General features: G+C 34.4%; 8 protein-coding genes, 1 long non-coding RNA gene and 1 pseudogene across 14 annotated transcripts in view; 7 read left to right on the top strand and 3 right to left on the bottom strand.

The window, feature by feature from the left end:
* On the top strand, positions 3196–6835 carry LOC18612506 (heterogeneous nuclear ribonucleoprotein 1). 4 transcript variants are annotated; one of them, XM_007049334.2, is made up of 8 exons: positions 3196–3465; positions 3548–3588; positions 3706–3869; positions 4263–4362; positions 4499–4668; positions 4983–5494; positions 5941–5977; positions 6472–6835. In XM_007049334.2, the coding sequence occupies exons 1-7, from the start codon at positions 3422–3424 to the stop codon at positions 5942–5944; spliced, it is 1035 nt and encodes a 344-aa protein (XP_007049396.1). In that variant the 5' UTR covers positions 3196–3421; the 3' UTR covers positions 5945–5977; positions 6472–6835. The 4 variants fall into 4 exon arrangements, with proteins under 4 accessions (XP_007049396.1, XP_007049397.1, XP_017969372.1 ...); XM_007049335.2 differs by having other exon boundaries at positions 6164–6835; XM_018113883.1 differs by having other exon boundaries at positions 6141–6835.
* LOC18612505 (long chain acyl-CoA synthetase 8) lies at positions 8519–15316 on the top strand. 3 transcript variants are annotated; one of them, XM_018122611.1, is made up of 14 exons: positions 8590–8709; positions 8928–8993; positions 9097–9144; positions 10042–10652; positions 10755–10835; positions 11033–11305; positions 11710–11841; positions 11915–12088; positions 12207–12436; positions 13413–13530; positions 13799–13930; positions 14030–14164; positions 14244–14450; positions 14878–15280. In XM_018122611.1, exons 4-14 carry the CDS (start codon positions 10101–10103, stop codon positions 15040–15042), a joined length of 2199 nt encoding a protein of 732 aa, XP_017978100.1. In that variant the 5' UTR covers positions 8590–8709; positions 8928–8993; positions 9097–9144; positions 10042–10100; the 3' UTR covers positions 15043–15280. The 3 variants fall into 3 exon arrangements, with proteins under 3 accessions (XP_007049394.2, XP_017978100.1, XP_017978104.1); XM_007049332.2 differs by lacking the exons at positions 8928–8993; positions 9097–9144 and having other exon boundaries at positions 8519–8709; positions 14878–15316; XM_018122615.1 differs by lacking the exons at positions 8928–8993; positions 9097–9144 and having other exon boundaries at positions 10053–10652.
* On the bottom strand, positions 15845–19972 carry LOC18612504. The gene is made up of 6 exons (XM_018122634.1): positions 19419–19972; positions 18578–18723; positions 17534–17702; positions 16663–16761; positions 16478–16560; positions 15845–16362 (listed from the first exon to the last, which is right to left on the bottom strand). The coding sequence occupies exons 1-6, from the start codon at positions 19785–19787 to the stop codon at positions 16230–16232; spliced, it is 999 nt and encodes a 332-aa protein (XP_017978123.1). The 5' UTR covers positions 19788–19972; the 3' UTR covers positions 15845–16229.
* On the top strand, positions 20075–27377 carry LOC18612503 (ribulose-1,5 bisphosphate carboxylase/oxygenase large subunit N-methyltransferase, chloroplastic). The gene is made up of 12 exons (XM_007049329.2): positions 20075–20568; positions 20771–20934; positions 21052–21135; positions 21268–21325; positions 23965–24018; positions 24568–24639; positions 24728–24808; positions 25518–25690; positions 25958–26060; positions 26132–26263; positions 26412–26534; positions 26989–27377. The coding sequence occupies exons 1-12, from the start codon at positions 20179–20181 to the stop codon at positions 27073–27075; spliced, it is 1521 nt and encodes a 506-aa protein (XP_007049391.1). The 5' UTR covers positions 20075–20178; the 3' UTR covers positions 27076–27377.
* Positions 27316–28800, top strand: LOC108662382. Its single transcript, XM_018122641.1, has 2 exons — positions 27316–27402; positions 27673–28800. Exons 1-2 carry the CDS (start codon positions 27369–27371, stop codon positions 28014–28016), a joined length of 378 nt encoding a protein of 125 aa, XP_017978130.1. The 5' UTR covers positions 27316–27368; the 3' UTR covers positions 28017–28800.
* Positions 28484–32574, top strand: LOC18612499 (indole-3-glycerol phosphate synthase, chloroplastic). The gene is made up of 10 exons (XM_018122628.1): positions 28484–28893; positions 28985–29227; positions 29325–29501; positions 30174–30248; positions 30359–30403; positions 30492–30656; positions 30937–31015; positions 31583–31665; positions 31786–31854; positions 32280–32574. Exons 1-10 carry the CDS (start codon positions 28702–28704, stop codon positions 32361–32363), a joined length of 1212 nt encoding a protein of 403 aa, XP_017978117.1. The 5' UTR covers positions 28484–28701; the 3' UTR covers positions 32364–32574.
* Positions 37402–38358, bottom strand: LOC108661341. Its single transcript, XM_018117338.1, has 3 exons — positions 38350–38358; positions 38111–38191; positions 37402–38016 (listed from the first exon to the last, which is right to left on the bottom strand). The coding sequence occupies exons 1-3, from the start codon at positions 38356–38358 to the stop codon at positions 37402–37404; spliced, it is 705 nt and encodes a 234-aa protein (XP_017972827.1).
* LOC108661810 lies at positions 59338–62311 on the top strand (annotated as a pseudogene).
* Positions 64337–65711, bottom strand: LOC18612501. Its single transcript, XR_001928650.1, has 3 exons — positions 65547–65711; positions 65205–65455; positions 64337–64426 (listed from the first exon to the last, which is right to left on the bottom strand). It is a non-coding gene; the product is annotated as an uncharacterized LOC18612501 (long non-coding RNA).
* The window catches only part of LOC18612500 (indole-3-glycerol phosphate synthase, chloroplastic), a 3134-nt gene continuing 2106 nt past the window's right edge, over positions 66062–67089 (top strand). The window contains exon 1 of the mRNA XM_018117330.1: positions 66062–66193. Within this exon, the coding sequence (XP_017972819.1) occupies positions 66062–66193 (132 nt within the window). The remainder of the gene's footprint in view (positions 66194–67089) is intronic.

The raw sequence follows: 67089 nt of genomic DNA, 5'->3' as shown, positions 1-67089 counted from the left end.
TTAGGTTAAATAGGAGATAAAATAAAAATAATAATTAAGGAAATCTAGTGAAATTAAAAATTAAAGCCCCATAGGATAATCTAAAAATGGTACCGTTAATGGAACGGGCGTCCCGAGGGTGCTAATCCTTCCCCGGGCGTACCCGTACTCCCGAACCTAGATCCAGAAATTGTAGACCGTTTAAGGTTCTTTCGGTGGGCTTAAAATTAATTTAAGTTTGCATCGATTAGAATCGGGTCAATAGGTGGCCAATCACACCTATTAAAAAAAAAAGAAGATTGGTGGCGACTCCTAGTTTAATTTTGTAGTGAGTTTTCACATTCGCGTCTAGCGGTCGGGTTCCCGGACCCGCACGTTACGACAGTAATGAATACTACTTTTGTACATTTTCATATCTTTCATTGTTTCAGTTTCTTTTTTGCTCTCAATATGAACAAATTTAAGAATCTATTATTGAATCTAGACAAATCATGATATTAAAAATAAAACAGATCTCATTTCTCTAAATTATTACAAATGACTCTATTTTTGTAGATTGAATAATAACTTCCTAATAAACAAATAATTTGATTTTTTTCTTTAAACAATTTTAAAAAATTAAGATATTAAAGATTATCACTCAATAACTTCGATTTTTTCATTCAATTTTTTATAAAATTGTTTATTAAAAGGTATAATATCTAAAAAAACCCTTAAATTATTCAAAAAAAAATTCAAATAGACCTTTATACTTTTATTGCTCCCAATCAAGCTATTTTACTTTTATTTTGAACCAAATAAACTCTTATACTTTTATTTTGAGTCAAATAAACACTTATGACTAATGATTGATTTAATTAAAAAAGTCATTTGTTATTTTATGCCACGTGACGTTAACGTAGCATGTTAACATATCATAATTGATAATGATGTGACATGTTGATATATTACTATTGATGATGATGTAATATACTAATTTAATATGATAACATGATCATGTGACATTTTTCACCTTTCACATCAACGTTATATCAATGCTATATGAATATAAAATGACAAGAAGTATTTTAACAAATGACAATTAATCAATCATTAGTTATAAGAATTTATTTGATATAAAATGAAAGTACAAGGATTTTATTGTAAGCAATAAAAGAATAAAGAATTATTTGAATTTTTTTAAATAATTTAAGAGCTTATTGAATATCATGCCTTTTTATTAAATTTTAATAACCTACTGCATAGTGCGGGTCTTATTCTAGTATATTATTATAGATAGATTGAAATATTATAAAATCAATATATTAGTATATTAGTGTTTATTTTAGTGCTTGTTTGACTCAATTTTTTTTTTAGCTTATCTACCTCTTAAAAACAAAAATCAGATCAAATAAGATTTTGAAAAATTCTTAAAAAAATAATTTTTTTAAAGAATAAAATAAAAAAAATTAAAGAAAAGCTTCAAAGAGAAGCTTTTTCTTATCTTTTTTTTTTAAAAAAAATACATTTGCTTTTCAAGAAATATCCCTCACTCTCTTTCAATCGATCTTCTCTCCTCTCCCTTCCTCTACAAATCATCCTTCTCCAATGCAAGTCGTGATCTCCCTTTTCTCTATCTCTCTTTACAAAAATTATTAGAAAAAAATAGAAGACTCAATAACATAATAATAAAATTTGAGATTTTTTTGTTCTTACGAAAATTAAGAGAAAAGAAGACCTAAAATTCAAAGCTGCATTTGAGTATTATTTAAAGGTTTTCTCTCTTCTTCACTAAAAATGATTTTAATATCAAATACATTATTTTCTCTTTTCTTTTATTTTTTAGAGCACTGAAGTATCATGGTTCAATTGTTTGCTAGATCAACAAAAATATAATACTATTAGTACTATACAAAGTTTGAGAACTGTTTCGTTTCTATATAAATTTATTTGATTTTAACATTTAAAATCGTATATAAGACTTGTTCTGCTTTGATTTACTAGGCACTTTGAAAATGACATAAATACCTTTCATGATAAATAATCAAAATTAAAACTTGTATAATTTATTTTACTAAACAGCTTACCAAACAGTTTTACTTTAATTTTAAAAGTTATTATTTTTCACAAAAGAATTATAATAGCTTTCAAGTTGAAAAAATAAGTCAAATAAACTCTTAAATTTTGAAATAACTTATTCTATAAATGTTGTATAGCCTTTTTTTTTGAAAACAAAATGTTGTAGTATAGCTTATTTATGTGGGAAAAAAATATTAATTTTTTTATATATAGTGGAAAAAGAATAACTTATTATATCATTTTAAGCCAAGCAACTCTTAAAATATCAACTAATAAAAGAGAAATAATATTAGAAAGAGGAGACTCAAAAACACTAAGTCCCAAAGGTAGATTATCATGATGTGTGACCATCCAGTCGATACATTGATTCGCTTCACGAGATATGTGAGATATTTTACAGTCCCAATCTCATAAGAGTAGTTCTTTTATGTTCCTCAGCAACTGCACATTAGGGTCTAAAATATTACTTTTCATCGAAAACTTCTGTATAGTAAGGAAGGAGTTAGACTCCACTTGAACCTTCCTAAATCCCCTTCTCCAACACAAATTTAAACTTTGGAATAATGCCCATAGCTCAGCATTTAACGAAAAAGTTATACCGATTTTATGAATAAAACCTAGCATCCATTCTCCCTTGTCATCATGAATAATTCCACCTGTCGTTGCTTCATCAGGTTGGCCTCTGGCACTCCCATCGACATTTAGTTTAATAAATGTCTTGCTCGATTTTTTCCAAGAAATCACTACTTCATGTTTCACCCTTTGTTGAGTTGTACTTAAAATGTCAAATGCCCCTTTAGTTTTTATCTAGATTTGCTGCTATGGATTATGAGGCCATGTAAAAGAGCTATCAAAGATGAGAAAATTTCTCTAATACCAAAATAGCCATATGGTGTACACAAAGATAGAACTCCATGGCAACCCATCAAAAAATATTAATTTGAACTTTGATATTTCAACATGAGCTTAAGCAATTCAAATAACAAAACAAAAAAATACAAATTATTGCTTTGTCTTAAAAACAAAAGTTAATTGGATTGGGCCGGGCTGAGCTCATTCACCCAAACAATTTATCTGTATAATCTCTAAATTACCACCAAAAAATTGGTAATTTCGTTATTAGATATTTTCCTCCTTTAAAGGGGTTTGCCCCTCCTCAGATGAAGGAAAGGAAATCAAGGCATCCAGAAACTTCGTTTTCTGTAGCCCTTTTATTAAAAAGAAAACTTCACAAGTTTTTATCTGATTTTCCACTTCTATCTATTTCTTGCTCCTTACCCACAGTCAAGCTTGTCTCCAAACCCTAGCCCCCCAACCCTCGCTACCTCTCTCTCTCTCTCTCTCACTCTCTCTGATCTCCATAGATCTCATAACCCTAGCTTTCATGGGTTCCAGAAAGGGCAGTGATAACGATGGCGCTAGCCCAGGGTAATACAAATTTATACCCTTTTGCCCTTTGTTTCTATTTCCAAACATTCTCGATACTTAATAGGGTTTTTTTTTTTTGCAGGAAAATCTTTATTGGAGGCTTAGCTAAGGACACAACTCTAGGTGATATTTTTTTCTTCTCTTTGAGGTTTCTATGTTTTTCCTTTGATGGGTATTCTTCAAATTACTGACTTTTTTACAATTTTTTTGGGGGTTTTGGGTATTGGTGGGGTTTTTCAGATACGTTTACTAAGTACTTTGAAAAGTATGGGGAGATAACAGATTTTGTGATAATGAAAGATCGGCATACGGGTCGGCCCCGTGGTTTCGGGTTCATTACCTTCGCGGATCCTTCTGTTGTGGACACTGTTATGCAAGAAGATCATGTTATTAATGGCAAACAAGTAAGCCTAAGCTTCAACCTCTTTTGTGTTTGTAGTATTATTGTTATATTGGAAGATCTGCTGTTGGTTACAATTTTAAATAATCTCAACTCTCAACATTGGTGGGGTCGGATAAATTTTAAAACTGGGTTTCTGGTTTTCTTAGAGTTGGTTACGTCTTTGCATTTGAGTTGTGGAGAGCTAGCTTCTTAGTGTTATCGTTGCTAATTGGGGGAAAAAGAAGAAATTTATCTTGTGTTTGTGATGTGATCCTTAACGAGAGAACATCATGTCATTGTTGGGGTGGATTTTAGCTGTAATATGATTTTTGTATTTCATAGAAAAGTTGGATTGATCTTGCTGTGAACATTAAGTGTTTACAATTTTGCATTATGGATTGATTTTTTGGCACAGGTTGAGATTAAAAGAACCATTCCAAAAGGTTCTTCACAGTCAAATGACTTCAAGACAAAGAAAATATTTGTTGGTGGGATTCCAACATCTGTTACTGAAGGTCTGATCTTAGATATATATCCATAGTTTGTAACATCAAGTGTTATATTATTGTGCTAATTGTCATTGCTGATGCTTTTAACTTGAGGATATTGTTTATTTATTATTTTTCTTTTATATTGCTGTTTGAACCTTAGATGAGTTCAAGAATTTCTTCTCGAAGTATGGAAAAGTGGTGGAACATGAGATAATACGTGACCATGCAACCAAACGCTCTCGGGGTTTTGGGTTTATCGTGTTTGACAGTGAAAAAGTTGTTGACAACATGCTGGCCAATGGAAACATGATAGATATGGAGGGTACTCAGGTGAGTACTTTTGTTCAATGTTTCCCTATACAATCTGATGTAAACAGATATGTATATAATGTTTGTACAGCGACAGTGCAAAGTATCATGTCAAACTCTTCCAATGATGGAAGTAACTGTTATTGTTATTCTCTCAAGTTAAATGCTCATGCATTTCTGTTGGTTTTCAGAGTTAAATAGTTTTTTAACTTTCAATTTAGTTGAGCTCATTGCAGGTTTATTGTTGTTCTCATGACTTTTTTTCTTCTCAAGGCAGGCTGTCAAGTTAATTTACTGGTGAAAGAAACCTAGGTTAACCTACTTCTTTGTTGTAGGTTGAAATCAAGAAGGCTGAACCAAAGAAAGCCTCAAACCCAGCACCTGGACCTGCATATGGTAGTGAATCTAGGGCACGTTCATACAATGATGGTTATGGTGGATTTGGTGATTATGGTGGTTTTGGTAGTGGTGGTGGTTTTGGTGCTGCTCCTTATAGGTCTTTTGGAGGTTTTGGCAGTAGATTTGGTGATTATGGTGGATATGGTGGTGGTGGTGCTGATTTTGGTGGTAGTTATGCGGGGTTTGGCGGTGGTGCTGGTGCTTTTTCTGGTTATCGCGGGGAGTCATCTTTTGGTTATTCTAGCCGATTCGGTTCCTATGCTGGTGGGCTTAGTGGGAGTGGTTTAGGTGCATATGGACGTGGAGGCGGAGGCTATGGAAGTTATGGTGGTTCAGGCTCAAGTGGTAGTTATGATTCAGGCCCGGGTGCTGGTTTTGGTGGACCAGGTGGAATATATGGTAGTAGAACTGGGTATGGAGGCAGTAGTCGCTATCATCCTTACGCAAGGTAGAACAAGTTTAAGATCTTCCATAGAAGTTGCCCCAGGTTTTCAATATTTCAGCATATCTCATCACAGGTTGGCTAGGCACTGTGCACTTTTGCAAGTGGGCACTATCTAGAAGATCAGAAGAACTATTAGATTTGCCCGTCATCACTCTATTGCTTAGAGAACCCAAGTTAGATCAGCATCAATCTAGAGCTTCTCATCAAAAGAGCAAAGAATTTTAGTTGAGCTGCTATCTTGTGCTTTAAGTTTATTATTGTCAGTTTATTGTAGTTAAAGACTTCTATTTTGTTTTGAACTTAGTTAGAACCAGTTACGAGGTTTGGATGTAACATTTAGGTAATTAGTAAGTACACACTAGATTGTTGTTGACACAGAGAGCTTGTTGCTTTTTAACTTTTTAGTTTTTCTTGATATGCAAATCTGAAGGCCTAGGTAACTTTCACAGGTAGCAGATGCTGTTATGTGGTTCTGTAGCTACACAGGTAAGAGAACTACTCATTTAAGTTTCTAGTATTCTGTTGAACCATACAGCATTTCAGCATAGAAGGCTTGAAATGCTTGTAGATATCAATTAGGGAGATAGCTCTTAATAGTGTGGGTATATATCTTGTGGATGCTTAACCCTCGTGCATCTGAAAATTTTAGAGGAAGTCACTTGCATGGTGTAGGTCAAGAGTTTGGCAATGCTTGTTGAGCAGCTCCAACAATTTTTTAAACCATAAATTGTAAAGCAGGGCGAGATTGAACAGAATGGCTGTGGCTGTTCCCAGTTTGCTTGTGCTAACCTAAGGTGGTAGATTTGCTTTGCCACTCTGGCTTTGTTGCAAGGATATCTTGTTCTTGCAGATTTGATGGTTTTATTTTTATTTTTATGATAAGTGAGGATATAAGATCGACCAAGTTGTGTATGGCCTCGATGCCTAGTTGAAATTATGTGGCCCTAACGAGGCTTCTATTTCTTGTTTCTCTTTTCAAGGAAAAGTGTTATCTAAGATCCGGTGCTCAGAGTTTTGATCTCAAGTTAAACCAAGGGTCCTGGCATTGGGATCAGGAAGGAAGTCAAATGGTTGTTAGATTAAAGCATGTTAATCTTAATCGGACAAATATTTTCTTGATTTTGTTTAGTGTTAGAATTTGCATTTTCTTTAAGCATGATACAATTTTGGGTGAGGGAGGTTAAATGAAGGTAGGGAAATGCTGTGCAGTGCACTACTTAAAAATTGTACAATAATTTCCTTTGTAAACGATAACATCCTGTTCCATCCTGTCCAAGCATATGGTTTCGCTCAACTGTAGTCAACTTGTTATCATACTGATGAAATTGTATATCTTTTTGAATCTGTCCAAATATCTGAGATTACTGGTGTACAATTTTAGGTTGTCTTTTATTTTTTCAACTTATGATAGGGATAGTTGATATGACTGAACCAATTCGGCCGTCAGCATGGTTTGGGTATGCTAACGTCGGATCAAAGCTCCAGTTAGAGTACTACAACGTTTTCTAAGCAGTAGTAGTTATTATATCTTTAATAATAATGGTAAAATAATTAGATGCTTTAAAGAAGCTCTGCTGTATGATAACCCCTTAATTTAATCAAAGGCAATCATATATTCCTATTATGGTATTACAGCTGCACTATCTACGTCTTGTTTTATATTAATCGTTTAGGTTTTGGATTTAAACCCTAGGAAGCACCATTTCTTACTTAATCTTGGGCGATTGAGTGTAGATGTAGCTTCTTTATCCATTCATGTAACGTTTCCATCTATATTCTGTACAGTTATAGTTATAGATAAGAGTTTAATAATCCAAAATCCTACTTTTACGGTAGTAAGAAAAGAAAAATAATAACTACTTTGTTATTTAAGAAAATAATCTATAAAATATATTTTTTCTATAAAATATCATCTATAAATAATAGCACTTCTTAGCATTGCTCTTTTCCTTTTTAATTTTAAGTAAACCGCGGAATGTTCCACATTTATTTCCAACTATCGTAAGTCTCAAATCAAAACCATCATGGTGATTAAGTCAATGGTTAAAGGAAAAGCCACGTGGGCATCATAGGACGTCACACGTTACGCCACGAGTTAAACCGACTGGGCACTTGGTTGGCCTTTATACGTGGCGGAAATACATTACTTCCTCCAAGGAGTTATCACGATTACTACTTTTAGCATGTTTGGTTGGAGAATGTCTAAGCCATTCTCTTTTTATTCTCAAAAAATTTTAATTTTTTTATTTGATTAAAAAATAGTTCAAGTAATAGTCATTTTATAAAAATAATTATTTTTTAAAATCTTTTAAAATTAAGAAATAGTTAATATCATCCTCCCTATAGTATTAGTTATTCTATAATTAAAGAATAAACTCAAAAAATGATAAAAATAAAAATACTCTTTATAAATTTAAAAAATTACAACTTCATTTGTATAAAATATCATTTTTTTACTCTCTTTTCCTTCTCTCTTATGATTTTAACTTTTAATAAAATATTAATATTAAATTATAAATAAAATATTAATATTTAAATTATCAACTATTAATAAAATAAATTATAATTTATTCCTATTTAAAACAAAAAAAATTAAAAATAAATAAATATAATATCATTTAAATTATATAAACAATATTAATAATTAAATAATCAATTATTAATATTTTAAATAAATTACTAGTTATTAATATTTAAAAAATAAAATAAAATAAAATAAAAATTAATCATAACAATATTTAAATTAAATAAAATATTAATATTTAAATTATCTATTATTAATATTTTAAATAAATAATTAATTATTAATATTTAAAAATTTTAATAAAAATAAATAATCATATAAATAATAAAAACTATTTTTATCTTTTTATTTTTTATTTTAAAATTATTGTTACTAACTAAACATTATAATAAATTAAAATAATTATTTCCTTTTATTTTTTTATCATTTCAAATAAAATAATAATTATCTTATTCTATTTTTACTTCACTATCTATTTCGTCAACATTAAGTACCGAAATTATCCCCCGACGAAATCCGGGTAGTTTTCCTCAATTTTAATGCATTTTGGGGTTACCAGTTGTGTTTCGCCAACTTTTTTGCTTTATTCTTTATATACAGTATTTATACTCTTCGTTCCTTCCTTTCTTCCTTCAAAAGCAAAAAGGCATCGCAACTGCCGATATGCTTCACGCAACTTTTCTAAAGCACTAAGGTAAATCTCTAGTCAATATTCTTTTGTTCATCACGATTCTCTTTTAGTGTCATTTCTAGATTGTTTTGCTACAATTTGTTTGTTTTGGGGTTGATTTAGTTTGCAGATAGACATAGCAAGGTGACAACTTTTTCTTTTTGTAGTTTTGATGATCTCCAAATCTGGGTTTTGATTTGCTTGTTTGTGTTTCAATTATATTTTTTTGCTGAATTAAAAAGCTTAGGTGAGTTGATCAAGGCTATAACTCAATTCTCAACCACAAACTTCAGTTTGAATAGAGACAAGTTGGTTTGCTTCTTAATTTCTTGGTCTTTGTCTTTATCTGACTCTTCTCCTTGTAGTAATGGTGTTTTATTTTTTTCCCATTTTTTATTAATGAAATTTCAGTTGTTGATCTGAGCATGTTCTTTCAAGGATCAAAGACAACTGATTTATGTAAGAGTCAATTATTAGCATGATCGTATCTTCATGATGTGTTCTTTGGCTTCTGGGTTTTGCTAACCAGTTTTTGTTCTTATTGTCTCACCATTCATGATAAAAAGTCAATTCCGGACTGAAAATATACTGCAAGTGGGAAAATAAGCCATTTCTTAGTGCAAACAATTAAAAAAAGTTCAATTCTTCCTCGTATTACGCCTTGTTGTGCTCTGTAATATCTCTTTCCTCTGAGCTTACCTTATATGTCTGTTTGTGTGTTCATGGCTTCATGCATGTTGTTTTGATCATATATCCATGCATATATTTTGTTTTTTTAACCATGGTCAAACTATAAGCCATGAAGAATTAAAAGAAAGAAAAAAATGGCTCTAAAATTTCCTGTTGAGTGTAGATGAGCTTTATGTGTTCTTACTAGTTAAGTTATTCTGGCTATTGAAGTATAAGCTGATTTTTTTCTCTTTTCAAATCTGTAGTCATGAATATCAAGACCTTTTATTTTGGGCAGTAGTTCTTTATCTAAAACCTAATTCGTTACAAGTTGAGTGGGTGATCAAGTTGCTAACTTTTTCCATGTATTTTAGCTCATCATGCATGTTGTTTTGATCATACATTTATCCTTGCATATTTTTGTTTTTTTTTAACCATGGTCAAACTATAAGCCATGAAGAATTAAAAGAAAGAAAAAACTGGGTCTAAAATTCCTGTCGAGTGTAGATGAGCGTATGTGTTCTTACTAGTTAAGTTATTCTAGCTATTGAAGTATAAGTTCTCTTTTCAAATCTGTTGTCACGAACATCAAGACCTTTTATTTTGGGCAGTAGTTCTGTATTCAAAACTTATTTCATTACAAGTTGAGTGGTTGATCAAGTTGCTAACTTTTTCCGTGTATTTTAGCTCATCATCAGGTCTGCCCTGTAAAGGAATGTTATAGGATTTCGATATAAACATTCAGAATGGAGGATTCTGAAGGAAAAGCCTTCAATACACCAATGCCGGAAAGTTTAGATGCCAATGATTATTTGTTATCATTTGGGAAAAGCTATGGAACTTATGGGATTGTGGTTGCTGTTATTGTTGCCACGATAATACCTGTATTGCTTTCCACCATTTTCATGGGAAAGAAAAAGGGGAAAAAGAGAGGAGTTTCAGTAGAAGTGGGTGGTGAAGCAGGTTATGCTGTGCGGAATGCTCGAATGACTGAGTTGATTCAGGTTCCTTGGGCAGGGGCCACAACAATGGCAGCTCTTTTTGAGCAATGTTGTAAAAAGTATTCACGAGATCGATTTATTGGAACAAGAAAACTAATTAAGAAGGACTTTGTTACTGCTAGTGATGGCAGGAAATTTGAGAAGCTACACCTAGGGGATTATGAATGGCAAACTTATAGACAGGTTTATCATCGTGTTTGCAACTTTGCATCTGGGCTTGTTAATTTTGGTCATAACGTTGATACTCGTGCTGCCCTTTTTTCTGAAACTCGAGCAGAGTGGCAAATTGCCTTTCAGGTATTGCCATCGTACTTCAATTTAACATTTCTTTTTGGTTAATTTTCATTCTTTTTCCAATTAAATTTATGATGCACAGGCATCTTTCTTTTGGACTTCCAGGGATGTTTTAGGCAGAATATAACAGTTGTCACTATTTATGCTTCACTTGGCGAGGATGCCCTGATTCACTCTCTCAATGAGGTGAGAAATTTATTGCTTATGATTTTCTGCTAAATTAGTAAGGAACAAATGGTTTATTGAATGTATTCCTGTGATTCTGTGGTTAAATAATATTGATTGTCTTCCTCACTTGTTTTCCGATGCTTGTTGATAATATTGGTTGTCTTCCTGTTTTCTAATGCTTGTCATCCTAATTCAAAGCTTTAAAATTGTGACAGACCCAGGTATCGACCTTGATCTGTGAGTCCAAGCAGTTAAAAAAGCTGGCTGCAATAAGCTCAAGCCTGAAAACAATTGCGAATGTCATTTACTTTGAAGATGATGAGGCTGCAAATGTTTCTGGCTTATCTGGAAGTATGAATGACTGGAAGGTTTCTTCTTTTCATGACGTTGAGAAACTTGGAAAAAGAGCTCCCATTCCTCCTAGTCTACCCTCCAAGGATGGAGTGGCAGTTATAATGTATACGAGCGGCAGTACAGGTCTGCCAAAGGTTTGTTCCTTATCTTTCATGTTCAGTATTTTGTTTATAAGCACAAGCTTAGGGCCCATTGAGAACAATACTAGCCAATGGCCTCAGTGGAATGGCAGGGACCATGGATTTATCTTCCTTTACTGGTTGCACATTCTGAAGGAGAATGTAGATTGCTGTATTTCTTTGCATGATCGACTTGAATAAGAAGGGAAATATTTGAATGCAAATTCTACTTTTGAACTCAAAATTTCAAAACTTAATTTATGTGTCTGCATGCTGTTAATTGAACTGATGACTAAGCAATTGTACTTTCCCCCTTTCTCTGCAACTGAGCAACTACTTGTGCCCTGATTGCTATTTCCTCAATTCCAGAGTTCTGTTTGTTGCTATAGTCTAACATGATGTACTCTTTCATGGGTTAGGGAGTCATGATAACTCATGGCAACATTGTTGCCACTGCTGCAGCAGTTACAACTGTGATCCCAAGAGTGGGAAGGAATGATGTATACTTGGCATATTTGCCTTTAGCTCATGTCTTTGAACTGGCAGCTGAGGTAAGTTTATATCCATTTTTTTTATTGCCTATCACTGTTGTTGAGATTATTCTAACATTTTTGTGTTCTCCAGTCTGTGATGCTGTGTGCAGGTTGTGCAATTGGCTATGGTTCACCTTTGACACTAACAGATACTTCTAATAAAGTCATGAAAGGGACAAAGGGAGATGCTTCTGTATTAAAACCCACTCTCATGGCAGCCGTTCCAGCTATATTAGATCGTGTTCTAGAAGGAGTTCTGAAAAAGGTGTGAACTGGTTTGACAATCTTGTATACATGGAGCATTTATCTGCACCATGTTCAGTTTTAGAAAATGGGGTAACTAATAAGCTGCCTTTTTTACTAATTAGTTCTATTTAATGTAGGTTGATGAGAAGGGAGGATTAGCAAAGAAACTTTTTGACATTGCTTATAATCGCCGACTGGCAGCCATAGAAGGAAGCTGGTTTGGTGCTTGGGGACTGGAGAGATGGTTGTGGGATGTTATTGTTTTTGAAAGGGTACGTGCTGTACTTGGAGGGCACATCCGATTTATGCTCTGTGGTGGGGCCCCTTTATCTGGGAATTCCCAACACTTCATCAACATTTGCATGGGGTAATGATTCTTTCTTCCTGAGATACCAATATAGTTCAATGAAAATTTGTTTCCTTCCTTTGTATCATATTGATGGCAAATAGTTGGCTTATAAAATATAAGGGTATTAGTTTCGACTTTCCAGTCAGAAAACATTCACGTAACAGTTGATTCTTAGAGTGGCTAGTATGACATTGTTGCTTAGATATATCCATACGATCACCGCATATCATTTTACACCTGTTGCTAGCTGATTACTGACCATATTAGAGTTTTTCTATTTAGTTAAAGTTTTGGAGAAATTTTTTGCAGTGAATGATCAGATGGTTGGGGAAGTTTACCTACAGATCAATACTCAAGTTCTTATCTCGTGATGAGTTGGTGAAAATAGAGTAGACAATTGTGAATTATACTGTTTTAAAGTTCTGATTTTCAAGGAAATATGCTTTTATGATGTTATTTACTTTTATTTTTCCTTTTTATTTTCTGACCATTATATGCAATTTACCTTTTCAAACCAGACAAATATCTTTTCTTCTCTATATATGTGTTTTGCCTTTAGGAATGAAGCTTTGGATTAGCAATTAAAAGAAGAAAACATCGGTTTCTTTCACATTTGTTTACCTGGTGAAAAGATATATGTTTAATGGTATAAGTGGATTGCCATATTTGTGGCTTCAGACATGTTATACATTGAGCATTTTTGTATTGCAAAAGTTACTGGAAACATGTTGTAATATATATTTTATTAGTATGAAAGATACTTTCAAGTTTTACTCTGACTATGAGTTGGTATTGAAGTTAAAGTACTTGAAATCGGTATTTCTAAGAAAGACTCGAATCAATAGGGCAAGACGAAGATTGAAGCACTCTAGGAAGTTCAACCTCAGTTCTAACCTAGATCAATCTTTTCTGCATATCTTGCAAATTGGTTAAATAATCTCGTGATTAGTTTTCTCAGTTAAATTCATTTTCCATGTCCAATTTTCTTCATTAGGGCTCCCATTGGTCAAGGATATGGCTTGACAGAAACATGTGCTGGGGCTGCTTTTTCTGAGTGGGATGACACAAATGTAGGCCGAGTTGGGCCACCTCTTCCATGTTGTTACATCAAGGTATGCCACATAAAATAATCAAGTTAGTTTTGAAACAGCTGTGTTTGCTTTCTGAAGAAAAGTTATAAAATATTTTATTGCTGCCAGCACATTTCAGCTTGTGGCTTATACCCTTGGGCGCTTGGGAGAAATTTTAGTGAACAATAATGACAGATTATTTCAGTATTTTCAAATCGACTGAAGGAGACCTGATATTGTTAGGAACTCATGCTGGTAATTATTTAAGGTGAATCATCTGAAATCTTGAAGAATTGGATTAATTTTGCAGCTTGTCTCTTGGGAAGAAGGTGGGTATACAACATCTGACAAACCGATGCCTCGAGGAGAGGTTGTTGTTGGGGGATTTAGTGTAACCACTGGCTATTTCAACAATCCTGGAAAAACTAATGAGGTGTACAAGGTAATGAATGCTTGCATTCAATTTCTAATGTGAAAGCAGTTTTGCAACGAGGTCTCATAGTCTGAGCACCAACGAATATGAACTTTTGTTTGCCTGCAGGTTGATGAGAGGGGCATGCGCTGGTTTTACACTGGAGACATTGGACAATTTCATCCTGATGGATGCCTTGAGATTATTGATAGGAAAAAGGATATTGTCAAACTTCAACATGGAGAGTATATATCTCTTGGGAAGGTATTTATAAAAAACTTTGTCCAATACTTATTTCTTAAGGCTGGGTGGGATGCTCATTCCATTGAAATGCTCATTGCAGGTTGAGGCAGCACTGATCTTAAGTAACTTTGTTGACAATATGATGGTATACGCAGATCCGTTTCACAATTATTGTGTAGCTTTAATTGTTCCATCACGCCCGGTTCTTGAGAAGTGGGCTCTAGAAGCTGGCATTAAGTACAAAGATTTTCCGGAGCTGTGTGGTAAACCTGAAACTGTTGGCGAGGTGCAACGGTCGCTTTCAAAGGTTTGTTTATTTTTATTTAAATACTGTAACTTTCTCAGAACAACTTAGATAAGTTTCAAATGCAGAAAACACATTTAGAAGTTATCATCATTATACATAAACATCCCAATCTACGATGGATGATCTCTCGTCAACTTTGTGACATTGCTGCACATGTGCAATCAATCGTCCTTGTGTCATCCATGGTATAAGTTGTTGGCATTAATTTTTTGCTTATTTGATGCTCTGTTCTCCAACTTATAAGCCTATTTGAGTTAGCATGCATCTTCTGAGGAGGATTTCTTTGTTTTTCCTCTCTAAAGCATGTAAAAGGTTAATAAATATTTCACATATGGTCGAGTATATCCCGCTGGCATTGCTATTATTGGACTTGTGGGAAAAGGGAAATAAGTTGGAATGGTAACCCAAGAGAATTTTGCAATTGCAGGTGGGAAAGGATGCAAAACTGGACAAGTTTGAAATACCTGCAAAGATTAAATTGCTGTCAGATCCATGGACACCTGAGTCTGGATTAGTTACTGCTGCTCTCAAAATAAAGAGGGAACAGTTGAAGGCCAAGTTCAAAGACGAACTTCAAAAGTTGTACGAGTAAAACATAATGATAAATTATATTTCACCATGATATGCTCTTTTTTTTGTGAAATCTGTAGCCTGCTACTCTTTAAGCTTCTGTATTTTCCTACAAAAGAAGATTTCTATTGAGTTGGTATAAATTATTGTAGTCGATATCTATGTAGACCTGGGTGTCAAAAGAAAATCTACCTAGTCGGCAGAGAGTTTAATACATTAATACTAAATCCTTGTCCACCCACCGAGGGTTTTCATGGCCATGATTGTGGTTGTAATGCTTATATTTTTCGTTTTGATTGGTTGATGTCAATGCGATATGTTTTTGTTATGCTTTAGTAAAAAAGAAAGCATCAATAACAGGAACTTTACTAAAACTCTTTTATTGATGCAGATTGTCTCAGAGGTAAGCTGTCTTTGGCAAGAATGTGTGTGTTATATTTGTTTCTCTCGAATTACTTAAAAATGAATACCCTGGTTCCATGACAAGCTGCAAATGGATGGATGGTCTTAAAAACACTAGAATTTGCAAAAAATAAAAAGCAAAAAAAAAAAAGAAAGAAAGAAAGAAAGATAAAACATAAAGTTAAGTAGGGTGTAGGGAAAAACAATCATGTCTAAATCTTTATCGTCCAAAAGAAAACCAAGATGAAGTTCAGACTGAAGTTAAAAGAATTTGACTGATTGATGCATACTTAGAGCAGGCAATTGATCACGTAATGGTTTATCTATTCATCTGTTTCTTCATTATAAGACAATGGGACTGAGCAAACATCAAGACATCTTATGAGTTTAGATATTAGCGCTTTTAATTTTTTTTCCGTATATACCTTCGGATTGCACCCATCTTCATACGACCATCTTCATAATGAATTCATCAGAATTCAGTTGTTAGGTTGCTTCATAGCAAATCAAACAAGTTCTTATAGCTTGCCTGAAGCAAAGAAGAAATAAAAAAACCAAAATTCCTCCTCAAAAGTCAAAACATCAGTACACCATACATGAGCTAAATCTCACTGCTGGAAGTAAAAGAATGGGTGGGAAGCTTTATGTGGTGATGATTTTCTGATGCATCTGCAAGGGGAATAAACTCTCTTCCATGATTACATCTCTCAGCAAGAAGCTAGTATTCATGATCTGATTCAATCTTCACTGTGAGCTTTCCCCTTCCTGTGGTCAGTGTATATTCAATGGAAGAAAAACGCTGAAATTCTACTTCTGCTCAGATGAAGTGGGGCTGACTGTAACAGGCAATTCTGATAGTGATGGCCGTAAGACAAGATATAAAGCAGGTCCTAAGAATGGCACCAATGATAAGGGAAGAAGCCAAAAACCTTTGTCATACCTGCAAATACGAAAAGAATTACCATAACAAATATGTCGCGCCTCATAAACTCTTCTTATAGAGGTTTTGAAGGTTACATTCAAGCAAGAGCTTAGTAGTCTCACTATTGTCTTACCATTTACGGGCAGTCATATCATTATAAACCCAAAAAGGAGCAAAGGCAGATAGTACACCAAAATCAAGGCTTGTGATGTGAATCTGCAAATAGAGATTTGACTCCCAACATAAATATACTTTAAGCTCCATGAGATTATAACAACAAACTAACAATGATGAGTATTCAGAGATTGACAATCTTACAAATTTGCTTTCCCTGAAGTACTGGCAAAACTCTCTCCAAACATCAGCATTTGCTAAACCAGCATAAATGATTAAACCTATTCCTGCACCAAGTGAAATCTGATGTATAATGAAGTTAATTTTCAAATTTTGCATTAAACAAAATTATCAGGAACACACAAAATTTTCTACTATCAATGAAAGGAAAAGGTGTTCAAGGATGACAAAGAGCTTGCTTTATTCCACTAGAATGAATTTGGATAGTGGATTAGTATTCTGTTTTATGAAAAAAAAAAAGTAAAGGTGGAGAGACCAAAAAGAAACCAAAAGCTTGGGGCCTGTGGGTTCCTTAGGGTTCTCTGCTTTTAACCCTCAAATGATATTGACTCTTCCCAAAAGCAGTCATCAATTGATAACTGACTAATCAGCTTGATGGTGATGGTACAATTAGCAGAAAACAGACTACTAGGTTAAACCTTTCACCAGTTGGATTTTTACTGAATCCGATACAGACTGAATAATGTCGAGCTATGCTTCCATCCAAGGAACTAATAAGATGCTAAGGCATATCAATTACAAAGATATATTTGAAATAGTACCAAAAATCCTCTATATGGCTGATGCAGTACATAAAGTTTAAGTTTGGAAATAAATACTGATTAGAGAATAAAAGGTTTCATACATGCCTACAAGATATTAGGATTCACTGGAATATTTTAAAGAAACGAGCCACTTGGTTATACATTATAGTTTCAGTTTGAAATCAATATTGATGTGGTCATGTCAGTCTTATAAATAACATTATCCTCTTGTCAGTGTTCAGCAGTTTAAAGAAGTTTGAACAAAGGGAAATAAGAAAAGGTTGTGCAGAAGGAGAAATAGAAATACTTACCCCAGCAGTTAATTTTGATTCTAGAAAATTCAAAGGCCATTTTTTGAGCTCATTTTCTTCAACAGGTGGTGGTGGTGGGCTCCATAGAACAAAATAGGGTAAAAGAGCATATGCACCACCAAAGCATGAAAGTACTAGAAATGGCCAGGCGGGAATGCTGTTTCTTGAGCTGCAGATATAATAATAACTTAAATTAGAATGATTGAATTAATTAACTCTAACTAAAGAGTTGAGTTTGACAAATCATAAGATTGCTCCATTGTGACCTAAAGGTCATGGATTCAAGTCTCAGTAAGCCTCTTTGGGGAAAAAAGGGGCAAGGCCATGTACATCTGACATTTGCAGACCCACAATGTGGGGGCCTTGTGCATTAGGCTGCTCTACTTTAAGAGGAACTTTTAGAAGGTTCCTGTGGCAACTGAACATTTCCCCTCATTACAAGCACCATAATATGAATGTCATAGATGCTATGGGGTCATGCAGTCATCCATTACAGATAGACTTCTAGTCTTATCAGATTTCTATTAATCACAATCAAAATATTTAAAACTTCAAAGATTCCTAGAAGCATTGGCTTACTTATAGTTTCTTGAGTCAAAGCTACAAGAACCCAGTAAGTTGGTCTTATTGAAATTCTAGTACTAATCATTAGAGGGTTTCTACAGCAGCTTGCAATTTCCCTTTGTCCTGAGTCCTGATCATTGCTGCAGAGAAGACATACCCAACAAAACTAAATCGAAATCTTCCTACCAATTTCCTCATGGCTGTTGCAAGAAGGTAAATTTTTTTTTCTTTTTATTTTTGAAATTGGGGAAGGGGATTCAAACCTTGCTCTTAAAGCAGGGAAATCATGTACCAACCAATAAGCCAAATGCTTAGGTGCTTGCAAGAAGGTAAAATTGATTATCATCCATTTCAATAATCTTTGCCTTTCATATGAAGAGAGAGAGAGGGGGTGGAGGCGGGGGTGGGGAAGGAGTACATAACGAGGATCAGAGGTTCAGAAAATAGTATAAAGAACTTAGTAAGAGAAGTGGAAGATACCTTCTGCCTGTTGGAAGCAGTAGCATGCTATACAACAAAGGCCACAATCCCATAATATACCATAGGGAGACAAGAACCTCATTCATCCTAAAGCCATCATCTCCCTTCAAATTCAGGAGCTTTTTAAAAAAATACATGTCTCTTGACTGCAAAGAGTTCATAGTCCATGTAAGCATTAAATTGAGATGATAAATTGATTACTTTAAGAATTTCTAATTCTGTAAACTCATTGCATTCAGCATAATTGGGAGAATATGAACGATATCACATCATCATATCCTTATGATGCATACCTTCTCCTTTAAATATATAGTTTACTCTCATGAAATACATGTAATAATAAGTTATAATAAGCACTAACAACCTCCAATCTGAAAAGCAATGTGTACTTTTAAAGAAACTTGGCATTGAAGACTGTAGTTATAATAAGTTGTCATTTATTTTCGTGTGCATGTGTGTGTTAACGCAAAGAAGAGTACAAAATCATATTGAACAAACTCCAGCATAGAGAAATAGAGATTGGCCTAATCGGATATTATATACCGGTAGTGCCTGTAAACTCTCTTGTCGATATTACAGAATAAACCAAACTTTAGCTCTAATATTTCAGTTAAGAAAACATTTACGAAAAAATAATCACAGCAGGAAAGAGAAAAGCAGTACATAAATAGAATACTAAAGCATCCAAGAAAACGTAAGCTATCATGGGCAATAAAAGCTACAATAGCAAATTCCATCTTAATTTCAAATCAAACTAACCAACAAAAAAAAAAAAAACCAACAAGGCATTTACAGAAAAAGAAAATTAAAAAAACCAAAGCAAAGTTGGATTAGAAAATACCGGGGTCTGGTCAGGTGTGAGATTGAAAACATAGTACATAAGAGCACCATACAACACAAAAAGCAAAATCGAGGTTGTCCAATCCCTTCCTTCTTTACCATTATCAACTGAAGACCCTTTATCCTGACTTGTTTCTTCCTCTGAATTCTGGGTGTTTAAGGTACTTCGACATATTTGAAGAACACCCTTTCTATGAAATGGAAAAGTTAAGGCCTGACGACTGTGGGGTTTAAGGAATACTGAGGTTCTTTTGAGAAGTAGAAGACTTTGTTGGCTAAGGTTTCTAGCTTGGATTGAAGTTTTGAGCTTTGTTGAGTCTTGAGGCAAGTGGGCGAAGTTGCAACAGATGAGATTGGTGCTTGCCAACATTTTGAAAAGACAAGAATTTTTTTTTTCTGTTTTTGAGGATTTTACATAAAACTGAAGGAGGATTCGTTCTTTCTTACGAGCCTTAAAAAAGTGAGCTTAGATATTTCCAAATCCGAAGGTATAAAGCATGAGCAAGAAGGAAATTGCTGCCTGCTTGCAGTCAGGTGCGGCTTGAAAAAAGACAAGTGGATCAAAAACGTTGCGCTTTACACTATAGTGTTTAGCTAGAAGGAACGAAACGTTGTCGTTGCCAAAGAGTTACAACCGCGCAAAAATTTGTAGCTGTCAAAGCGACTAAAGCACAATCAGAGCCTCTCGCTTGGGATTCTCTTCCTATCTTCACCTTCCATTTTGTCAGATAGGGTTGCCCCCTTCTGAGTTCCCACCACCCATGGCCGAAGCTTCTAGGATCTTCCACGCTACCCTCCTCCCAACGTTCTCTCCACAACTCCACCACAAGCTACGTCACTCTCACAGTCACACCTTCCCTTCGCTTAGTTTCAAGAAAGAACGCTCAGTAGTTCAATGCTCAGTTTCCACAAGCGAAACCAGGACGACGTCGTCGAATACGACACAGGAAGTCCCTTGGGGCTGCGATATTGATTCCTTGGAGAACGCTGAGGATCTTCAAAAATGGTTGTCAGATTCAGGCTTGCCTCCACAGAAGATGGCTATAGACAAAGTGGACATAGGGGAGAGAGGATTGGTTGCTTTGAAGAATATCAGGAAGGGGGAGAAGCTTCTCTTTGTGCCTCCCTCGCTTTTCATCACTGCAGATTCAGTAAGTTATTAGCAATTCCTTTTTCTGTGATCAGTTTTCAATGTTATTATATCTGGGTTTGGTAGTTTTGAGTTAAATATGCAATCAGATACATGCTTTGAAATATGCCCAGTATTAAAGACGTTAATTGGTTTGAACATTATAATTCTGTCTTTAATTTTAGTTAATAAGGGCTGCGCTGCTGTGATTTTTGTATGCACAGGAGTGGAGTTCCCCAGAGGCTGGTCAAGTATTAAAACAGTACTCTGTTCCAGATTGGCCACTTATAGCAACCTATCTTATTAGTGAAGCAAGTTCCAGTAAATCTTCAAGATGGAGCAATTACATATCCGCCCTACCCCGACAGCCTTATTCACTCTTGTACTGGTGAGTTGTTTTTTCTTCTGTACTTGTTCACATGGTAGAGCTCTCAAGAGTTTTACCTTGCTACAGAAAGGGTCTACTCTCAGTTTTTCCCTCTACAGTCTCTCTGTATCGTTTCAGGACACGTGCAGAACTAGACAGGTATCTAGAAGCTTCGCAGATTAGGCAGCGGGCGATTGAAAGAGTTACTAATGTCATTGGAACGTATGGCTCCCTACCGGTTGCTCTTGTTTCATATTTGGTTATTGGTTTATATGCTCATATTACTGCTGACTTATTCCTTAGTATACAATGTTCTAATTTGCTTCTGATCATTTTCTTTCATGTTTCATGCAGATACAATGATTTAAGACTCAGGATATTTTCCAAGTATCCTGATTTATTCCCTGAAGAGGTACTTGTTCTATAGTGCACACCTACATTTCTGCTACTTGAAGCATTCATATGATGCTACCATTCTATGAAGTTTCTGCTGTTCAATTTTTTATCCATATAAGTATACGTATCACAAAGATAATATAGAGATGAGTAAAGTGTCGATCTCATAGAGAATTGAATTAATCTTTATTATTAACTACTAAAATTAATACATCTTAATTTCATCTAAATAATTAAAATTTTAAAAAAATAAAAATAATAAACTAATAATTAAAACTAATATATCAAAAAAATTATTTCTAGTGATTATCAAACCTAAGAATATGATATCTTTTAATACTTCATTTGGATATTATCTCTCTCTTAACTTAGTTTACTGGGTTAAGTTGCTAACCTAGAGTCTTAAAATATTTACAAGTATCGATCGATTTTCTTATAAAAATATCTCTTTCAACTAATTTACTTGGTTGCGTTTGGTATGAGATAAGTGAGCACATTCCCTGCAATGTGTCCAATTAAATTATATTACAGTGTTTATTTTGCAACAGACCACTGTAATGTAAGATTGCAATATAATCACATTACATTGCACTTTACAATGTTATTAAAGATATTTTTATCTCTCAATTTTATTACTTTGTTAAAAACATTTTGTAATGTTATAATTAAAATAAAAAAATATTAAAATTAAATATATAATATATAATATAAAAATTAAAAATTAAAATAAAATAAAATATAAGAAATTAAAATTTACATAATATAGTTAAAAGAAATTAAAATAAATATATAATGCAAAAATTATCTTAAAGAAATAAAAATAAAAATATAATATTATAATATAAAATAAAAATAAAATATATGACATTAAAAATATATTTAAAAGATGGCATTATATAAAAATTAACAATAAAAAATACATGTATATTAAACTTTTATTTTAATAAATAGGGATAATTTCGAAAGTTAATGTTACATTCCTAGCAAAGTACTTGTAAATCAAACATTGCAATGTTATCTTTTATGCATTTTAATCATTATTTTGTTTGTATACTAAACTCTGTAATATTATTTTTCCTGAAATCACATTATTTGCAATCATATTACTTGTAATCACATTGTATTATAAATGACCAAACGTCACCTATATATCTATGCAAATTATATTGAAGAAAGATTCATTAAGTTTTTGCTCTAATTTTAGCTACGTATGGCTTATAAGTGTACGTCTACTTTATATGCAAATCAAACCATCTAATCAACTAACTGTATTCGATAATATGCTATTCTATTTAAGGTCTATTTTAATCTTTTTCGTCAAAGCTCAACATAGGTTTTCAATTCAATCTGATTGGTGATCAGTCAATCAGAAGTATTAAGAACAAAATAAAATAAACAATTTAAATCTATCAAACATAAAAGAGAGATAAATAATTCAAACTACATATTGAGGTCAATTATAATCTTAAACTAATAATTTAATTCCTCATCCAATCACATATCATCATTGAATAAAGTTTAAACATTCAAATCAAACTAAGAAAAAATAAGAAAGTAACAAAAAGATAGAAAAACTCAAAAATTGTATTCTTGATCTCCAAATCTCCTTGTATCTTTCAAATTCTGATTAATTTCAATAACTTTGTGCCTTGACACTCAGCTGTCAATCTGGTGTTTCTCTTTTCTCTTTTTTTAAAAGTCCTTCGAAAAGTTGTTTTTATAGGGTTTTAAAATTAGGCCAAATTAGGTGAAAAGAGAAGTCAATTCCAATCAAGATTTCCTCATCAGACTACGTGAGTCGCAATCTTACCCAATTAATTAACAGAAATCGTAATTGTTCTAGGACTGTTGCAGTGTGTTGATTTCGATAAGATTTTTGACTACATTTCAAGCCCAACTGGGCAAAGTAGTAACTATGAAAGTTGTAGCTTTTTCTCTTATCTTTTCAATGGTTCAAAAATCGCTTCATTTGAAGCTTTGTAGAGAGAGTTATGGCTGAAATACCGAAACATATGCAGTGAAAGTTTACATCTTGAAATTGCTCTTCTTTTTTCACTAAAATTCTTCTTTCATCAAACACCTACAAAAGCACAAATAAATCAATAACAATCTATCTTAATCTCATTAACACCAATTTAAGCATAAAATTAATTAAGATTAGATTGACTCACCGAAATTAATTAATTTAAAATAATTAAATAAAATTTATTAATTTTTATGTATTACTACAAAAACTAGTTTAAATTGCTATTAAAATTAAGCTCAAATAATTCTATATCATAAAGTTATCAATTTCTCTAATAAGGCACATGGAACATCTTTACATATAGCTTCTTGGCAAATGATAGCTTTTCTTTTAAGTTCAATTAGCAAGGAAATATCACTTTTTTGTTATCCAAACTTTTCTCCTCGAGCTAAATTACTAATGGAAATATATGTTTTCAGTAATGGAAATTAATTTGTATGTTGTACTGCCAACCTTTCTTGCAAATATCCTCATTCCTTAGATTTTGATTTTAGATTCAACAGGGGGGGTGTTGGCATTCTACCCCAATGCATTTCATCTGAATTTCCAAGATTGTGCTTACATCCTGTGGCTGTTAGATCATGGAAAATGCCTTCTTTTCTTTATTTTCTATTATAAATGATTTGCAGGTATTCAATATGGAGACATTCAGATGGTCCTTTGGCATTCTTTTCTCACGATTGGTAAGTAAGCTTAAACTTAGAAATGTTATAATGGATGCTAACCTCAACTGTCTTAAACAATTCAAATCATAGTTGGGTTTTTGGACAAGTTCTTTTCCATTTTTTGAAAAATTAAATAATTTGTTGTGCAGTACTAATTGATCCCACAATTCTGTCTAGAAATTAAGTCAGTTATCAGAGTGAGCAAGTTCTTAATTTTATGTTTTTGTGTTTTTCTTAAAATTCTCAAATTTTAAATCCTTGACCAGGTCACCTGGAAAATGTTTACGTATGCCAGTAGCAATGCTAAACGGCTTTGAATTTTTTTTTAGAATAAATTATTTGAAATTATATATCTCTGCCTTAAAATTTAACGAAAGAGGTAAATGATGCTGTACTTCTCAAGTCTGCTTTGATACCACTAACTCTGTGACTTTATTACATGCAATTTTGCATTGTAAATGTTCTGTAATTGGGGCTTAATTTAGAGGTTTAACACAAAGTGCAGGAGAGGATAGTTGATTTCTAAGAATGGAAACGTTAAAACTGTCATTTTGCTGTTAAAAACAGGTGAGGCTGCCTTCAATGGATGAAAAGGTTGCCTTGGTTCCTTGGGCAGATATGCTCAACCATAGCTGTGAGGTACAAAGAAGTCTCTCTTTTTTAAAGGATGCATACAAGATATATAATTAATCTAATCAGTACCTTCACTTGTCTTTTTCTGGTTAAGGTGGAAACATTTTTGGATTATGACAAATCATCACAGGGGGTTGTCTTTGCAACAGATCGGGCTTATCAGCCAGGTGAGCAGGTAAATGAGATTTTGACATATATATTATTTGATCATAGGGATCATAGAAGATTAGAGCAATAATAAAGTTGTTGCTGAAAGATTTTTTGTTTACTTTTCTTATATGACTATGGATGTGAAGGGAGAGCAATGTACATCATACATAGAACTTAAATTATTATTTGGTCGTCATTAATGATTTTCTTTAAAAGATTACTACTTCTTCCAAGAAATGTTCATCATACATATAACTTATATCAATCTTTGTTGTCATTAATATTGTTATTTAAAAGATTACTACTTCTTCCAAAAAAGCCAGTTGCTAAAATATTTCAGATTTATTTGGTTGTCATTAATAATTTTCTTTAAACGATTACTACTTCTTCCAAGAATGTACGTCATATATATATATAACTTATATTATAATTTGCACTTGTGCAGGAGTGCCTGCACACACGCACACTATATATGTATCCTTACATACATTCCTGTATGTTAAGATACTTATAAATTTTGTTCTCACAGTTGAACACCATATTTGCTTGGTACATTTTGAAGCTAGGATTGACCCTTTAAAGTAAAATATTATAAATCAGTTTCTTAATGATCATAAATGTGCTAATCTGTTGTAAGCATGAACAACCTCAGAGTTTGGAGTTTGGACCACTAATATCATGTTAGTTGGCAAAGTTTGAAATGTCTTATAGATGGCTTCCATCATTTTATGCAGGTTTTCATATCATATGGCAAAAAATCTAATGGAGAGCTGTTGTTATCTTATGGATTTGTTCCAAAAGAGGGCACAAATCCTAGTGATTCAGTAGAGCTACCTCTATCGCTTAAAAAATATGACAAATGTTATAAGGAGAAGTTGGAAGCTTTAAGGAAGCATGGATTGTCTGCGTAAGCTGGATAAATGTTTTTTACTCATTTTTTAATTTAATCTTGTTTTAGTAGTCCTAGATTTTTGGGGTTGATTCATTAGGGAGTTAAATTTATTCCATTTCTTAGCTAAATGATTAAATATCTGTGGTAATGATTGTATCTTTTTATCTTCTGAAGAAGCTTAGTTCTCGGACATTGTTTATCATTTGTGCTTCCTCTGTTATCTATATTTAGTTTTTTTCACATTTTAATTTCTTATTTCAAATCTGTGAACCTTTCTGGCAGTTCTCAGTGTTATCCTATACAAATCACTGGTTGGCCACTGGAGTTAATGGCATATGCTAACCTGGCAGTCAGCCCTCCAAGCATGAGCCCACAGTTTGAAGAGGTATGAGAACTCTATCCTCTAAATCATGGAATAAATTTTGATTATTGAACTCCTAATGGTTGCTTCTCCAGATGGCTGCCGCAGCATCAAATAAATCTACAACCAAGAAGGACTTAAGATACCCTGAAATTGAAGAAAAAGCACTACAATTTATTCTTGACAGTTGCGAGTCAAGCATATCAAAATACTCCAAATTCTTGCAGGTGAGAGAAATATCATTTTTTCAGAACTTGGAAAACTTTACTTAGATTGAAATTACCATAAAAATGAAAAAGGGTTAATTTGATATAGATAGGGCTCGTCTTAAATACCTCATATTCAGTGTGCAATTCTTGGTAATTTCTTTTATAGGCAAGTGGCTCCATGGATTTGGATGTGACATCTCCAAAGCAACTAAACCGAGGAGTGTTTCTGAAACAGCTAGCAGTAGATTTATGTACAAGTGAGCAGAGAATACTATTTCGTGCTCAACATGTAAGACTAAACCTCCTTTGATTTTTCAAATTTCTTTTTAAGTTATTTAGCACATCTCTGTTGATACTTGTTTCATAACATATCACTTACAATCTGTTGTTTGAGCTCCCTCGATTGGATGCTGAGTTTTGAGTTAGTAATCTGCTTAGGCACAGTGTTTTTCCGTTGTTATTGAGTGAAGTACTCATTTTTTGGTTGCTTTAGAATTGAAGTACTTCATATTCTGTCTATCAAATCCCACCACTTATGTTCACTGAATTAAGGTCTTGAGTATGCCAAGGATTCATCAGTGCAAAATGTTAGATGTTGCATGTTCTAGGTACTGGGCATATTGTTTCATGAAAATAAGGAATTTATACCATGAAGTTAGGAGCATATACTGCTGCTAAATAATTTATATCTTGCTTCCTGACCTGATGCATCTGCTTCATTCTGCTTATGTAAACGGTTCCAGATACTGAGGAGGAGATTGAGGGATATGAGGAGTGGTGAACTGAGAGCTTTAAGGATCTTCGATGGATTGCAAAACATTTTTAAATAAAGGTTTCCTTCATGCGGCCTGTTCTTGGTTTTGGGGATGAACAGAGTTAGTTTATGTCTGGTGGAGTTCTGCTGTAAACTCAAACCTAGGGAGTTAAAGTGAGGCAAGGCAACTTACAGAAATTCTGTCCCGTTCAATGTAACAATGTAATGTTCTGACATGAATCCCTATAAAGAAGCAACTCTTTTTTAAGTTACTTACATTATCTGCAAACGTTGCTTGTAATGTTGCTTGCATATACAGGCATTGATTGATCTAAATGTGTGATTTATGAACTCCACCATGCGTGCCCAATGGTGCATGAAAGCTTGGTCCTCAACCCAACAGGTTTGATCACCTTTGTTTTTGACTTGTATTATATCATAGGAGTGGTAATGTTGGAGATGTGTCGACAAATGATTGAAATTTAGGAAACAAGAAAAAAAAATCTCTCATTGTATAGCTGGAGATCATTATTAAGAACAAATTAAAACAAGTTTACACGAAATATATATTCGGATATTTGACTTATTAATTAATGTATGATTCTTATCTAAAACAATAGGTTTCGAATTTAATTTTTTAATTAAAAAAAGTTAACAATATTTATTTTTAAAGGAGAACCGATGATTATCTTTGCAAAATCCATTGGCATTGCTGATTCAAACTTGGCAGAGGTTAGAGCAGTGAAGGAAGCAATGATGATATTCGCGGTTTCAAGCTCGAATGATGATCACAAACTTGCTATTGAAAGTGATTCGGGTAATGTGGTGAAATGGATTCAGTCACCGGTTGAAGCGCCTTGGAGGATGCGTAAAAGGTTGATACAGATTGAGAGGATGAAAGAGAAGCTAGGAGATTGGGAGATTCATCACATCAAACGTGAGGCAAACCAGAGGACTGACAGTCTTGCAAAAGAGGGAGTTCAACTCCAATCAGACATGCTGCGGGTTTTTAATTAAGTTGTGCTGTTTAATGTCTGGATCTTCCTCTGTTTCCTTGTGGGATGCAGGACAATACGACGCTGTTAGATTTGTTATGAGAAATGGGATGTTCTGCATAGGGAGAAATGATTTGGTTTATGGATGTACGTTTTTCAGTTGGGGTCAGCTTTGTAAATGGGTAGGAATCACAGTTTCTTTTGGTCTCTTTCTCGTATCTGTTCAGGACGAAATCAAAGGACGAGATATGGAGAAGGTATACTGATCTGGATGTGAGTATACCAACCAGTACGTCGGTGCTATGTAGATAAGGATGACATTTGTCTTTGAGTAGAGGGGGAAAAAAGTTCTTCCCTCCTCGTTTAATGAAATTCCTCTTTAATTTTCAAAAAAAAGAAAAAAGGAAATAAAAAAATATTTACCAAAAACAAAAGTAATAAATGATACGTACAAGGTAAAGAATAACACTAATAAATCAAAATAGGAAATAAATAAAATTTTACCAAACAAAAAAGGAAATAAATCTTGGGGAAATCATCGTTATCCTCTGACCAATTACTCAGTCACGACAACCACACATCTCCATGTACCATTTCGAAATCCCTACTTCCCAGGAGTCCGCTTCACTAAAGATGCCCTTTCATTGCGCCGCTTGCATCTGTTCACTGCCTCGCCTTGTCCTCTTTTCATATCCTTCTCAGCATATATGAGGTCATTGAAACACAGCCAAACCCAATCAATTGCACAACCCCCTTGTTGCTTTTCAATTGCAAAAATGTTGGTATTGGTTTTCCTGATAGCGATTGCTGGAATTTCGTTTCAATCAGTTCCTTCCTTCAATCACCGTCCTAATTTCTTCATCCGCCGCTTCAATTTTCCGGGCATCCGAGCCCAACAGGTTGGTTCATAATAGTAGTAGTAGTAAGAATCTAAATATGGCCATTATATTTTGTATTTTAGTTGATCTTTTTTATTTGGTTTTTATGTAGTCGGAGGTCAAACCCCCGAAAAGGGGAGAGGAGGCAGATGCGTTGAAACTGAAGGAATGGGTAATTGGAATGTTACAAAACGAAGTCGCTGCGAGTCAAGGCATAAGAATAAGGCGAAGACAACCTACGGGTCCGCCGTCGCATTACGTGGGCCCCTTCGAGATCGGTTTAGAAAACGAGGATAAAACTCCTCGCAATACTCTCGAAGAAATCATTTGGCAAAAAGACGTGGAAGTTTCCCAAGTAATTTTACAAATTTTATTATAATTTCATTTATTCGCTTTTGCTCTTTTTCTTGTTTTGTGGGTCGAAAGCTGCTAATGATTCTGGGGTTTGGCAGATGAAAGAGAAGAAGCCTCTGGCTTCATTGGAGAAGTTTATCGAGAATGCAGCTCCCACTAGAGACTTCGTCGGAGCTCTTAAGGCGGCGCATTCACGGACTGGGTTGCCTGGTTTGATTGCTGAAGTTAAGAAGGCTTCGCCTACCAGAGGAATTCTCAGAGAGGATTTTGATCCAGTAAGGGATGCTTGTTTTTTAATTTTAATTGTGGCTCCTTTTTACTCCCTCTGCCCTATAATATTGTGTCTGATTATGAATTGGCACAAAGTTTAACAAATTTTAAGTTAAGTAGTTCAGGGTAATAAGGAAAAGTAATAATGATTTTTTTGTTTTTATGATTTTTAAATGAGAGATTAATTTTGGGAACTAAAGGTATGCAAGACAGTGTTTATTGGATGGAGGGAGCAATTATTTTGTACTAATGATAAAAAGGAAATTATCCTAGTATAAGCTTTAAAAAGTTAGCTTCATTTGGGTTATTTCTTTTATTAATTGTCTGCTCTTTTGCTCTGGAAGGAGCAAGTAAAAAGTGTATTTTGATACCAAAGCGGCTTATATTTTTGAAGAATGAAAAATTGAAAATGCTCTTTTTTGAATAACAAAATGCCTACGTTTCATTTTAGTTATTTGCTTAATTTTCAACTAAATATGATTTTGCATTTTACATTTCAGTCTTGAATGTGAAAGAGTGTAGATACTCTAAAAAAATGATGATTTTTCTATTCTTAAGCTTCTATCTGGGCAAAACCTTCAGGAAAGAGTGAACTTAGTCCCGTATCATATTTAGTTATCATTATATTCTTTTATTGTTGAGTGACTTGTAACACATATAGATGTTTTCCATGATAGGTTGAGATTGCTAGGGCATATCAGAAGGGTGGAGCCGCATGCCTTAGTGTTTTGACTGATGAAAAGTTTTTTAAGGTAAACACAGTAATTTTTTCATTTTTGTTTTTGAAGATTCTGTGTTTAATTGCTTAATTGGTATATTATTCCTCTGACTTGCTTTTTTTTTTTTCCCCTCTTCAATTTAGGGAAGCTTTGAAAATTTGGAGGCAATAAGGAGTGCTGGAGTAAAGGTCTGTTTTACTAGTTGTTTGTTAATCTCTAATCTTGTCTTGTTTTATTCTTATATACGGATTAATTTTGCTCTCATAATGAATGCAGTGCCCTCTACTTTGCAAAGAATTTGTGATAGATGCATGGCAGATATATTATGCTCGAATTAAGGGAGCAGATGCAATACTTTTAATTGCTGCTGTTTTGCCTGATCATGAAATCAGATACATGGTTGAAATCTGCAAGATGCTTGGTTTGGCAGCGCTTGTAGAGGTTAGACCAGAGCTTTCATTGTTATTATTATTGATCTCATACTTTTTAATTGGTTGAGGTGCTTTTTGGATTTATGAAACTTATTTTACTTCCATGATTATTGAGGCAGTTTTTTTTTTTTTTGGATCAATTGGCAAATCACATTTGAGACTGTTAAGAGTTATATCATCGAATCCTTGGTTTAATAAAAAGCTTCTAACATTCAGAATTATTAAATTTTCATGTGTATTTCTTTCCAATATTCATATGCTTTATTGTTGCTTGCATTGGTTTCTTTTAGGTGCACGATGAGAGGGAAATGGATCGCGTTCTTGGTATCGAAGGGATTGAACTTATTGGCATCAATAATCGTAACCTCAGTAAGGTTTTTTAAGTTTTAGCAGTTGCTCATTGAGTTGCCTCATGAACCGTCCGATCCTCTTAGTTTAAGTTTGTTTCTTTGATGTTGTTGTCTACTTCTATGACTTGTCTGAGAATGTGGACAGTGTTTTAACTGATTCTCCCCTACTCCCAAGAACCTTGTTCTGGATCAGGAGTATTCAATTAAGGTGTTCACTATACTGTGAAAACTGGCTTACTAGCACTTGGCTCTGGGGAAATGAGTTCATAATCTAAAATTTAAATTATTTCACCACTCTCTCAAAAAAAGTTTTTTTTTCCTTAGAATATATATTGGATAATATCTCCAATAGTCAGTCAAAATGTGTGATGTAGTGAAGAGAGGGTTCCAAGTTGCTTGATTCTTGCAGTCACTAACCACCCCAAAGGCCAAAATAAATTCTAATACAGTTTATTATCATATTGTTTTCCAAACGAAGAGCACTGACCAGAACATACTGCGAACTTGACACCTTGCCCTACCATATAGTCTGTAATCACAGTGTATTAGGCATCAATAACCTTGCCCTACCTATGCTTGTCTTCAGAGACATTTGAGCTAGATATCAGTAACACAAAGAAGCTTCTTGAAGGAGAGCGTGGCGAAATGGTCCATCAGAAAGATATAATAGTAAGCGAGACTTCTCCATATACATTTCTGTGCATTAGAAGATAAAGTTAGTGCATTTCTGTCCAATTTATACATACCATAAATTGTTTAAATAATTTATTGTTAACTTTCATACATCAGGTCGTAGGGGAATCTGGGCTGTTTACTCCAGATCATGTTGCTTATGTACAAGAAGCTGGTGTTAAAGCTGTAAGTTACATAAGTTGTGAGCATATTGCATTCTTTGTTTGATGCTAGGAATGTTTTTCTTTCTATGAGCTTAGAATAACAAGACGATATCTTTTTCTGTTGCATGTTAGACCAGTGATGAATTATTGAAATATAAGATTAGTTTTGGTATTGGGATGGAAGTAATTTGGGAGTTGCTATCCGAGTATAGGAGAAAGTATAACCAAGTGGTGACAGTAGTCATTAACGTCTGAGAAGTAAACCTTCTGTTAGATATTTGATCGTGCAGGCACTGATTTGATTTGTGAATTGAATGTGAAAAAGCAAAGTTTGTGACTGTGTTTTGCAAATTAGGTGAAATTTGGAGTTTGAGTTGGTATCAACATCTATGTGAATGCATCTCCTACGCGTATTGGATACTTATAGATAACATTGTTGTGTTACAGGTTTTGGTTGGGGAGTCAATAGTGACGCAAAGAGACCTTGGAAAGGGAATAACTAGGCTTTTTGGTAAAGACATTTCTTTGTGAGTTCGTAAAAGAAAGTTGGATAAGAGTAGAGTAGACTCTGGGACGCGCCTTCGTGGTCCGGGTGTTGTCGTATCATTCCCCTATTATTGTTTTTTTTCTTTTTTAATCAGAATGACTGTACTTGGAATGAATGGTCCTTTTGTGACGGAAATGTTTAAACCTCTACAAATTAATAATATGAGGATCAGTAGTTAATTGAGATATTATTTAATTAATAATTTATTAAAACATTTAATCTTTATATGTATATTTTCATTTTCTTTTTTTTTTATTTCGTTCTCTACCTCATTTGCTTCTATACTTTCTTTAAATTTCCTCCATTGTCGTCATTTTTCATCACTTCTTTCAATAACGATGGCCAATCCAGCATTTCATTACTAGATTTAGTCATGAGAAGCATCAACTCCACAATTAGATCTGGTCGTAAGAAGCATTGGATCTCAGCAAGGGTTGATTTCGAAGTAGATCTAGTGGTAGAGTGAGATGGATATTCCGTCGTATTGATTCCATTTTAATGGTTAGTTCAAAAAATTATATTAATATTTTAGTTAAAAATAAATTATTGGTAGTTTAAATGAAATTATAAATTTAATTATTTAAATATTTTAAAATTAAAATTAGGGAAAAAGTAAAACAAAATTAAAATAAAGTTTTATTATAAATTATTATATTTTTAAATAAATTTAAATATTTTATATTTTATTAATAAATAAAATTTAAATATAAATAAATAAATNTATTTGTAATAAATTATAAAAAATTAAATATTTTAAATTACAAATTATAATAAATGGAAGTTGTTGTTATGAAATATAATTTGAAAGAAGTATTAAGAAAGTAAGAAGATTTTTTATTTTCTTTTTTGTTCAAGTACCATAAATGGAGGGCAAATAAATTTAAACAAATAAGAGAATGATACATGTAGAGAGCATGAACTTAGTACGTAGAATGCATATGCATGGAATGCAGTTAAAAAATAAGAATGTATTTACATAATTAGATACATAGATTTAAAGGGAAAATACAATTTGATGATCCAAAATAAAGTCAAAATGCTGCATATACATTTACTTTTTACAATTAAGAATATTTATGTGGAAAAAAGTTGCACTCCTTTCAAAGGCTTTTCCTTGCAACCCACCCCCCCTCCCACCCCAAAACCCAAGCGAAACAACTTAAAATTCTAAAAAAATAAGAGAAAATTGTGAAAAATGATCTTCGTGATAAGATCACTTCAGAAATGACTCTTAGTATAATTTTAACTATTTTTAGATAATTTTTGACAAAATTTCACAAGAATACCCTTTAAACTATTTAAGTCAAATTAAGTGGTTCTGATTTTTTTCTCCTCTCTTGCCATTTAGATAAAAATTTTAAAATTAAATCTCGATTTACCTATCTTTTCGTCCAGCTCTCTAACACCATCGGAGTTAGACTTAACAATTCATGTTAACGTGTCGTAAATGTGTCAGACACGAAATACGTTAAGGTTAAACACGAACACGACACGTTTAATATTCGTATATTAAATTTAAAACACGTAAATGTATACGTTTAATACACGTGTAACACGATACGATTAACACGTTTATTAAACGTGTCAATATACAACACGACATGATTAATAACACGTTTAACACGATTAAATAAAAATATTTACAATTAAATATTATTTTATTATTTAAATTTAAAATCTATAATTATAAAAATAATTATAATAAAACAAAAATAATAATAACATCAAATAATCACCAAAAGTTAAAAATTAGGATTAAGTATGTATAATTACATTATACCCTTTATAAAATTAAAAAAACTTATTTAAATAATTTTTTGAAATTATTTTTATAAGGTTAAAATAGTTTTTAACTATTAATTTTTAATAGGTTAATAAATGTGTTACGTATACATGTTTAAACACGATAACACGATTAAACACGATAACACGATTAAGTAAACGTGTTTGTCGTGTTAGACACTATTAGACACGAAACACGTTAAGACTAAACCCAAAACCTGTTTAACTTGTGTCTTCTTGTGTCGTGTTAACATGTCGTGTTCAAAATTGCCAAGTCTAATCAGGGTATATATCTCGTCGTCTAACTCTTCAACGCCATCGAGGTCTATATCGTCATCCAACTTTCTGACGATCCCAAGTGCAGAGATGACATCAAAATATTTGTTATGGGTTCTTGGGTTTATTTAGGGTTATTCATAGAACACAAAAGTTGATGGGTAAATTATATGAGTTTGGAAAGTTAAATTTGGTTGGGAGTAGCGAAATCAATCAGTTTATAAGTGATGCGCGAATATTTGTTAGGCATTGCATCATTGGATATTAGGGTGTGTGACTGGATATTAGGAATCGTAACCTGTTTATTTGGCATTACGTGACTGAATATTTGTTGAGCATTGTGTGACTTGTTTGTTGGCATTACGTGTCTTATTTGTAGGCATTGCGTGACTTTATCTACCTAATGCTGAAGGTGATTATCTACTAATTCAGCTCCCTTAATAACAAATTTTGTAAAATTAGAAGAGAATTAGGCTAAAACAATTTGGTAAACTGTTTAACAAAATAAATTATATAAGCTCTAATTTCAGTTAAAATTACCATAGAGAATATTTATGTTATCTTCAATCACCTAATAAGCTATAATGTAATACTTGAAGTTTATATATAATTTCAGATGTTAAAATCAAAGAAATAAATAAAAAAACAGAACAATTTTCATACTTGCATGATAGCAAGGGTATTAGATTTTGATTGATCTAGCAAACAATCGAACCATGATGCTTAAATTCTGAAAAAAGAATAGAAAAGAGGAAACAATGTATGTAACATTAAAATCCTTTTGAGTAGTGAAAAAGAGAGAAAACCTTTAAATAGTATTTAAATGCAGTTTTGAATTTTAGAATTTTTTCTCTTAATCTCTATGAGAATAAAAAAATTCTATATTTTGATATTCTGTTGTTGGATTTTTTGTTTTTTTAGTAGTTTTGGAGAGAGAGGTAAAAAAGAGGAAAATCATGATTTACGTTGAAGAATGGTAATTCGCATAGAAAGATTGATTGAGAGCGGAGTATTTTTTGAAAAATTAATATGTTTTTAAAATAAGACAAGAGAAAGCTCCTCCCTTAGAGCATATTTGGCCTGGCTTTTTTCTACCTTAAAAGCTATTATAAAGCTCTTATGAAAAATAATAGCTTTTAAAATTAAGTTAAAGCTGTTTGGTAAAACAATTTATATAAACTCTAATTTTGATTAAAATTACAATAAAGGGTATTTAATAAATAACTTTCTATTAATAATGAACTTCTTTGTTCAAAATAGAAAAAATTAACTTTATTTTTATCAATTTAAAATAAATTTTTGAAAATATAAAATTATTTTTATATAACATAAAGTTTATAATTAATAATAAATCATAAAAAAGAGTTTCACAAAGAATTCATACGTAACACATAATTCATAAATAACTCATAAATTAATGATTTCTATTTTTCATCAATGCAGTCACTATTTGGTTGCGAACTCTACCCATGTAATTATCATCTAATGCTCTTTTAGAAGTATATGAACCCATTTCTTTATCATTACTTTTTTCTTCTTGACTTTCAGGAATATAATTGGGATTACGATCACATTTGTCAAACTCCTCATCTATAACACCACACTGTCTAATGTAGTTATGAAGTGTCGTTGTTGCAACAATAATCTTTTCCTAGTTTATCAACGGAAATGGCTTCATATCACGTAGAATATGCCACATATTCTTCCAAACTCCAATTGTTCGTTCAATGACATTTCTTAACGAAGAATGTGCATGGTTGAATGTTTCTTCTACACCTTCTGGCTGACTGTAATCTCTAAAATCAGGAATGTGATATCTTTCACTTTTATAAGGTGCTAGATACCCTTTCATATTAGGATAACCAGCATCCACTACATAATATTTACTTAAGAAAAAAGTTAAAGCTTTAAGTATTAGTTCATTGTAAAAATTCAAAAGAAAAATATATAGAATGTCAAACTTTATGTAATAAAAATTATAAGTTGTACCTTCTGGAGGGTGAGGGAACACGTTTTTCATTTCTTCAAGCATAGTTGAAAAGATACGGGTGTCATGTGTAGTGCCAGGCCAACCAACAACCACAAAGTAAATAGCATGTCAAAATTACACACTAACATGACATTACGTGTTGGATATCCCTTTCGACCAATAAAACGAATTTGATCATTTGCAGGAGGAATAGTAGGAACATGTGATCCATCTATAGCACCAATGCACCCTTGAAAATACGGCCAATATCTACGATCATTTTTAAACTTCTGCCAATTGAAAATCTGAAGCCTTGACGATTTCATTGGCCAGTAAACATAAACTATCTAACACTTCACCAAACTTCCTACTTACAGTCTCTCCCGATTTTCCAAATTTATTTTGGACATTACGATTTGTTTCGCTTTGTGCACACGTCCAAAGAAACATAGCAACCACCTCTAATGCTGTCATGTCTTTAGATGGATTTAACCATCCTTTATTTATCAATATATCTGTAAGTTGCAATACAACATGTGATTCCATTCTAAACATTCTATAACTTTCACCTGGAGTTTGTAAAGTTTCACGTACCCAGTTCCATCCATCAAAATAATTGAATTTGTTTCCTTGTTTCATTAAGTATTTCATGTGATATACAATTGCAATAGCAGCTCCTCCATACATGTTTTGATAAAACTTTGCACTTTTTCTTCTCTTTACAACTTGTATTGATGCTTTGACTTCATTAAAGAACATCTATTTAACAATATCAAAATACATAAGTAGAAATCCAAGTATATCAATTAAAAAAAAATATTATTTGAAACAAATCAAATAGTACAAATAACAATTCAAATAAATATAACATGGATAATGGCAAATTCTTTCAAACACCAATTTAATTAAACATAACAAGTAACATAAATACAAAAAAAAAAAGTAGTTTAAAGTTCAACATCAACCTAAAATAAACAAATCAAATCCTAAACTAATCAGCTAATCCCATTGGAATTTTTTGATAGATTATGCTCATATTGAATCCAATTTAGCTTATCACTTAAATCTGGCAAAGAAATAAAAATGAGTCTATTTTCTTCCCTTTTAATCAACTGTAGTGCAAAATTAAATTCATCTGCACTCAATCTTCCCTCATTTTGTAGATATTTCATTGCTCGAACACACTCTGGAATACTGTATTGTCCTATGGCTTGTGATGACATTGAAATTTCAGCACTTTCAGTTGCGTTATGACTTTCTGCTGGCTCGCACAATCGTTCCAATGTTCTTTGCAAGCTTGCTGCAGTCCCAATTTTTGTCTTACCCTTTGCCACTTTTTTTCCCATTTCTTCTAGCACCATTTTTTTCCTCTTCATTTCAGTGTTTACTATAGGATTGTCATCTTCATCACAATTGAATTCTTCAGCATCAAATTCAACATTGTCTTGTAACGGAGTTAGATTTGTAGATCTGACATTATCTTCAATTGGTATACCCATCGCTGGTGTCCATGCATTTTGACTAGTGGCTACTGTATCCCCAAATATAAATTCCAATTCATCAACGTGTTCCAACCCTTGATATCGAAATTTAGCATATTTTGGATTGACCTACACAAACATTAAAGAGAAAGAAACTTTTAAAAAAGGTACATATGTAAAATAATTTATAGTAGATGAAACATATAAAATTTAAAATACTTACTTTTATTTTGGCTTCCCACCATGTGGCATCAGCTTCAATGGTTCCCGTCTCATGGTTCCAACCCAAACCTGTTTCTTTGCCCTTCAATTGTTTTCATAAAGCCCATTCATTCCTTAGACTATCCAATCTATTTTTTAATTGTTTTTGGGTATAGTTTTTATTAGCACGAATATTAAATTCTTGTACTACAACTTCCCATCTTTTAGTTCTAAATGAAATTCCTGGTTTTCCACACTTACGAATCTCATCCGTACAAACTTGAAGTAATATTTTAGTAGTAAACAAATCCCACTTTGCATTATGTTTTGACTTATCTGAAATTTCAAAATTAAGTGGAGGCATTTCTTGACTAGCCATAAATTGCAATGCAACATATAAAGCAATAAATATTGTGTCATCACTCAAACAATAAGACACCCAAATTTATGATGCAATCAACAGAAATTAGAAAATGAATGCTGTTATTTTTAGTTTCCTGTTTTGATAAAATTAAAATAATAATATCTAATTCATATCATATCATGGTTTGTAAATTTTTTCTATTCCTCAAGAACTGCCCTGAACATTTTCATCTCAGTTATTTGGACATTTTTTTTTTATTTTTGGATAATTGTGATTTCACTTTTCCAAAATAAGCAGCAGGAAAGAAATGCTACTAGCTAATACAACAAAGCTGGCTTTGCCTGCAATGAAACAAGGCAAACTATCCAGCAAACTACAAAGTAAACAAAATAATCTCTATACGAAATATGGTTTTAGAGCTTGTTCAGTGTGGAGATGATTGTTGAAAGTTGCAGATCTTACTGCCTTATTTCAGCTTCTGTGCTCGTTTATATGGTTAATGTATTGCTTAGTATTTGCTCATTTTGTTTCTCTAACGTACACCAATAACGAGTTAGTGAAAAGAAGTAAGGTTAGCAGGAAGTTTGGGTTTATTAGATTTGAAAGGTTATGGGAAGCACAATGAGCCATCTATAGTGTGGATGATGCATGGCTATTGGGTTGTATATTAGAGGTCAATATAGCAAAATATGATGCAAAGGGACAAAGCAAAAGGAATGGAAGAAGGTTGGGTGGAAGACAACAGATTGAAAGAAGGAAATAGAAAAAGATAATACAAAGGCAAAAGTAAGCAACAAAGTCATGGAAGAAATGACACAGACCAGCCATTTGGAGGAACACAGAAAAAGAAAAAGAATGCAAAGGAGTCATTAACCTGGAGGGAATGGAGAGATTGAAGAGTAAGTGTTGTGGCCAAACAAGTGTACCAGATACCATCTGAGATGTTAGAAAACTATTTTGAAGTTGAAGGGGATGAAATAGTGATGAGTAGTAATATAGCAGAAAAGGACAAGGGAGAGAAGGAAAGAATCGTTAATGGTTAACTAACAGATAGTGATTTGAGGCATAAGACCGAGTTAATAATAGCTAAGGCTGAAGAATGTTGGTAGATAAGGTGATTTATGGGTATAGGAGGGTAGGGGAGGCAGTGAGGAGAAAATTATGGAAAGGTGCAGTGAAATAAAGAAGGTTAAAAACACATTAACAGCAAAAAGGTAAGAGGTTCAGGTTAATGGAGGTTCTTTGTTTCTATGATTCTTGATTAATTGTGCTTTGGATAATTGGTTTAGGGATGATTAAAATTAGTGCATGCGTCTGTTTTGTGATAGTGTTTATGTTCGTCATTATCACAAGTGATCAAACATTGTTGGCCACTCATTCAATAGTGACATTTTCTTGTTGCGTGCCTATAGTTTTCTTTATGTCCTTAAAATAGTTTCACTGTTGCCTTTGTGAACCTAGTCAAGTCAATGTTTCTCTTCAAGCACAGTGTCTAAAATATTATATCACATCAATGGAATGAGATCATATTTCAAAAAGAATTGGGAAAAGGAAGAGGAAATTAAAAGAAATAGAATGGGTTCTCACCATTGGAACAAACATCATGGATACAAAGACAAATATAAAAAAGACAAAGCCTTCATCCTTCATCGTTAAATTTAACTTTAACTTTATGTATATCAAGTATCATATATATGACTTATTTAACTTTAACTTCTCAATTTTTATTTAATTTATTTCAACAACTATTGACTTATTTGATTTATTTCAATCATAATCAATAAATATTATCTACACTAAAAAAATTAAGAACAAATAAATATCATATAATTATCATATCAAACAATAAATTGAAACATATCAAATAATAAAGAGAGTTTTAAAAACCCAAGAAAAAAGAATGATAAAAAATAAAATAAAAAACAAAACAAAAAAAAAATAATACCTGAATGTAATTCTGATCTTTTAGTTTTCGTTCCTCTTAATTTTTGCAAGAANGTAAGAACAAAAAAAAACCCTGATTTGCAAAAAAGGGAGAAAGGAAAGGGAGATCAATAAGGAGAGATGAGAGGATCTTTCTGGGAAGAAATAATTCTCCTAATAAGCTAACGTGTTTTTTTTATAAAAAAAAAAAGAGAAGAGAAAACTCCTAATTGGAGCTTTTTTTTAAGTTTTTTTTTTAGATTTTATTCTTAAAAAAAGGCTATTTTTAAGAGCTTTTTACAAAATCTTGTTTGGCCCAGCTTCTACTTCTACTTTAGATTTTATTCTACTTTCTGCTTTTTATTAAGAATTTCTTGAAAAATGATGTTTGGCCTGGCTTCTGCTTTTAAGAGGTAGATAAGTTGAAAAAATGCCAAGCCGAACAAGTACTTAACAACCAATTCAGCCACCTTTATTTTCACTTATATCGGTATAGAAAACGAAGAGTAAACATTCATGCCTATAAATAAAGGGAACCATTAACCAATTTAATCAAATTCAATTATCTTAAGAAAAATCAGATAATTGTAATGGCATCCAAACATACAATAGTCGAGACTAGTGAAGGGGCTGCCTCTGAGAAAGAGAACATGTCGGAGATGCTTACCCTGAGGGAGCAAGTCGAGAAAATCTAGCAAGAGATGCATGCTTTGATGGACAAGCTGGTGGCATGACATATGACTTAGAGGTAGATATCTTGGCCAACAACAAGATTCTCTCTGAGATATATGAAATAGTAGATGAACTTAGGAAGAAATAAACTACGGTTCATTTTTTTTTGCATCATCTCCTTTTGTTTCAGAGAATCTAATGAATAAAATTTAAATTTTCATTTCTCACAACTTCCTCTATTGTCTTCGTTTAAGTTATATTATGCTGAATAGCTTCGTGAATGGATGTTAGGCATTGCGTGACCTATTATTAGGTATTGCGAGACTGTGTAATAGGCACTGCGTGAATTGTGCAATGCATATATTCTGTTTAGACATTGGTGACTAGTTTGTATGTATATGGTGACCTGTTGTTATGTATTACGTGACGTTGGGCCAGTATGTGACTGGTTATGTTGGCATAACGTGAGTGGATATTAGGCATCGAGTGACTTATTAGTATTATTAAGTATATCGAGAATGGCGGTGTGTGACTAACTTATACAATTTATCTCTTATTTTGAAGTTTTTGTTAACTAGTTTGTAAGCACTACGTGACTTGTTTTTATATATTATGTGACCTGTTATTATGTATTGCATGACGTTGGGCCAGTACGTAACTGGTTATGTTGGCATAACGTGAGTGGATATTAGGCATCGAGTGACTTATTATTAGGTATTGCGAGACTAATGGTGCATGACTTGTGCAATTCATCTCTTGTTTTGAGGCTTTTGTTCATTAGTTTTTAGGCATTGCGTGACTGATTTTTATGTATTACGTGACCTGTTATGTATTACGTGACATTGAGCCAGAACATGACTGGTTATGTTGGCATAATGTGAGTGGGTATAAGGCATTTTGTGACTTATTGTTAGGTATTGCGAGACTGACGGTGCGTGACTGACTTGTGTAATTCATCTCTTGTTTTGAGGCTTTTGTTCACTAATTTTTAGGCATTACGTGACTAGTTTTTATGTATTGCGTGACCTATTGTTATGTATTGCATGGCATTGGGCCAGTACATGATTGGTTATGTTGGAATAATATGAGTGGGTATAAGGCATTGAGTGACTTATTCTTAGGTATTGCGAGACTGACGGTGCGTGACTGACTTGTGCAATTCATCTCTTATTTTGATGTTTTTGTTCACTAATTTTTAAGCATTGCGTGATTGGTTTTTATGTATTGTGTGACCTGTTGTTACGTATTGCGTGACATTGGACTAGTATGTGACTGGTTATGTTGGCATAATGTGAGTGGGTCAAAGGCATTAAGTGACTTATTCTTAGGTATTGTGAGATTGGCGGTGCATGACTGACTTGTGCAATTCATTTTTTGTTTTGAGGCTTTTGTTAACTAGTTTTTAAGCATTACATGACTGATTTTTATGTATTGTGTGACCTGTTGTTATGTATTACATCACATTCGGCCATTACATGACTGGTTATGTAGGCATAATGTGAGTAGATATTACATATTGAGTGACTTATTATTAGGTATTACGAGACTGGTGGTGCATGACTTATGCAATTCACCCTATGTTTTGAGGCTTTTGTTCACTAGTTTTTAGGCATTGCATGAATGTGTATTAGACATTACGATACTTAATTTTTGTTAAATTTTAAAGACCGACCAACTGTGACTCAAGTATTGCGTAAGTGGTTTTTATGCATTGAGGGTCAATTTTTGATAAATTGACTGATTGTGACACTTATTTTCTATTAAATTTCAGCTGCCTGCTAAATGTGAAGCTTATGATTACATACAGTGGTCATTGGGTCGATGACACTTATAAGGGTGGTGAGACACGAATGAGGGGTGTTGGGAGTGATTTGTCATTTTCGGGCTTAGTGAAGCTGGTTGAAAAGGTTGTTGGAGTCAACTCACATAATAATGAAATCGAGCTACATGCATCGCTCAGTCATGCCGCAGGGGTTTCACGCGCAGTTATCAAGGATGATGAAGATGTAGCAAGTATTCTGCGAGATGAGAGGGCAGTTGTTATGTTTGTGACAGTTAAGGCATGAAATGCAAATGATATTCCACATGAACACGGTATCCAACATAGTAATCACCTAGAACATAATGTTAATTATTCTGACATACCACACGATGCATTTCCTAACAAACAACCATGGCAATCACATTTGACGTATCCTCACGAGTTTGAGTAGCTCGCACACACATGAGGTGTTTACAAATGATGTCTGCACAATTCCAATCAGAATGTGCATCGAACGAAATACTTGGTACTTTGCAACAAACACAACTATCGCTCGAAAATGCAATGGGTCCATTGTCATTCGCAAATGACACTATGATGATTGTGAGTGATGACGATGCATCTAATCAGATTGAAGATGATGTTGAAAAGGACGACACGACGGATTGGAACGATGAGTTGCATGATGACTGTGAAAATGATTATGTTGGGGGACATGATGACTGTTCAGAGGATGACCGGGGTGAGCACACCGACATTCCATATTGCAATCATGAATATGGTAGTACAAGTCATGCCACAACTGTTGTGTTAGAAGAAGTTAAGTTCAACAACCATGCCACAACTGTTGTGTTAGAAGAGGTTGAGTTCGACAACCATGCCACAACTGTTGAATTAGAAAATGTTGAGGGTGTCGACCCTATTTACGAGAACGCCATCGCACTTGAGAATGACATTTGTTCTCCTGATGACATTGATCAAGAGATGGTAAATATAGGGGGATCTCGTCAATGGATTATTCCCAAGGTAGATATGATATCCTTTCAAACAGTTGCGAGTGAGGAATCCAAATCAATGGATGACCACTTATATCTCAAAAAAGTGTTTCCATCAAAGGCAGAATTGAAACGAGCTTTGAGCAAATTGGCACTAAAAGAGCATTTTGAGGTTAGAGTTAAAAAGTTATGTCATGCTCTTTTTTAGGTTGGTTGTAAGGAGAAGGCATGCAAGTTTGCTTTGCATGCAACGAAGTTGCCTGAAGGAGAATATTGGCAACTTCGGATGTTTCAGAAGGTACGCACGTGTACTGTTGATGGTTTGTAATGTGGGTACCGAACTGTGAGCGCGAGGTTAATTGGTGAGCTTATCTCCACTAGGGTGTAAGGAAATTATGTAACCCCATTGAGATCAAAGAAAATAATGGAAAAGATGAATCGCGAGTGGGGATTGCAATGCCTATATGGTAAGGCCTGGCAAGTAAAGAAGTATGCAGAGAGTCTTGTGTTCGGTCCTCCGAAAGAGTCATTCCAACTCCTTTCCTCGTATTTCCATATGTTGGAACTTGAAAATCTCGATACTATCATGGGGGTCGCTACGGATGGGGAACAACAATTCAAATATTGTTTCTAGGCATTCGGGTCATGTCTCTAGGGGTTCAATGCTATAATACAGCCTATAGTTGCTATTGATGCCACACATCTGAAAGGTAGATTCAAAGGTATTTTGTTTGTTGCGGTATGCAAATATGCGAATGAGTAGATATATCCAGTTACATTTGGCATTGGCCATGTGAAAGACGAAGAGTCTTGGTCGTCGTTTTTTAACCAATTGCGTCGTGCAATTGATTGTCCTAAAAATGCAATATTCATTTCTGATCAGCATCATGGCATTAAGAATGCAGTTGAAAAAGTGTACAATGACTCTCATCACGGTCTATGCAATTACCACTTAGGGAAAAACGTTAAAAACAGGTTCAAGCGCGAAGATGTTACTACGATTTTCACCTTGTTCACCAACTGCTATAAGGTCGTCGATTTTAACAGACATATGAATAAGCTAAAACAGCTTTGCAAACCTGCTTATGACAACCTTATAAGATTAGACCCTAAGAGATGGGCACGTGCACGGTCACTAGTAAGGCGATACAAGCTAATGACATCCAACATTGCGGAGTGTATTAACTCTTTCATAAGGCATGCAAGAAAAATGCCAATAGCAGTCTTGATCGAGTGCATCAGAGGCATGTTTTAATGTTGGTTCCATAACTGACACAATGAGGCATTGAATTTGACCATGCCCCTCAACCCTTGGGCTATCGATCTGTTGAATAGACGGTTCAATGAAGCATGTCACTTTTCCATACAACCAATCGATCGAGTGGAGTTTCAAGTTATAAGCGAGACTAAGGAGACAGTGGTCAACCTCTCCACTAAGACGTGTTCATGCGGTGAGTTCCAGACTGATCTACTCCCCTGCACACATGCCATGGCGGCAATAAGGTATGAATAATCATGTTTTGTTATTTTGTGCATGATGAATTGAATTTTTACATTGTTCGGAACCTATGATTTCATTGCCTTGGTAGTAAGTGCAAACGTGCAACCATTGAATTCTGCTCGAACTATTACAAGACTCAATCTTTAATGGAGGGATATGCAGTTCTCATTCACCCAGTTGGGCATCCTAGTGAATGGGACATCCCCCATGACATTCAACAAATTATCATTTTGCCACCAACTTGGCAAGGTCAAGCGGGAAGACCTAGAAGGAAAATGATTCCATCAGCTGGGGAAGGCAGTTGCCTACATAAAAGTTCACAATGCACGACCCAAGGCATGTGCAATATGCAGACAAGTCGGGCACGCACGAAACCATTATCCAATGCGGACTACAAACTCTAAGAACGTTATAGGTGTCATACCTGAACATAATGGCCCTTCAGACGTCAGTTGTTAAGGATTGTTTCGAACTGGCCATTGACATTTGCATTGAATAATACTATTTAAACTTGAGTTTGATAGAGTCTAAAGATAATACTCTGAAAATAGCCAGCAATAAGATATATGCCTCTTAAGATGATATTGTGGGATCATCCAATGCATTGTACTCCTTCATAATTTGTTTTTTCTTTGTAAACAATTAAATTAAAGTATAAAATATTTAATAATATTTGCCCAATTGAATTTTGCCTCCTACTATTGGCATATGTATACTCATGAACTCTAGAATGTAAATTGTGTAATCTTTCTACAAAAGATATGAATAAAAAATAAACAAAGTTACTCTGCGACAATTGTAAAGCCAATAGCTTCATTACTGTTTTGGTTAAAGCCAATAGCTTCATTACATTGTATTTCGACAATTGTTGCACTATTGTAATGTTTATCTTGACAACCTACTACGTATATTTCCATTGTTACTATTTTGGTTAATAGCTAGGTACATCGAGTATCTTGAAGCCATCAACATTATACATACATGTTATATTGGGTTGCCTTTGTGAAGAAGTTGAGGTTTTTAGTTGGAGATGATTTGTTGAGGTCAACAATAACATCTTTGCAGTGCAAGATACCATCTAAGTAGGACTTGCAGGTGGCAAAGCAGAACATGAAAGGTCCTGCTAGCCTCTGAATTATCATATTATATGTTTGGTAGTCTGCTGCATTTGTGTCCTTGCGAAGTCTTTCAGTTTGGTGTTATCCGGGGACTGTCGATTAAAATGCATCGACATGAAGGTACTGTAAGGCTTAGATTTTTGTTATCATCGTGTTATTGTTAGGTAATTTTCTTAAGTAGCAAAGAGGATTTCGCTCTGAACTTGTTTTTATGGTACTTGCTTTTATGGTACTTGTTCTTAATGCGAACTGTTGTACTAAAAAAAAAACATAAAGGGCATAAGATAAACAAAAGACAATCAGTCAAGCGAAACAAACTCAAATAAAAGCATGGCAAGTAGCAATATTTCAATGTGCTCGAGACATAAAAAAACATTAGATTCAAAGATACAAATATTTGTAAATACAACCAAAATCTAAAGCACAAGTAGCCATTGAATCAAACAGTCCAAAAACTAAGTAGAACATACATTAAGAGTGAGAACTCATGATGGTGGTGGAAATTGAGAGCGTAATTGATCCTTGAAGCCTTTTTGGCGCTACAACATCTCACGATTTTGTGCCTCCAACAATTCCATACAAGCAATGAACCTAGAGTCCATTGTTTCCATAAATGAAAGGAGTTTAGTGAAAGCTTGCTCAACATTGAATGTGGTGGAAATACGTGCATAAGATTGAGTAGTAGACGAGCCCATAGGATATGCACTCAGCTTACCCTCATTCACCTTCTCATCAAATTTTAGGTTATCGACTACCCCTTTCCTAACCCAACTGTTATTTCTGAACTCAAAACCTAGCTTTTTAATACTATGCTTATTGATAGGATTGAACAAAGCATGGTTTTTGGGCAAATCACAACAGGTGTCAACTTTGAAGTAGTTTATGATCTCACTAATCAACATAACATAAAGCAGACTTTTGATGCCACCTTGAATGGTTCTAAGCATGTCATCCATGATGAATTTAGCAAGGTCAATACGACAGTTTAATTTGATGTTAAATAAGAACCAAAGCTCCTCTGTGGTGACATTCAAGTAGTTCGAGCAGTGAGGACGGATAGTGTGAGTAATGATGAGGTGCAAGACTCGATCAAAGAAACATAGACTGTGTAGCTAGCACTACCTCTCTCATTTGGTAGAGGGTAGATAAATGCTGACCCAAGGTTCCCACTATCAAAGACATAATGGAGATATTCTTTTAGGGAAGTAAGGTCAAAGACTCGTTTTATTAGCTCAGGAGTAACAAGGATACGTTGTCCCATGACGTGGGTGACAAACGTATCGTCATGATTCACTACCTGACCTATTTCCGACTCAGGACATTTTCGTGTTGCATTGAAGTAAAAAATCCAGACCAAATTCTCATAGCATTTCCTATTCAATTGTAAATAATGTGTTCACCCTAAATTTTCAAAGTTCGCAAGGTATGGGAAATCAATATACTTTAAATAATCAAAGTCAATTATACGTCTGGGCATTACCTTGCATTTGGTGAAATTGGCGTTGAATTTCTCAACGTGCGATGGATAAGTGAAATTTTGCAAAAAAGAACTCACTACCAAGGTTGACTATGTTTTCGCACCAGTAAAGTTGGCTACACCACTGTTGTGAGTCACCTTTGTGCATTTAGTACTACGACTCATTTTTCGAAATTAGGAAATTTGGAGGCTTAAAGTGTTTTGAGGAAAAACGATTCGGTAGAAATGTCAAAGAGGATGACGTAAATGATTTAATCGATAGAATCGGAGAAAATGAGTTTGTTTAATTTGTGAGTTTGTGGGAGAAATTTGACAAGGAAACTTTTTATACATAAAGGTAATTTTTTCAATTTACAAACGATGTTTCAAAGTGATATTCGCAAACACTACAATGTAATCCTCTTAGCAATTACATTGACATTCCCTGTAATCATCACTTCCCCTATTTATACCAAACCTTGCAAAGTGATATTCCCAACAATCACATTCCTTGCAATATACTAAACCTTAACCCATAATTCAACGAAAATCTCTTAAACTTATCTCTAGTTGTAACTTCAACCACTAAAGCTGAACCGTTCTACACTGTCTTAAGTAATGGTCGCATCTTTGAGTAGACCCAATGTCGGTGACTATGGTGACCAAATTATGGGTGATGATGAATACTCAAGTCTACGATCAAAGAAGCAATGGAAAGTAGCTTTTGAACTCCTTGTTACATCAATTGGTTTTTCAATTAAACCAGGTAATGCTCTGTCCTCGTCCTCACGGTTTAGGAATAATGCACATGCTGCTAGGTATAGGGTAATAAAGAATGCCATCATATCATGCGGGAAAGTGGTAGATTGGGACAGCTTTAAGGAGAACGTACACCTTAAGGGTGACTTAAATACGTTTTTTGACATGGGTAAACTTAAGGGTCTAAGTACCTTTCCATATATTGATTACAACTCAACTCTCATTAGGAAATTTTACTCTAGCATATGCTAGAGTGAAGATGAATTTGAAAATTAAAGTGATTTTAACCCATATGTTTTGAACGTGTATTTGGAAGAAATAGAGTTTACAGTGACTGCCTTTGATATTGAAAAGCTCCTGAAAATAGAATACAAATAGGGACAATACAGATTTCCCCTTTTTTATAACTCGTACCCCATGTGGGCCCATGTGATAGGTAGAAAAAAACCATACAGGACAAATTCATGTTTTGCTCGTCATGTGAATTCTGCACCTTGGAGGCTAATACATAATTTTCTCGCGTCCACATTATAGGGAAGAATCAGTCGTTTAAGCCATGTTAGTGCTGAGGATCTGTGGATGATGGAATCAATTGAGACCCTATTTGGCTTGAATATTGCAAAATATATGATCATCAGAATGAGAGGAGTTGTCATACAGGAAGAGACGACACTTCCATACGGGAACATCATATCGACTCTAGTTAAAAAGAAAGGGATATGGAGTAATAGGTATCTAACTGATTGGACCAGTCGCAGGCCTCGTAATCTCTCTATTGGATGGCTCGTGAAAAAGGGATATGACTTGAGTGTTGATGAGCCATTCAACTCTATCAAAGGTAACCCAGTTCATCCTGCCCATGATACTCTATCTAGTGGTCCATCTAGAGTTATTCCAGATCTTGTTTCGAATGATGTGATGTATAATATGCTTGTGAGGATTGATGAGAAACTTAGTAACCAAACTGCTAAAATGCAGACATTGAAATTGAGGATACAGAATGTTGAGACTCTTCTAATGCAAAGAACAAATACAACTGTTCGGCCAGCAGAAGCGTGGCCGAAAGATACAGTCCTAAGATGAGTTTCTACAACATTACCCTCAGAGAAAAAGGAAGTCAGTTGTCATTGGTTTTGGCTGAGTCAAGCATAGTAGATGAAGATTCATATTTTAAGAGTTATGGGTTAACTAGATTAGGGATACTGTAATTTGTTTACTAAACAATTTGTGGTATATTGTTTTTTTTTTTAAATTCGCTCAACATGTGCTTTAACTTTCATTTGTTTAGGGTAACTTCTGGTCACGGGTTTAGGGTATTCAACTAGATATTTTGTTATAATGGTGCTTGGGGTTGGGTTATGGTTTGATATTATCCATCATAATTGGCTTACCCTTCTTTAAAGAACATGATACACATTAAGTGAGTCACGCGATTCCATATCAACTAGTCATGCGATTTCATTAAAAGTGGTAACGCCACTCCATATATACTACTCACGTGACTTAATATCAACTAGTAACCTAATTCCATAATAACTAGTCACGCGAAGCCATATTTGCTACTCACGTGACTTTATAATGAACCAGTCACACGATTCCATAATAACTAGTAACGTCATTCCATATATACTACTCACGCGACTCAATATCAACTAGTAATGCGATTCCATAATAACCAGTCACGCGAAGCCATATTTGCTACTCACGTGACTTTATAATGAACCATTCACGTGATTTCAAATAACTAGTAACACCACTCCATATTACTACTCACGCGACTCAATATCAACTAGTCATGTGATTACATAATAACTACTAACGCCAGTTCATATTTACTACTCAAGTGAGTCAATATCAAATACTCTTGCTATTCTAAATCTTAACGGTTCACGCGATTCTAAATCGATTAGTCACGCGATTCCATATTAACTAATCACGTGATTCACAATTTAGTAGTCGTGTGATTTCATATCAAATACTCACGCGAATCAATATCAACTGGTGAAGCGATTCCATCTCCACCATTCATGCAATTCAATATCAACTAGTTACAACCTTATGTCACCCAATGAAATTCAACATGTCATATAGGTTGTAAAGTAAAAGGGGTTGGCATATGCAAACTCATGAATGCTTGTATGTAAGTTGCATAAAATACTAACAGAATTTAAGATAGAGATATGAATAAGAAGAAAACAATGGCATTCTTATTGGACCCGTATGCTTATCACATCAATGAATACTGAACTGTTCTTATTACCTTTTTTTTTTGTTAAATGATATAAAAAGGAAAAATATGTAAATGATACAACAAAGAATAATATGGACATGATACATAATAATGTTATTTACATATTGAAAAAGAATAAACAAATTAAAAATTTTCACTAGTGATGCTATTTGCAAAAATCTCAAAGGTAAACTTTTTTTGAAGGTCGTCTATGGCGTTTGCCTTCAGGGTATGATCTTACGAACTGATCAACCACTGCAACGAGGCGATAACCCAATCCTTGTAACTATGCGAATCTTTCTATGTCAGGGTCTTTGCATTTAACTTATACCTCATCCGCGTCAAAAGTCACTTTTGACAATGTAAGCTGACAAAGTACCTGGCCTGGTGGCATATAATGGGAAACAATGTTGTTAGTGGACTCATCTACTTATCACGCAAATCGGACTTCAGTACCTCTGTCCGATTGTACGATGAGTCCACTAACGTCATACTCTAACTTAACAAGTTGATATACACTACCACCTAGTGGCCATCGAAATAGCACGGTACGAGAATTGAGTTAACCTCGTGCCATGGCCAACCCTACAGAGGACTCCCACCCCTCATACACTCAAGCAAATGGTTTGGCATTGCCACTTGACTCGCCTTGAATGTCTTCTTGGTCGGGAAAGGGTTTAATTCTAGGCTCAAAGCCAGTAAAATAAGCTGTCAATTATGTTATGCACAATAGTTAGATGCAATTAACTAATACACACCCCATACATTTGAATAATTACAACTCATTAACATATAATATACTTACATAGAAGGTGGTGTCAACGATGCATATTCTTTACTTGTAGAGTTGTTAATGGTGCTTGCACGCCTGCTTACACAACACATTGATGCATGCATCAATGTTAACCCTTAATGTGTTAATGTGTAGAGTTGTTAATGTGTTAGCTATCCAACAACTACTTGTAGAGTTGTTAATGTGTTAGCTATCCAACAACTTAGTCGACATCTCCAATCCCTGAAAAAAATCAAGGCCCTCTTATCCTTCTAAACCCAGAATGTTAACCCTGTATATTTATAATACCCACGTCAAAAGGTCTATGGAATAAATACCCTAGAATTGTTAACCCTAATATCGTGTACTGTTATCATTTTACCTGGCTTGCTTGTTTTTCATGAAAGACTCATATCTATCCTTCAAATCATCTTTCGCTTTGCGTTGAACTAATAGCGGGTTAATGTATGGGCTTCAAAGGTGTTTGCTGGCTAAGCTTACATGTGCATCTTCGACTTGAGGTCGATGTGGAACCTTAGAAGAAGGTGTGATCTCACCATGTGGAGGGCCTTTTGATGGAGTTGGGACAAGAGCAGGATGCAGGGAAGTGTAGTTCGACTACTCACAAAATGAGGTGTTTCTTTGACCTCAGATGGAGGTGGAGCCTCAGAAAAATGTGTGCATTAAGAATGATGGGCTGCCTTTAATGGATATGGAATAGAAGCAGGATGATGTTCGATCGGGGCAACGGGATGTGAGTTTAGAGTTGATGTAATTGAATGATTTATGCCACCTACATCGTCAAGATCAACCCCAATACTGTTGCCTTCTTTGTCGTAGGCATATCCTCTTCACCCGTTGATCGACCCTAAACGGTTGAAAAAATCAAACACATTAGAGCAGTGTATACATCATACATGTTATAACTCACGCAATGAAAAACATAAAAGCTCATACCTCATAAAGGTCGATAAGCTAACCAACAATTCGATCCTCCAGCCCTTGCAATGACTGCTGGATATGCTGATGCAATGACTGCATTTACATCTGTATCGCCCGCTAGATCTTCAACTGCATTGCCTGCTAGATCTCCAACTGCATTGCATGCATCTGCATCTGCATATCCGTCTGTAATTATTGTAGATCTTTCTTCCACTATGTCCGTATCTGTTGCAACTTTCGCTTAATGCTCATAGTCATTTGTAGACGTAATGGCGGGTTGCGTGCCTGAGCATGAGGGGTAGCAACAGAAGCAGAAGGAAGAGCAGTGTGAGGAATCATGGGAGTAGCAGCATGATGAGCAACAGGAAAAGCAGCATGAAGAGTCGCAATAGGAGAATCAAGCACCTCAGCAGCACTTACGGCCTCAGTAACAACGAACTGGGAATGAACCTCCTCATCCGTGGTGCGTTTCCATTTAATAGCTCATCTTACCGTACGTTTCCCTTTACGTCCATTATCTTCCTTATTTATTGGGGACCGAATTCTGACCAACCCTCCAACTTCCATAATGGAACGTATTGCTACCCCTCGGACATATTGATCTCAATGTCGGCCGAATATGCGATCAACATCTCTTCTGCAGTTGGCTCTAACGTCCTCTCTGGGCACAACTGCACCAAAACATACATTACCATTAGATATAACCCTTGCTACCCTATGACAATAAAAATAAAATTTAATAAAATAAAAAAAATATGGTTTCTTTACTCACCTTGCCTTCTCTCTCCAAACTTACAATATTGGTGTAGAAGCTTATAGGCCTCTCATCACAATGCCATTTCAGCATTCTTGGCCAAAGTTGTTTGGACTGGCGTTGCCTTCCAAACAAGCTTTTGATTTCAAGAATTGCTTCTAACGCCCAAAACTGCACATCAATTGTGAAACATTTTTTACTCACCCCATAAATTCTTATGCAAAAAGAATAATTATAATGATAAACATTAAGGTATGACAGACTAACTGAAACACCCGTATAAATCTATAGAGGTGGTACTGTTTCTTCTCAGCTACGCCCACAGCAAGAGGTTTGAAACCCTTCATCAAGTAATCGACGATTAGACTCCAAACGTATGTGACCCATGGGAACGCATTCCACTAGTCAATGTTCTCGACCAACAACAACAACCATGGAACCACTGATCATCTGTAGTCTTGACTGAATAAAACATTGGTCGCATCAAGACGAGGGCCATCTTGGTTGCGTCTCCCTCCTACTAAAACTGCCCTCTCTTGAACGTCTCTAAAATGTGTTGTATCTTCACCTCGTTCCCCAGTCCCCAATAATGTAGGTGAATTCCTCTAGAGATGGCCTCGTAGGGATTGACAATAAGGGCCGGTAGGGTACCAAACTTCAGTCCTGTCACCAAATAGAACTCCCTCTTCGAAAATCGAGCCTTCGTTTTCCGTATTGCAAACCATAACTCACCCTCGATGGCGTCAAGTTCGTTGATTCTAAGCAGCATTAGGTTGTGCACGAGACTGGCACAAAATAAACTCTTCTCCAATTCGACGTCCATCATATGCCCAAGCCATGTTCTCTTCAAGTTTTCCAACTCGTTTACTTTATACAGCATATCACGTATCACATGCAGATGCGACCACTTACAGTGAATGTTAATGCCAACGTTGAACCCCTATCAGTGCCTCGGCACATAAAGCAAAGACTCCACATTATCTTGCTCTGTTCTTATGCTGGCCATTTGAAACATAAAACAGATAACATTCCCATTTTAGTCATGTTAATACCATCATTGTATATTAACAAAAAAACAAGAGGAATTTTTTAAAAATAACCCTCATCAGAAGCTCACTCAAAAAATAACCCTCACAATAATTTTAACAATTTTTAAACAACCCTAAAATAGAATAATTAATGCAAGTGTCGAGCATGGATTATTAAGTAAATCAACATATACATATTAAAGCATTACAGTTGACCTAAAATAATACACAATGAACCCAATGTCGCTCATGCAATGCCATACAGATAAATTGAGTTCATGCAGTTATGAATTATCAATTAGTCATGCAATTACTAACATTAAATCATGCAATGATCTATAAACAAGTCACGTAATGCTAAGAACAACTAATCGAATCAGGCACACACTAAGTGATGCCATGCCTAAACAATATTCACGCAAGAACCTAGAAACTAGTCACGTAAAGACCTATCAATCAGTCACACAAAGTTAAACCCTTATGCAATCAAGTAGAGCCTAAGTGACGCCATGCTCAATCCAGTCATGCTGTCGCACAATGATTTATCAATAGGTAACACAATGACCTATCAACCAGTCACGCAATGTTAAACATTAATGTAATCACGCACACCCTAACCCCATGCCAAAATTCAGTCATGCTGTCACGCAATGACCTATCAATATGTCACGCAATCACATATCAACCAGTCACGCAATGTTAAACTCTAATGCAATCACGCAAACCCTAAGTGACCCCATGCCAAAATCCAATCACGTATAAGGTGCCAACCACGTAACCAAGCCCTCAATCATGCAATATCTAAACCCTCAACCCAATTCCTATCAAAGGGTCATAACGCATATATATCAACTAGTCACGCATGCCCGGTCACCTTTCCACCCTAACATTACCAACAATACCACCTTCATATTTATATTCAATAATTTCAAATAACAAGAATATCAATGTGAACAAGCAATATATTGTATAGGTTTATGTTCAAAAACCTAAACCCTAAACATGAAGAATAACCATTTCTCCACATGATTCAAAATAAAATAAAAAAAATATTATACCTTTCTCCGTGTAATGTCAACTTCCTCTAACTGCTCAATATGTGAACTACTTTTATGCGAATAATAACCACTTTAAAATGCTCCTACCACTGCGAAAATGCTCGAAAGTTGAACTGACGAGAAATACTTTTGACAAAATTGCTTTTGAGGTGATGTATGCTCTGTCGATACAAATTGAGTTATGAACCATATTAACGAATGGGTCAGATTCATTAAGGATAATTTTGTCCAAATTTTATTTTTCTTGACTAAAAATAATTAAAATTATAAAAAGGTCTATGCTCATAAACGCTTTATGCATGAAGCCCATTTAAGAAAAGAACTCAAAAAATAATGCCTCATTTCGGTAATGACAACTCCTCAGTGGAGGAGGTTTCATCGGCGAAGGAACGCTACAACACAGAGTTTCGATCGTACCCAGACGATGCCTGGTATAGTGTTCGAGTATTGTTAGAGGGCGAGAGAGGTGATAAGCTAAGAGTCAAGTACGAAAACTTCCCTGAGGAACACGATAACGTTTTCCTCGCCGAACGTTTCAAGTCAGAGGACAAGCTTTACGACTTCATAAGAAGGTTTCGTAAGGTCTCCGCCCAGCTCTAGGATCGCGATTGCTACCAGGTCGTCAGAGGCATGCGTGTTTATGCTTCTGATTCTTTGGGCAACGACGACAATCTATTTTACAACGCCATTGTCGATGATGTTCGTACAACTCTTTCGTTTACGTCTTTTCAAACTTCTCGAGCCTTCATCGAAACGAGTTTTCATATTCATTGTTTACTTTTATTCTTTTTTCCCTTTATTTTTTGTATTGATGCTACATTGTTGGGAACCAAAGGTGACTAACATAGTATACGTTTTCTTGGCTCAAAAAGAAAAAAATAGCATGAGTGTATTTAATTTGTTCATCATTAAAGAGTTAAAACCCATTGTACAACACATTTTATTTGTTCTAAGTTGTGCTTTGAATTAAGGTCTTGCACATTTGCAAATTTTCCCTCTGATATTGCTTCCATTTGGTAAACTATAACAAGGCTTCATTTTGTTGTTACTGGTTTTTTTTTTCCGTATTTTTTGATTTTATATAGTAATTCTATACTAAAAAGGTAAAATCATGTATTTTGTTGTTGATAAAGGTTAATTGTAATTGTTTATTCTTGGAAATATTGTTTGCTTTTCCTTTATTTTATATAAAGAGTTATGTTGAGTTCATATTTCTATTGAATTTAGAAAGTGGGCTATTTTTTAGGTGGTGCATAAGAAGCATTCTAATGTAAATGGACAAGAAGAGTGTGAGTGTACCTTCCTGCTCTTTTGGCTACATGGCCCTAACGTTGGGAATGTAGTGGAAAAGGGGGTCGCAAATATATGCCTTCTCCGAAGTGCAGAGTTAGAGCTAAAACTTGCAACTTTTATGGAGATAGCAACGCAGAAAATAGAGAAAGCTTTGTGTAAATTAGGTTCTGACACTATTGATGATGTTGCTTTCAATCCTGTTTTTCAACATGAAGCAAATGGTAGCCCAATTGTCAAGCAGAAGCTAAGTTCTATTGGGAGATCAAGACAAGTAATTTCTTTTGTTTGTGATGTTTAGAGAGTTTTTGTCTAAGCACATAGCAATAGATTGAAAACTGATGCTATGTTTGCCTATTTGTAGGGAAAGTGTTCTCAGCATTCTTTGAGTAAAATGTGGGCATCAGAAGGTTTGTCTTTGTTTTTGGCTGCAATAAATTTTCAATTACAATTGATAGATATCCATTGTTGTAATATTGGATTTTGATTGCAGCTGTTACAGGAGGCGCAAAACTTCGTAGTGAAAATAGACAGGATACTGATGTAGGAGGGGATAAAAAGTGTCAGATGATACTAGTTCAGAATCTTGTAAAAGAATTGTCTTCATCAACAGTTCTCGAATTCATACATAAACAAACTTCAATTGCATCTCAAGCATATATATTTCCAAGTTTACCATGGGAGTCATACACCAATGGTGTCATTGTGTTGGATTGCAGAAAAGATCTTGAACAGTTGTTTGGTTTTTTGGACAATCCTAATCACTTTGTTGTGTCCTCAAATGGGAGGTATGTGATAACGAATGCATGGTTGTGTTGCCCTTGTAGACTTTATACAAGATAGAATTAGTTTCATTAACCAATGATTCTATCATTTTGTTTGTGCTGTTATTGAACCCATCAGCATTTACTCGTTGGTCATTGGCTCATATATATAGCTTTCCCTTTCGCATTTCTCTTTTCTGTCTTTTCCTTTTTTCCTAAATTGGATTTGCATAATCCATTCTTATGGTTATTAAATTGTTAATTCCTGTTCTTTTTTCATCCTCTAGCTACCTTGTTGCAAGTTTGTCTTCCCTGCAAATAGTTTTACTCAAGTTGGTTGACGAGCTTTTTTTGTTTGAATGCCTTGGGAAGTGATACAATGATGTCAATTTAGCTTTACATTCAGCCAAACTCTGGTGCAATTTTTTTGGAGTGTTATACGTCAGAGTTGTTTTTAGATCATCCCTTCATATAACGTCCTGCAGACCATGGGTGGCCGCTGAAAAAATGTCAATGAATGATCATTGGACCGTGATGCTTGAATCCCCTGTAAGTCTTATACGAGTGTATTAATTCTATTTTCACTAGAATGAAAGGTTTAAAGATGGTCATGCATACCCCATTAAACTAGTATCTTACTAGCATTTGGACCTTCATGCCTTTTTAACACTATCCAGTTTCAAACATACAAATATTTGATTTAGCATTTACATTTTACAGAAAAAATTACGTAACAGAAGTGGTGGTGGATTTATTAATGCATTGAAGCTTGTTTGTTTTGGGTCCGAGGAATACAAGAGAGCTAAGGAGCTAAGGGATTTATTCTTGCAGTTTATTGCTCATCAACAGGGACTTTACAAGAAGCTGTGCATGGAAGAGAGAAGCATGGCCTTCTCTAGCAATCAACTGGTGCAACTGCCAGATAAATCCTAGGTTCTTTCACGTATAGAGTGTCTCTGCTCGAAGGTGATTATCTCTGATACACAATGTTCATATGTTGTAGAGAAAAAAAAAAAATCAATTACCAGTAACTGTGACTAAGCAAAGAAAATTTTGGTTGTATAGCCATTGTGCTTGTGTGTTTAAGTTGTGCAGCTGACTATACTTGGCGATTTCATATGTAAAGTCGAAATCTATGATTTTAATAGCAGTTTTTTTGTGGTTATTGTGTCTGGTCGGAGATGATAATTGTTGAAATTTGAGGTAAATAGATACAAGCCCCTGTTCTTCTCTGGATCTGACTCTTTTAATTCTTCTGGATATATCCTGGAGGAATAGAGCTTTGGAAGCCGGGCATCAACCTTCTTCCCAAAGTTATATTAGGCAATTTCACCTGAAACAGTCGAGTCTTATAAGCAGGATGGATCCTCTGCTCACTCTCTTCATCCTTTCGTTTTGCCTTTTTTTGTAATTAAATAAGTTAGGTACAAACGGTATTGAGATTTGGGTATGATCAAACTCAATTCTTGCAGTGAACAATCTAGGCAACATGCCTTGAGGTCCTGAGTCAGGATTACTTACTGGAACTAACTTCTTCCCAAAGTTGTATTTAATTGGCAATTCTTTCGGGAATAAAAGTTATCACAAGATGTTTGTTGAAAAGAAAAAACCCCACAATATATAATATAAGTTATAATATTATTATATATATTAAAACTATTAAAGCTAATAAAATTAGTAGGCTTGGCTAAGGAGGACGTGGAACAGTTCTATTGGCTATAGTGTCGTCTCCTCCAATCAAGTCCCGACACGTGAATGAGACAAAAGCCAGCTTAAACGACATCGTGGAGTTGAGAAAAAGAGGAGTGACGGGAAGTCCCGGTCCAACTCATCAAGTTTGAGTTTCCTTGGCAAACGCCACTTTAACGTTGGTGATCTGTTCTTCTGCCTCCTTCCTGTTTCTAAAACTGGAAACCGAAAAGAAAGAAAAAGCTAAGCTAATTCTTCGATTGAAGTACCTTGTTTCTTTTGTTCAAAATAAATTACACCCTTATTAGATTTTTGAACAGACAAGACTCCTAGCAGCTATTTGACATTATTGAAGTTTTCTGGTCTTTACTGAGAGGAAGCAGGGATCTGATTCCTAGGTTCTAGGTGTTTCGCACATCAGATGGCGGGAAAGGGATGGAAGAGAAGCGTTGAAATTGCATGGATTGCAATGGGTTTGTTTCTGTGGAGTTTAAAAGGAACACAAGGAGTGAGATTTGTGATAGACAGAGAAGAATGCCTATCTCATGATGCCAAGTACGAAGGAGACACTCTTTCATGTCTCTTTCGTCGTCATTAAGGCTGATTCCCCTTGGCATTTTAGCGACGAAGGCATCGATCTTGTGGTACGTTTCTGTTTCTTCCTTTCGCCTTTTCATTAGTTTAGGCAATATGGGGTTCGACTTGTTTTATCAGATAGATAGATGGTTTATTGTTTGTTGCTCAATGGCTATTGTATTGAAATGTCGAATTAAAGGGTAATTATGTGAAGGAAGTTAGCAAAAGAATGTTGGTGGGAAGAAAATATTTCCTGCAAGATTTTTGTGTGAATGTGGACATTTTCTGGACGTCTATGTTTGTGTTTTTTTTTTTTTTTCTGTTTATGCTTTCTGGAGTAGATGGGATAAGATGTTTTGGTTATTCCAGGAGACTTTTTCTTATTGATAATTGGTTTAAACAAGAACAATAGGCACTAAATTAGATGGTTTTCTTCCAATTAGCATGTAAACCTCATGAAAATGGGGAGAGTATGGGAAGTATATAGGTAGTGATGATCTGTATTAGTGCGTATATACGGAGATGCATCAGTTAGTTAAGTGTTTTTGTTGTTTTGGGTTGTACATCCAAGACCCTTTAATATACGGGACATTGTTATTTAAAATTTTAATTATGTTTTTATATTTTAAATAGTATAATTAATGTATGAAATCTTTATAAAAATTAAAATATTATAATTAAAAAATTCTAAAAAACATTATTAAAAAAATATAATCAAAGAATAATTTTTTTTAGTTAGTAGTTTGAACTTTTGATTGAGGTTGAATAGTGGCTTTTGGAGCTTGGTTGGACTTGCATATTGGGCCTTAAGATGGTTTGTCCGATTTATTATTACTTGGAATGAAATATTCCATTCATTGAGAAAAGTTTATATTTTCAGTCTCTTTGCCATGAATCATGAATCATGGGATTAAAACTCATGTAAGTACATATTGAGGAGAAAAGGAATTATCCTAATTGGTGTTTTGCATGTGATTGTGATAAGAAGTTAAAGGGATAAGAAGTTTGGAGGTGAATTTGATGAGAATGGAAGGTATTATTCAGGAGAAAAATCCAATAGTGACCTATGTCCAAGACTTAAAGGGCTCTGTTAAAATTAATTATCTCAGCTAGAGTTTCGGATATTGGATGACAAGCACTTTAAACATGTGACGAACGCTAAACAAATGAATATGGGATCTTTCTGAACATGTTCTCTCAGAACACTTGTTGAGGTTACTATTTAAATTCATTTCTTCATTTAATGTATTGGAAATCATCATATTAATTATCAGTAATGTATTTAATATAAAAATATTTTCAAAAGTAACATCTTAACAAGTGTTCTTAAACCACTCATTAAGCTTAAACTTGTTTTGGTTCTCAGATAAAGGGACCTTCCGGAGAACAGATTCATGATTTTCGTGACAAGACAAGTGAAAAATACGAGTTTGTGGTCCAACAGAAAGGGGTTTACCGTTTCTGCTTCTACAATAAGTCTCCTTACCATGAAACCATTGACTTTGATGTAAAGCTTGCGCATTTTGCATACCAGGAGCAGCATGCAAAGGATGGTGAGTAACATGTTCCCTTGCTTCCTTTTATCCCCGTCTATAACCCCTTAAAAGAGGAAAAATGATTGCTTCCTGTTGAATGATGTCTGCAGAGCATATTGCGCCCTTGCTTGAGCAGATATCAAAGTTGGAGGAAGCTCTTTACAACATCCAATTCGAACAGCACTGGATAGAGGCTCAGACTGACCGACAGGCAATAGGTAGCTTAGAAGAACTGTTTTTGCTCTCTTTCAATATTTTGTACTTCTTGCCACTGCGAATCCTTGAAAGCCTTGCTCTAAATGCTTCCTGTCAAAAAGCGGTAATGGTTATCCTATGTCATCAATCCATGGCCGATTCCTAGCGTATCTATCCCTATTTTAAAGATATTTGGATCCGTTCCACTTCTTGTCAGTAAAAATCTTGTACTGTTAGAAAGGGCGCTGAGTTTTGCTGCCATGAATACTAGGCTTGGTTTAGTTGACAATTATGGTACAAAAATTGTCCGTTGCCATTTTTCTTTTTGCTCTTCTTTTTGTCCTTTTACATGATCATATAGCTTTAGCTGTTAACTTTAACTTGTCCCAAGGAATAGACAAGCAAAATTCATTTTACTTTTGCTATAATTTGACTGCAGTGAATGATAGCATGGGTCGTCGAGCAATTCACAAGGCAATGCTTCAATCGGCTGCAATTACTGGGGCTAGCATCCTTCAAGTTTACCTTCTGAGACGCTTATTCAAACGAAAACTTGGAACATCCAGAGTCTGGCCATTGGTGTTTATTGATTATGTTACTCCAAGCTGGAAGTTCGTCTGATCTGTGGTTTAACTAGCAGCAGTTGTGTACCAAATTTTACCACGACTATGACAGTGCCTGCCCTCCACCTGATTTAGGACCTTGCGTAGGGAAGGTTTACAGAGAGTAATTCAATGTTGTGGCATCAGAAGCCAAGGTGGTTTTTTGGAAGGTGGCTCATTTTTGTGGCACCAAATTATCTTATTCATTCTGAGTGGAACACATCAGTATTGATTTTTTCAGCAAGGTTATGTTTCCTTCTTTTCCGCTAATTTGTTTATTATCCTTCTTTCGGAAATAATATATAAACAACAATTGTTTTAAACTGCCAAAGGTAATAAAAAATATGGTGTAATGCATCAAGAATATGCTGCCAAGGCCTTATCTAACACGCACACACACACGCACACACTTCTCTCACAACAGCATCACACAAGAAGTTATATGCCAAGGCCAAAAGATTGCACCTTGATTTTAAATGTACAAGACAAATTTGTCCTACCACTCACAATGTCTTTAATCTTTTCATGCATCATATGGAGCAAACTTTTTGCCAAAATCTGATGGCATTATTATGATCTTCCAAGAGAAAAAAATTTGAGAAAAGGGAGAGTTTGATTTAGTATTAGATATATGAAGGTACACAAGAAAATCAGGTCCACCCAAAAAATTAATACAGATTACATTACAAATGTCACAAACAATAGTGTCAACCCATAACATAACATATTTGAATAAACAAGGGAGCAAAAAATATGCAAGTAACAACCCAGCAGTGCACATAAACATAAAACTACATTCTTCTCTCGTCCCACGCCCACCCCATGGCCATTGCTCAAACTGGCAACTAACACATTCCACCAGGACCTATCATAGCTTCTCATACAGCTCCAGTCTTCTGGATCATTGCTAACGGGCATGGCCGTGGTGTAGATAATTAATGCTTTCTTTTGGAAGCTCTTACGCTGTAAGAGCCACCTCTTTAGTCTGCATGAGCAGCTTGTATACAGCAAAACCATTTTTCTGCTGCATTTCACAACATTGAAAAAAAAAATATATATATATACTTATATNTTCTCATACAGCTCCAGTCTTCTGGATCATTGCTAACGGGCATGGTCATGGTGTAGATAATTAATGCTTTCTTTTGGAAGCTCTTACGCTGTAAGAGCCACCTTTTTAGTCTGCATGAGCAGCTTGTATACAGGAAAACCATTTTTTCTGCTGCATGTCACAACATTGAAAAAAAATATATATATATATATATATAGCAGCTTGTATACAGGAAAACCATTTTTTCTGCTGCATGTCACAACATTGAAATATATATATATATATTCAATATTGTGAATCCATAAATATCATGAAAAATTAGCGGCAGCCCCACTGAAAATTCAAACCGCGCACATACACATGTGCCTTTGCTCAAGGGGGTCCCAGAGAGAACAAGAAGCTGCCCAAATAATACATTGCACTAACAAGCTAGACACTTCTAATCACCCTCAAAGAAATGGTCAAAGAACAATAAATAGTGTGTTAAAAATACTGATGAAATGCAAGCACAGAAGAGGACAAGAATGTCACATGATGGCATTTGTACGAATCAGGAAGTGACATCAATGGAGGAGAAATCAAAAAAGATGGTGATACAAACAAATGAATGCACCATTGAAGGAGATGTTAGCTTTCCATCCTTCTGTTTCCACTTTTTTACTATATTTTGACAGCCTGGAACTGACAAGGATAAGTATGCAGATCCATGTTTAGGAGCAGTCACTATATGCAAAATGCTAGATGATAGGACCCTTACCAATCCACTCCAAGTAGGACCATTCTCTCTTTGATAAATTGGAAAAGGAAGTGTCTAAAGGGGGCATGAACATGGTACTAGAAAACAAATACAACTTTTAAAGTATCCCAATTTTTTGAATGCCAGAAGAGAATTCCACATATTGCCAAATAACAAAAGGTGACAAGGTCAGTATAAAAATAAATTCAACACACAAATTATTTCATAGTAGAAAAAAAAATCATAAGCATCCTTGAAAAGACATTTATGAGTGAGAAAAGTAATGCTTCAAGACATTTATGAGTAAGTGCTCAAAGCAAAAAAACTAGAGAAATTTCTCTGTAAATGCAACAAAAATAAAGCATAAGCAGGATTACTACTTACAGATTGAGGCTTTCCAAAAACAGCCCCTTGCTTCTATGTGGGGTCATTTCTCCCTGGTGAGTCAACCTTGCCACCTGTCTTTTTCTCATTTCTAGCCTTGTTGAAGATAACTGTAAATCCCTCAGCTGATGCAGGGTCATTGACATCCCATTCACCAAACTTTGGCAATGGCGACCCTTATCCTGCATATTATAGCAGCTCACGTAAGGGATCCATGAAATTAAAGAAACTTGCCAGATACATTAATGAAGGTGATTCAACCTTCCTAAATGCTAGCTGCTGGTTCATGATGTTTGCACAATCAAGAAAGGAGATACGATAAAAAAGGGCTGGTTCATGAAGATGAACTTGACATGTAACGACATAGACACAGAATTTCAAATAACTAAAGTACTAAGAAATGACAGAGGAAACAAGGAGAAACGATACAATTTAAAACAAGGTACGACAACATTGAAAGCATAGATACTGTATGTACATACAACTTATTCCTATCATTAAAACAGGACATGCAGAATTGACACTAAGATAAGCAGTCATAAAATCGTTTATCCTGTATATTTTGACATTTTCCACCTGCAGTTACTCTCTATTATCCTTGCAAATAACTGTTCTTTATAGTTCTAATACAGGCATACACACTGAAAACATTATAAATGTTCGCTTTTAAATAAACATATCAAGGTCCTTACTGATGTCCCTATCAGGACATCTGGTGGTTAGAACTTGAGACTGCAAACATCATGATACAAAACAAAGGCATCATTTACCTCTTTAGTTAAATTTTAAGGCAGAGTTATATAATTTCAAATAATTTATTCTACAAAAAAATTCGAAGCCGTTTAGCATTGCTATTGGCATACGGGCATACGTAAACATTTTCCAGGTGACCTGGTCAAGGATTTAAAAGTTGAGAATTTTAAGAAAAACACAAAAACATAAAATTAAGAACTTGCTCACTTTGATAACTGACTTAATTTGTAGACAGAATTGTGGGATCAATTTGTACTGCCAAATGATTTCTTCGAGAATATTGCGAGGAAACGGAACTCGAAAGGACCCACGTAATGCAACGGCGGACCCATAGGCGGTGTTCGCCTTAGTCTTATGCCTTGACTCGCAGCGACTTCGTTTTGGAACATTCGAACTTCCCATTCCTTCACTTTCAACGCATCTTCCTCCTCTTCCCTTTTCGGGGATTTGGTCTCCGACTACATAAAAACCAAATAAAAAAGATCAACCAAAATACACAATACAATGGCCATATTTAGATTCTTACTACCACTACTATTATGAACCAACCTGTTGGTCTTGAATGCCCGGAAAATTGGAGCGGCGGAGGAAGAAATTAGGATGGTGATTGAAGGAAGGAACTGATTGAAAGGAAATTCTAGGAGTCGCCTTCAGTAAAACCAATCCCTTCATTTTTGCAATTGAAAAGCCAAGGGGATTCTGCAATTGATTGGGTTTGGCTGTGTATCATGGCCTCATTTAGGGAATATAATGTTCCAAAACGAAATCGCTGGAAGTAAGGTATAAGAATAAGGCGAAGACCACCTACCGGTCCGCCGTTGCATTACGTGGGCCCTTCGAGTTCCGTTTGCAAAACGAGGATAACACTCCTCGCAATATTCTCGAAAAATCATTTGGCACAAAAACGTAGAAGTTTCCCAAGTAATTTTACAAACTTTATTATAATTTCATTTATTCGCTTTTGCGCTTTTTCTTGTGTTGTGGGTCGAAAGTTGCTAGTGATTCTGGGGTTTGGCAGATGAAAGAGAAGAAGCCTCTGGCTTCATTGAACAAGTTTATCGAGAATGCAGCTCCCACTAGAGACTTCGTCGGAGCTTTTAAGGTGGCGCATTCACGGACTGGGTTGCCTTGGTTTGATTGCTGAAGTTAAGAAGGCTTCGCCTACCAGAGGAATTCTCAGAGAGGATTTTGATCCGGTAAGGGATGCTTGTTTTTTAAGCTTAATTGTGTTTCCTTTTTACTCCCTCTACCCTATAATATTGTGTCTGATTATGACTTGGGACAAAATGGTCGTTTGATTTGATTTATTTTTAATTTATTTATTAATTAAAAGTAAAAATTGGATAAGATAAAATTTTATGAAAAACTCTTAAAAAATAATTTTTTAAAAAAGTAAAATTAAAAAAACTCCTATTAAAAGTTATTTTTTTCAAAAAAAATATATCAATTTATTAAAAGAGTTATTTTTTTTTTTTCAAAAAAATCTTCCCACTCAAAAAATACTCCCTCCCTTTCTCTCTATCGATCGTCCTCTCCTCTTTCTCTTTCTGTAAATCATCATTCTATAAATTTTTTTTATTTTTATAAAAATTTAAAAAAAAAATTTAAAATTTCGTTAAGATATTTTTTTTCTATTTTGTTTTTTATTTTAGAGTCTGTTTGACCTGTTTTTTTTTAACTTATAAACTATTATAAAGTTCTTATGAAAAATAATAGTTTTAAAAATTAAAGTAAAATTATTTGATAAATTTCTTTTTATAAGTTATTTTTTATAAGTTATAATTTTGATTAAAATTATCATAAAGGATTTTTTTATAAGGTAGTATTGTAATTATTTTTAACAGATGAAGATATTTTTGAAATAAAAATAAAAATTCTCTTATATTTTTAAAAAAAGAGAAAAAAAATTCTTCATAGGAGCTTTTCCTGAACCTTTTTTTTTCAAAATTTTATTCTTTCAAAAAAAGCTATTTTTTTAAAAAGCTTTTCAAAATTTATATTTGGTTTGGTTTTTACTTTTAAAAAATAGATAAGTTGAAAAAAAAATCAAGCCAAATAAGCACTTATTTTCTATCGTTTTTTTTTTTTTTTT

Source organism: Theobroma cacao, chromosome 1 (assembly GCF_000208745.1).
Source record: "Theobroma cacao cultivar B97-61/B2 chromosome 1, Criollo_cocoa_genome_V2, whole genome shotgun sequence".
In the NCBI taxonomy this organism is placed as follows: Eukaryota; Viridiplantae; Streptophyta; class Magnoliopsida; order Malvales; family Malvaceae; genus Theobroma; species Theobroma cacao.
Note: the sequence above shows the minus strand (reverse complement) of the source record. Positions and strands in the feature narration are given on the sequence as shown.

What these genes read in the sequence shown, in the direction of transcription:
- LOC18612506 (XM_007049334.2), top strand. Translation starts at nt 3,422, where the DNA reads ATGGGTTCCAGAAAGGGCAGTGATAACGATGGCGCTAGCCCAGG. An exon ending in TCCAACATCTGTTACTGAAG is followed by an intron (nt 4,363 to 4,498) that starts GTCTGATCTTAG and finishes TTTGAACCTTAG; the next exon opens with ATGAGTTCAAGAATTTCTTC. An exon ending in TAGATATGGAGGGTACTCAG is followed by an intron (nt 4,669 to 4,982) that starts GTGAGTACTTTT and finishes TCTTTGTTGTAG; the next exon opens with GTTGAAATCAAGAAGGCTGA.
- LOC18612505 (XM_007049332.2), top strand. Translation starts at nt 10,101, where the DNA reads ATGGAGGATTCTGAAGGAAAAGCCTTCAATACACCAATGCCGGAAAGT. An exon ending in AGTGGCAAATTGCCTTTCAG is followed by an intron (nt 10,653 to 10,754) that starts GTATTGCCATCG and finishes TTGGACTTCCAG; the next exon opens with GGATGTTTTAGGCAGAATAT. An exon ending in TCTTTGAACTGGCAGCTGAG is followed by an intron (nt 11,842 to 11,914) that starts GTAAGTTTATAT and finishes TGTGTTCTCCAG; the next exon opens with TCTGTGATGCTGTGTGCAGG.
- LOC18612504 (XM_018122634.1), bottom strand. Translation starts at nt 19,787, where the DNA reads ATGTTGGCAAGCACCAATCTCATCTGTTGCAACTTCGCCCACTTGCCT. An exon ending in TCACACCTGACCAGACCCCG is followed by an intron (nt 18,724 to 19,418) that starts GTATTTTCTAAT and finishes AACTCTTTGCAG; the next exon opens with TCAAGAGACATGTATTTTTT. An exon ending in AATCAAAATTAACTGCTGGG is followed by an intron (nt 16,762 to 17,533) that starts GTAAGTATTTCT and finishes ATTATACATCAG; the next exon opens with ATTTCACTTGGTGCAGGAAT.
- LOC18612503 (XM_007049329.2), top strand. Translation starts at nt 20,179, where the DNA reads ATGGCCGAAGCTTCTAGGATCTTCCACGCTACCCTCCTCCCAACGTTC. An exon ending in CTGATTTATTCCCTGAAGAG is followed by an intron (nt 21,326 to 23,964) that starts GTACTTGTTCTA and finishes AATGATTTGCAG; the next exon opens with GTATTCAATATGGAGACATT. An exon ending in TGAGCCCACAGTTTGAAGAG is followed by an intron (nt 26,061 to 26,131) that starts GTATGAGAACTC and finishes TTGCTTCTCCAG; the next exon opens with ATGGCTGCCGCAGCATCAAA.
- LOC108662382 (XM_018122641.1), top strand. Translation starts at nt 27,369, where the DNA reads ATGGTGCATGAAAGCTTGGTCCTCAACCCAACAG. An exon ending in CTTGGTCCTCAACCCAACAG is followed by an intron (nt 27,403 to 27,672) that starts GTTTGATCACCT and finishes TTATTTTTAAAG; the next exon opens with GAGAACCGATGATTATCTTT.
- LOC18612499 (XM_018122628.1), top strand. Translation starts at nt 28,702, where the DNA reads ATGAGGTCATTGAAACACAGCCAAACCCAATCAATTGCACAACCCCCT. An exon ending in TCCATCAGAAAGATATAATA is followed by an intron (nt 31,666 to 31,785) that starts GTAAGCGAGACT and finishes TTCATACATCAG; the next exon opens with GTCGTAGGGGAATCTGGGCT. An exon ending in AAGAAGCTGGTGTTAAAGCT is followed by an intron (nt 31,855 to 32,279) that starts GTAAGTTACATA and finishes GTTGTGTTACAG; the next exon opens with GTTTTGGTTGGGGAGTCAAT.
- LOC108661341 (XM_018117338.1), bottom strand. An exon ending in GGTGGGAAGCCAAAATAAAA is followed by an intron (nt 38,017 to 38,110) that starts GTAAGTATTTTA and finishes ATGTTTGTGTAG; the next exon opens with GTCAATCCAAAATATGCTAA.